The sequence below is a fragment of the Labeo rohita genome, chromosome 5, assembly GCF_022985175.1.
Source record: "Labeo rohita strain BAU-BD-2019 chromosome 5, IGBB_LRoh.1.0, whole genome shotgun sequence".
Taxonomy (NCBI): domain Eukaryota; kingdom Metazoa; phylum Chordata; class Actinopteri; order Cypriniformes; family Cyprinidae; genus Labeo; species Labeo rohita.
Genome location: NC_066873.1, coordinates 5,859,973 through 5,917,303, shown reverse-complemented (window position 1 = coordinate 5,917,303; position 57,331 = coordinate 5,859,973). Strand labels below are relative to the sequence as shown.

The window sequence follows — 57,331 nt, the reverse complement described above, 5'->3', positions numbered from 1 at the left end:
TGAGTATGCTCAGAACTCCTTGTAGTCAAGCCACGGACTAACCCTGTTCCAATGCATACTCAGTTACCAGCTGCCCTTGTTTCCCTGGTCAGGCGAGCCTTCTGAGGTTCCAGCTGTGAATCGTTGGTTCCAAGAGAGTGAGAGGGGATGGGACTCATCTTATATCCACCTACAGAGGGCAGTAGGAGACAAAAGAGCCAGGCCAGTGCAAGAAAAGCTGCAACTTCCTAGTACCATCCGGGTCGGAAGGTCTGTTCTCTACCAGGGATATCAGTCTTCGTCTGCCCTGTTGTAAGCTGTGTCCCACCATCATTTCACTTATCCTTTCTCAAACCCTTCAATAATCCTCTGTCTCCATCTTCCTCAGGGTCTGGTACAGATGACATGTCTCCTCCTCATCCCATTGATGCTGAAGTGGGCCATATCTATATGGTGCACACCACTTTGAACTCCCGATGATGGGATTGGCTGCTCGTATTTGGCATTTGGTGGATTGGGAAGGTTATGGCCCAGAGGAACGTTCATGGGTTGCCTGAGACGACATCCTACTTCCGGCCTTACTAGCAGAATTCTACGCCAACAGTCTCAGTCGCCCCGGACCCAGAGGTAGAGGCCATCATCAGGAGCTGTCCCCGAAATGAGGGGGTTACTGTCACAGAATCAGTTCCATCATCTACACCAGATATCTTCCGTCTGTCCATCTGCTTCAATGTCTGTCTTCAAGGCCCATGTGTCCAGTCACCTTTCACCTGAATGTTCTCTCACCCATTTTTTTTTTTTTTACTTTATCAGAACGGTACAAAACTTGGTAAAGGTTTTGGCACTTGCTATATGAAGAAAGAAAAATCCTGAAAAAAAAATTAGACTTGTATGTTTGGGGTCAAAAATGACTACTTTGGTAAAACACGGGAAATTAAATTTATCTAGTGGAAACTTTATTACTGTGTACTGTGCCCAAACAAAATCTTACAGAAAGCTCATTTTTTTGACATAGCAACCTCAAATTTGGAACACAACTTGTTTACATTTATGGCTTTGATGTTTGCAGTTTTAGAGTAAAACATGTTTTGGCAAATATATTTTATATAACATTTGAAAACAGCATTTGTATGCATTTTTCATAACAATAAATTTACCCCCAAAATGCGAAATAGGAAATTATTTTCATTTCATAAAACTGGGGATCATTCTTAAAAATGAAGCGCCTCACTTTTGTCAACAGTTGAGAAACATCTTCACTGGATTTATAAGTGACATGAAAAAGCTCTAACACAGCCTATATGTGTTTGTTAAAATTTGGACATAAATCAGAAACACCCAAAGAAGCAGATCATTGATCAGATGGACAGGCATGTTAGAACAGTAGCTAAACACCAAAATCCTCATCCTCTTCACACAGGATGACATCTGTATAAGCAACACTTTGAAAAGATATTGCCTAAATCAAAAGCATATCATATATGTAAACATACCAAATGTACAAATGTATCTAGTTTATCTTGCAAACATGTTACTGCAATGTCATTTTTAGAAGACAGGGATTAGATCACCCTACATGTTTCTCAAAACTGCTAAGGACACAACAGTGCTAGAAATATGATCTAAAGAAACATAACAAGAGCTGAGCATTAAAAGAAAAGTAAGAAGGACAGATGGTTCTTGTTTTTACTGGATCGACAGTGAAACAAATAAAATCAAAATTCAGTTGGCCATTTTAAACCTTCAAGCAGCTTACTGAAATCTCATTTTGTCTTGGGTTTTTCTTCTCGCTTATAGTAATAAGCTATGCCGCTGTGATGTGACATAATATGCAAGCCGTGGATTAAAAGATATGCTTGATAGCAAAACAGCCTGTTTTTCTTCTCTTTCTAGACGATGTGAGAGACAACAAATCCAGACTGCAAAGTGAAGAACATCAAACAACATACAAAGCTTTCTGTGCTCTTCTTTGAATCATCTCATAATCTTATAGCTGATTCTGAAGATAAACAACTACATTTTCTGCATGAAAAATACTATTTCCAATCGTCACATGGTTGTCATAGAAATCTAATGAACACAATATACTTCATTCTCTCTTCTGCACATGAAAATATTTATATATATTTTCATAGCAATGTTCAATATATGTGGTTAAATTGGTTAAATTCAACCAAATTATTTTTATTGTTTTTCATTTTAGTTTTATAAGGTTTATTCTAAGGTAATTGTTGCAAGCCATGTAACAGCAATTTTATAAATAAATAAATAAACATTACAAAAGTGATAGGGATGTATTTTTCATGACATTTAAAATCAGAGGAACAACAACAACAACAATAATAATGAATACATAAAAATATATTTATATACAACTTAATTTAAATTTTAAATTAAATTTAAAAAATAATTTAAGATGTGTAATTTAAAGATTCTTATAATTTGTCAAACTTAAATACTGTCCGCATTCACACAGAGGTTTTGTTGTGCGGTTATAATTCATGTTAAATGACACATTTTATTAAAAATAATAAATATTGTGGATATTTTCCCTTTGCTATGTCTGACATGTTTGTTTACTGATGTCTGGTAACAGTATCACGCGTGACTCTGTAAGACAATGACAAAAATGATTAAGATATCAAAGTTATGACAATTTCAATAATGGTAAAATACTATTACTGTATAGCGGCATTAAATGTAACTCTAATCTTAAAGAGATTATTTTCTCAGCTTGTTTGTACTAGTGCAGATTACTCTAAAATAGTGTTTACTGTGCAGAAATGTCTACTTTTCTTGAATGTGCAGATGAAATCTGTGAACAGTGTCCTTAAATGCTGTTCTACCTCAGTGCAGGAAGTTCAAGGAAAATCCCTGGAAACATACTGTTCTGTTGACTCTGCTGTTTATTAGATGACAAAAGTCCAGGAAGACCTGCATTTTCACAGGTTCATTAAATAATGATCCCTTAAGCTCAAGCTGCTCACATATTTCATATTTGCCCTGCATTTGCAGCCTTGATTTTCTTAAATGGAGGGTATTAAAAGAGCAAGTCTTTCCAAAATCCTGCTGCTGTGTTAAAATAACAGATGATTTGATTCCTCTTAAGATTCATTAAATAAAGAGTTCCTTAAAACCTGTCCAGCACTCCAAATGATAGGCTACGAGAGCAGATTATTGCCAAACATACAATAATTATTTCCTTATGATGGAGGAAGAGGAGGGGTGATTTGGGGTCAAAAGGCCCGTGTCACAAGATGCTGCGGGCTAAAACAATAGGAGGGCATGCAGGCACGCCAAACGCCACGCGCCACAACAGATTGTACCACATTATTCCTCAGAGTCAAAGACAATCTCCTTATAAACAGTCCCTGACAAACTGCTCCCCCACCCATCTCTTTAGTGAGCGTGTTTTGATTAGATTTATCTCTGATGATGTCAGAGAACCTGAAGTGTGTCATTGGTAGGGCTCACGTGGGCATAAAACTACATATGATCTGTGTGTATAGCCTGTATAAACAGTGTTGGGATAAAACAGTTATGTATCCAGATTACGTGTTTCAAGTAACTACTAAAGTAGCACATTTGTTTTTAAATTTATAAGAAAATATCTTTGCTTTTACAAATAAGTAACGCTAGTTACTTTGTTATCCCATTTATTGACAGATAGCTCTCCTGTCCCCATGCTGAGAGAAATCATGAATAAGTGCAAAGGGCGTTGTGTAAATATGATGGTTACTGTAGTTCTAGACTAAATGTGAGCATGCATTTACTTACTTGGACAAAATCCAGTGCTATCTCTCGAACAGTTCGTATGTGTTTTATGAGGTGTCTAATTTCGTATGACCTCACCCATACGATTTTGTCAATTTGTCTAGACCTCAGTGAAGGGTATGTTTAGGGGTGGGGTTAGAACAAATTCGTACAAATTCATAGTACGAATCAAAGTCGGCGAACACGTAAAATACATATGATTTAGCAAAATTGATTTAGCAAAATCATATTTTTAAAAATCATCTAATTTGTACGAATTAGCCACCTAGTAAAATATTGCCAGGAGTTAAACAGATTCAGTATTCCTCAAAATGAATAAAAACAGTGAAATGCAAATTCAGTCTATGATACCTGCAATTAAATATGTTAAATAACATAAATATTCTCTATGTCGGCTATTTAATCCCATTTTATTAACCAGTGTCTTTGCTGCTGACTTTCATTGGCCCAGTTTGACTGTACTAATGAGCAAAAATGACTTTAGTCATTGATGAAGTAAGAGTGTTGAGCTTGCTCCTTTTGCATCCTATTTTTCATGCAATCCAGAATGGCAGCCCAGCCGAAAGATTTGTTTTAGCTGTGCCCTTTAATCATGACACATTTGTTGACTTTTACATTTGCCAAAAAAAGTCATTTTTATATTAAAAACAAACAAGCAAGTGCAGCCCAGATGAGAAAAAGTAACGTAAAAGTAATGTAACACATTACTTTCCATAAATAGTAAGTAATGCAATATTGTAATGCATTACTTTTAAAAGTAACTTTCCCCAACACTGTATCCATGACTGTATACTACAAGTCCATCTCCAGAGATCTTAATGTTCCTGTGTCCACTGCGTCAATATCATCAAGAGGTTTACAGCCCATGACACTACAGCTAACCTCCCTGGACGTGGACGGAAGAGAAAAATTAATGAAACATTACAACAATGGATTGTTCGAATGGTGGACAAAGAACCCTGATTAACTTCCAAACGAATTCAAGCTGATCTGTAGACACAGGGTACAACAGTGTCAGCTCGCACTATCCGTCTGAATGAAAAGGGACGCTATGATAGGAGACCCAGGAGGACACCATTGTATAAAAAAGCAATACTGGAGTTTGCCAAAACTTATGTGACAAAGGCACAATCCTTCTGGGGGAACGTACTGTGGACAGATGAGACAAAAGTAGAGCTTTTTGGTAAAGGACATCATGCCACTGTTTACAGAAAACAAAATGAGGCCATCAAAGAAAAGAACACAGTCCCTACAGTCAAACATGGTGGAGGTGCAAAGATGTTTTGGGGTTGCTTTGCTGCTTCTGGCACTGGATGCCTTGAGTAAACGGTATCATGGTATCATAAAAATGATGATTACCAAAGAATTTTGGGGTGCAGCATAGTGGCCAGTGTCAGAAAGCTGCGTCTCCACCAGAGGTCATGGGTCTTTTAGCAGGACAATGACCCGAAACACACTTCAAAAAGCACTCAGAAATGGCTACAAAACAAGGCACTGGAGAGTTCTGAAATGGCCAGCAATGAGTCCAGATCTGAATCCCATAGAACACCCGTGGAGAGATCTCAAAACTGGGAGAAGGCATCCTTCAAATCTAAATGACCTGGAGCAGTTTGCAAAAGAAGAGTGGTCCAGAATTCCAGTACAGAGGTGTAAGAAACTCACTCATGGTTACACGAAGCAATTGATTTCAGTTACTTTTTCCAAGGGTGTGCTACCAAATATTAAGTTATGCTCACAAATAATTTTGTCCAGTGCATTTTCTGGGTTCTGTGTGGAATTGTATCAGATTTGACCTTTCTTCTCTGTTTTTTTTTGTGTTGTTCCAATGCAAACAAACAAACAAACAAACAAAACGTGAGTACCAACTGCAACAATTTTCTGAGAGAATTGCAGGGTGCCGATATTTTTGGCCATGACTGTATATTATAAAACAATTTGTATGTATATATGTATATATATGTGTGTGTATTTATTTGTTTAGTCCATATTTTTATGCCCATGATTTTCATAACAAACACATTCCCCAATTTTAATACAAAGAAATCTAAAATAAATCACATAAAATAAATAAAATGCATTAATTCATTAATTTCACACAAAATACTAAAATACAGTAGCCCAATGAAAATCTAATGTGAATCGGCATTGAGAATAATCAGAATTTCAACAACAACAAAATAACCAACTTAAGTGAAACAACTGGCTGTATTACAGTAATGAAAATGTGGGTAAATTGTGCTTAATTGTTATGAAACTTGTGTCACAATGCAAAAACATCATGGTCCTAATGATCTAATTATAAATAATCAATAATGAATGATCTTAACATAGGCATCGTTCATTGATCATATATTTTATTGTTTATTTTTCTTTGGATTGACACTTTTGGTGACCTAGACCTGTTTTTGAGAACTCCATGCTTTCTTGGCCAACAGGAAAATATAATCACAACAATGACAAGAACAAGCAAAAACAAACAAATAAATAAATGTAACTATATATACTAACATTGGTAAATTTTAAACATGCATTTATTCACTCATTTTAGGTCAGTCAGATCCAATAATAATAATAATAATAATAATAATAATAATAATAATAATAATTATTATTATTATTATTATTATTATTATTATAAATAAATAAAATGTTTTGCAAAACTAACTCAAGACTCAGAAATGCCAAAACTGATCTCTAATCTTGTAGAAATGCTAACGTTTTCCAGCTGTAAATGCTGTTTTATTTTATTTAATTGTATTTACCATTAATACTTTATTTTTTATATTTTGTAATTATATATTTTTTTCTATTCATTAAGTTTAAGCTTATTATATACATATTTTTGTACATATATACTGTAGGAATATTCATGCTGTGTACTCATTATACATTGTTTATTATTGTAATCATACATTAATTTACTCATACAAATGCAACCAAGTTTGGGTTTAAGACAAAAATAATAGCTTGTACGGATCCATTGGGCCCTCTAGTGGACAATATACAACAACACACACTAAGAGGCAAAACGCTGCACTTCATCTCATAACACACACTGGGAATGCTGCCTTTAAACAAGAACCTTTGTGCGTGTTACTGAGAAGCGTTATGATTATTTGTGTCATGAAAGATTTAAGAGTGGGTATGAGTGTATTGGCTGGTGTGATTATGACACACAAGCAGAAAAGAACAGCCACACATTCATCGTCCAAACATCCATAAAGCGCACAAAGACATGCATTATTCCCCTGAATTGCTCAGGAAAAACCCAGATTTGTGACAACTCAAACAAAAAGGCCCCAGAGGAGCCCACAGGCTCTGAACGCAAGCCACAGCCATTCTGCCATCTAAAGCCAGCATTATAAAGGAAATAACATTAAATTTAAGCCTTTGACCACACTAGAAAAATGAACAGGGAAAGAGAGAACCACAGCACCATTGCTGTCTGATATGTAATATAACAATTCAATAAACATGAATTTGATATTGAGTATCTTAAGTTTTAGACAAAAATTGGTCAGTTTTTGTTTATTTTTTCTCTGCTGATGGTTCAAAATGAAGCCAAAGCACCAAGCTTTGTGTGTGATTGCACAGCACAGACTGAATCAAAGCGTCTCTTAACTCAAACGCTCATGTTCTGACTTAAAAAAAAACTCTTCACTGTAGTCATGATTTAACAACTTCTTATCAACTTACAATATTTTAAATTGAGAGAGAGAAAAAAAACAAAAAAAAACAAAACATTTACACAAACACACACACGTGTGAATATTTGTCCCAGTAAATTCACCAAAGTAGTTTCACCACAGTTCAAAAAAGCTCAAAAAAACGTCCAAATGAAGTCTGATCTTCATACAAATTTTCACTTATCCACACCACGGGGCTCCTCCACTGTCAGCTGATGTTCACAACACTGCACTCTTCTGTTCTGAGTTATTTATACCATTGATACGCTATAATAGTTTTGTTAATCTTTTAAATTAGCTTTTTATATGTTCCATTTAATTTTTTGTTAATGTTTTATTGTGTGTTTTTTTCATTTTACATTTTATTTGTTTTCTTTTTTTTTTAATATATCTATTTACTTTTATTAATGTTTATTTAATTTTTAATTGATAATGCTGAGTTGACAGAAGACGTTTATATTGAGCTCTGTGAACCTGATCTATACCAGTTTGTATATGTTTAGTTGTCTACTCTAAAACTAGGCCAACTCTGAAACTCAAGAATTTGCAACAGGCCACTCCAAGTTAATGAGACCGGAAATCTTACACATTCGAAAAATAAATGGCCGCGTTTTAAGGTGGGTAGGATTTAGGGCACATCCATGCTAATTTAAAAAGACGTTTTAAACATTAAAAAATAAGCTAAATTGTTTTCGTGAAATCATCTGAATGGTGTACACTGACGCGAGACGATTCGCCATGTTGAAACGTGACGCGCGGTGTTTCAGTAACCGCCGGAGAGAATCCTAGGCTGCTGCCTCTGCAGATATGCTACTGTAGTGTTGTTTGCTAATGTGAAAACTATATCGTGACTGAAATGCACTTATTGTTGTGCTTTATCAGCAGAGACAATGGGAGAACCAGTACCTGTACGGACGAATTAAAAGAAAACCTCTTGAGGCAGAAAACAGAAAGACCGATAAAGACAAAAAGAGCGCCAACAATGTTACGGCCGATGTACGGAGAAAATCATGTGCAGTGATGCCCAAGTGGCTGCTTCTCTGTTTGGCAGGTAAGATAATTAATTATTGTAGACCGTTCTCTAACACAATAGTATCTGTGTAATTTACATCTCAAGATTATTAATGAGGGAAACTAAGCTTTACAAAACTCTGAATCAATTGGACCATTTGCTTCGTGAAACTATTAATTGTTCGAAACACTCGAAACACCACAGGCTGGCGCCACCTGCTGGTCAAAGCAGTATAAAATGCAATGAAAACTCAGCCCAAACATATAGTGCAAATATTTTTATGAAGTTGTAATCTGTTAATTTGTAGTTGGAATTTAATGCTATTGTGGTATTGGTACTTAAAGTACCTAGTACATGTACTAGGAGTAGTTTACTTAAGGCCCGGTTCTATGGGGGTGCTAGAGGGTGCTAAGCACCCTCAAACGAAATCAATAGCACCCTCAGTTAAAGCTGTAATAAAGGCAATTCATTGCAGAATTAGCGAACTATCCAGTGCGCCTTATTGTTTACGCTCTGGAGATCGGTTTCTGTTTCAACGTGTTGCGTTGAGCAATACCAGTCACCGCACATATCCAGTGGTGGACGAAGTACCCAAATCAAGTGCTTGAGTAAAAGTACAGATACGTATAATAAAATATTACTCCAGTAAAAGTGCTCTTTTTTTCAATTTGTGAAAGTACAGAAGTACCCGATTTTTTATGTACTTAAGTAAAAAAGTACTGATAGATTTGTTTTGCAATTTTATATAGCCTATTTAATTTTATATTAGCATATATATATATACCTATTTTATAATCCTACTGCTCAAAAAAACTGTGATTTTCTCAAAATAACCACTATATGGAGTAAAAAAAAATTGATGAGAGTGATGTAGTAATACTCACTGTGAAGCTTACACTGCGATGTACCTGAGGGAAAACAGATTTGACCATCGAATTTTTTAAAAGTGTTTTAAAGCTTGTTGTTTTGCATAACGTCAGTTATATATGACATGAGAATAAGGCAAGAACATTATAAGGAAAATATAATTATATTTTCATAATGGTTTTTTTGTTCTCAAACCTTGTCTGTGGTGTAAAAACACCCCTGGCCAAATGCCCCCAGAGGGCATCATTTCTCACTTTGATAATTACTGAAGTTACTAGGGGTGTGATGAGACACTTGTCCCACCAGACGAGATGAGATGAGACACGAGACTGGGTTCACGAGAACGAGACGAGATTTTTAAACTTTTCTTAAGAATCCTCAATGATGAAATATGTAGGGAATATAGTCTTATTTAACTGAAAAAGACAAAATGCAAAAAAATGTATGTGCATTTTGAACTTTATAAAAATAAACTTCCATTTTAATGATTTACATGCAGTAATAAACAACATTTAAACAAGAGCTTCACGATTCTGGATAAACTGAGAATCCCAGTTGTTTTTAATAAATTGGAGACCATGATTCTCTCATGATTCTGGAGAAAAAAGATTAGAAAACTAAACAAAATAACGCAGTTTACTAGTGGTTCTGACAAACTGTTCATTGCTTAAGTCTTTTAAAAACATATATTCATTTAAATGAACGACTGAACGATTCAGTGACATACTTTTTTTAAACGGGCAGTTGTCGACACCTCCTGGCGGAAGAGGATAAGCGTTACTATACATACAAGTGTTAAGATACTTTCGTTTTGATCGCTACTGTAGACAATAAGTGTTTATACCCAAACTATAAACTTTTACCCCAGTACTTCTGTTATTTAAAGCTCTGTAACACAGAAATAATGATTATAATGTGGTTGAAAAGACTGTTTGTGTTGCTTTTTCTGCATTCACATTTAAGGGGTAACCTCTGATTCATTAACATGGGCAGCGACAAAACGTGCTTCTCACGCTCCACTGACACTCGCGATGTGAAACAGTCCTAATACACATAGCTAAATTGTTGTCATTCAGAAATAAAACCGCCTTGGTGTTTGAATCGAAATCTCAATATTTTAACGATTAATCGTGCAGCTCTAATGTAAACACTGCAAAAATGTTTTCGTCACATTGTCACATCCCTAGTATACCATGTTCTAAACATCACATCGTTTCTTTTTCCCTCAGATGAAATCCATCTAGGTGGTTAAATAAAAATATTTGGACTTTATCTAAAAATTACGTCAACTTAGAACCAGCAAGCTTGTTAGCTAGACAGTTAGCATCAGCTAACAATATTTACTTATTTTCAGTGTGGTTATGAATAAACATTCATATCTGTCTACTCGGCTAGTTGATCAAACAATATAAAAATGTATACTGTTGATTAAAAAATATAAAAACAGACATCACGTAGGGCTAAATGAGTAGCGTTTTAATAAAGCTGCTATTGTTACAGCAGCGGGGAATATGAACGTGCATGAGTTATTTTATTTAATCTGTGTGATTTTAATTTTTTGTTTTTTGACCTAAAACATAAAGACACTGATGTTTATGTGTCTGAGTTCAAGCATTTCAGTGGGCTTAAACAGATCACTCTTTACAGCAAATTTAATTCACAAACAACGGACATTTTTGACCTAAATATGATTTACAGTTACAATAATTAATCCTAAAATTTGACTTTAGTAACTTACTTTTCGCAGCACCAGTCACGTGTGCGCTCCCGATTCTTACTTGGGAATTCAGTGCACTGGAGACTCGCTCTAAATGGATCATTTGATTCAATGAGTTGTCGACTCGAGAACAGCTGCAATCTGATCATTCCGATATGTAAATGAATTATTTGGTGCAGTTTAACTGGTTCATTGAAAAGAATCAGTTTGTTCATGAATTAGACACCGCTTCTGTGTCTCGGAGCATGTGATATATTATAAGGAGTAACGATGTGTTTTATGAAATTTAGTGAAGTAAAAAGTACAATATTACGCTTTGGAATGTATACTGAAGTAAAAGTGAAAGTTACTCAAAATAAAGCTTCTCCAGTAAAGTAAAGATACTACTTTGTTACTGTCCACCAGAAGTCCACTTCCAGAACAAAAAATTACAGATAATGTACTCACCCCCTTGTCATCCAAGATGTTCATGTCTTTCTTTCTTCAGTCGTAAAGAAAAAATGTTTTTTGAGGAAAACATCTCAGGATTTTTCTCCATATAATGGACTGCTATGGTGCCCCGAGTTTGAACTTCCAAAATGCTGTTTAAATGCGGCTTCAAACGATCCCAGCCGAGGAAGAAGGGTCTTATCTAGCGAAACAATCGGTTATTTTCATGAAAATAATACAATTTATATACTTTTTAATGTCAAACGATTGTCTTGTCTTGCTCTGCCTGAATTCTGTGTATTCTGGCTCAAGACAGTTAGGGTATGTCGGAAAACTCTAATTGTATTTTCTCCCTCAACTTCAAAAATATTTTCAAAATCATCCAACATCGCCGCAGAAGTAACGACCCAGTCTATGCAAAGTGAACAAAGTAGATCAAACACCCTTAACAAAAAAGGTAAAACAGTTATGGGATGAGATGGGAGTTTTTTGACATACCCTAACTGTCATGAACCAGAAAAAAAAAGGGTTCAGGGAGAGTAAGACAACACGAGTGTTTGAGATTAAAAAGTATATAAATTGTGTTATTTTTATGAAAATAACTGATCGTGTTTAAACTTTAATCAATGAATTACCATACCTTATTAAGTTATCTTCTTTTAAAGAACGCTAGAAGTTGCACTTTAATATTTTACCACAAAAATGACGACAACATGCGTGATAATTTACATTTACATTTACATTTATTCATTTAGCAGACGCTTTTATCCAGAGTGACTTATCCTAAAGAGGCGATTTATCCTAAAGAGGCAAAACGACTTAGGAAGTGCTCATAATACCATATAATAAGCATTGTTCAGATAAGTACAAGCTAGAAAGGGAAGAATAGAAAAAGAGTAGAACAAAAAGTTATTTATTTATTTATTTTTTAAGTCAAATAGTATCGAAAGAGATGAGTTTTCAGCAGTCGCTTGAAAGTTGTAAGGGAATCGGCATTCCAGATAGCGGTGGGAAGATCATTCCACCAGCCAGGAACGGTGAAAGAGAATGTTCTGGAAAGTGATTTTGTGCCTCTTTGTGATGGTACAACGAGGCGTCGTTCACTAGTGGATCTCAGACTTTTGGACGGAGTGTAGATTGGTAGCAGTGAGTGGAGGTAGGCGGGCGCTGAGCCTGTGGCTGTTCTATATGCGAGCATCAGTGTCTTGAATTCGATGTGAGCCGCATCCGGGAGCCAGTGCAGGGTGATAAAGAGAGGTGTGACATGAGCCCTTTTGGGCTTGTTGAAAACCAGTCGATAATATAATATTGACCTCTGTTTGGCCAATCGCCGTTATTTGGTTTATATATTATTAATCATAGAAAATGTCATAATTCAGTTTGCATGATAGGTTTTACATACACAGCATTTTTAATCTAAAGTGGATGGTAAGGGGGATGGTGGTTTTATAGAGGGGATGCTTTTTGTAATTTTTTTTTCAACAAGGGGGATGTGTATTATATGGGGCATGGAAGCCAAAATCAAAATTAAAAGCAACGTCTTTCTTAGTACCAAACAAAATAATTTCAGATTTGTTAGGTGTAAGAAATTGCTTGAAAGCCATAACTTAAGTTTGTTTAGGCAATGCTGTATGCTGACCCTCACATACACGTAAAAAATGAAGTATACTTTGGACTTAAAACCATACCACCAAGTCCTACACAAGACTCCAGGCGTGACAGAAAAATGTTGTGGTCAACTAAATCAAAGAGCCATGGGTTTCCCTGAATCTGTCGTGGGAAATATGTAATTTAAAGGGGTCATCGGATGCTAAGTTCACTTTTTCATGTTGTTTGAACATTAATGTGTGTTGGCAGTGTATGTACAAATCTATCCTATAATGATAAAAATCCATGAAGTGGTTTTTAATTAATCTGTAAAAGTAATATCCCCTTTTTCAAATGGAGCCGTTCTCAGATGCCTGTCGTAGTTGCGTCACACCGACAGAGGCCGCTCCCACAATAGTTGATTGACATGAGCTCTTACCTCAGACCAGCTGTCACAGTCCCGTAACTTTCCATGTTTTGATCCCAGAGCAGGGATGTAAGTTAGACAAGAATATCTCAGATTGAGCGATTGAGGTGTTGTGTTGCTGGATGTAATAATGAACATAGTGGTCGTCATTTACTCCCGACATCTGAGCTGCTGAAGATGCAGTAGATTACGTTTGTTTGTGAATGGAATGCGCCTCCCGATCTACATATATCTGTCTATCATTCATGATCCAGCTTCACTTACAGCAGAAGTGAGTATAAATGTTTTTTATGAATCTTTGCGATCGCCTTTCCTTATAACGTGGTAGTTTGGAAGTTTAGCGGCTAAACACGGCTAAATGCGGCTAATGTAAACAAGACCGTCTTTCCACAGAGAGAAGAGAGGGGCAGGGTGAGCAGAGCTCATTTGCATTTAAAGGAACAACCCCTTAGAATGGGATGATTTTTGCAGAGCTGATTTTGGCAAGGTAAAAAGGGTGTTGTTTTACAAAACCATTGAGAATTTTTAATCAAAGTATATTAGAGACTTTTCATTAAGACCCTAAAGAATCATATCAACTTGTGGAAAATGGGCATCCGATGACCCCTTTAAGACTTAACAGGGCAGATTTAGTAATTACAATAAAACCCCAGGTTTTCACTGCATGTTCTTAGAAAATTCATAAAGTGTCGTTGTCCCTGCGAATTTGAACATTTAAATATGGTTTGACATGATCATGATCACAACCAAACAAACAAAAGTACCATTGTCTTTTAATCAAGGTTACACTTGTAACGGCCTTGCCAAACTCAGTTGAAGTGTTATAGGGGAAATGCAATGGTTGTGTTTTTCTTCTTTGTTACAGAACACAATAATATCGACTAACAAATAATGTGGTGTGATGCAATTATATTTGTTAGATAAGGCCATTATTAGACATATTTGCACTGACCTTCAAACCTGAAACACTCAACCCTGAAAAACAGTGGAAGTACCATGGGACAAAACAATGCACTGAAAGAGAAATATGATGGATTTTTTTAGTTTAATGTGTGCTTTATTGCAGGGCATTTGAGTGGCATCATGAGTAGATGAATTTTACTGTATAATGCAGTGTTAGTAACAATAAATGAACTAACAAATTGTAGGTAATTTGCAAGGCTTTAAGCATGTACATTGTTTAAATTTGGTGGAAATAATTTGGAAAACTGTTTAGGATTTTCAGGCACAGTTTACTAAGAAATTCTTGCCCTTTCATTTTATCATAACACAAATGAGCTCAAGGTGACATTAGTGTGTGTGGATATGATGACACTGTTAGACATGAGGGCTGAGATAAATATGTGCTTCTGAAATCAAAGCCTGCATGTCCTCTCTCCATCTCATTCATCTGTTGACAGACCAAACCTTTGATGTACGTTTTTGTTTTTCTCATTTTTGTTGAAGGTTGGAGGAGAGCGCCATGAATGAGGGTTTGACAAACACTCAGGCACTGTGTACACTAAATACAACAGATCTGCATGACAATATCAGATGATGAAATCTCTCTCAGATGTTCACTGGCTTTCATAAATACCAATGTCAAAAGTTGCAAGAGATAATTTTTTATCAAATTCTCCCAAGTTTAAATCTTCTCCACATTAATTTCATAGAGCTATAACATATTAACTCATTTATATCTTCTTTTTATTTGACAACGTTTAAGAGAAAGATACTAAATTGCAACATATTTGAAAACACTTTTAAAGCTATAGTTCTCCCAAGAATGAAAATTTGGTTCTCATATACCCTCAAGTTGTTTCAAACCTCTTATTAGTTCTGTGGCATGCACAATAAGAACTTTTGTATGATCTTAAGCTTTTTTCCATTCAGTCGGAAAACATATTTAAAAGATCATAATATTGACCAATATGTTTTGTGTACTATGTTCTGAAGTCATATGCTACATATGCATATGCTTTGTGTAATTAACAGACGCTAGCTCTCCAGCCTTATTCTCCACGTATTTAAATGCAAGATCCAGGAGAATTTTGGCATCAGTGAGTCTCACTGTTGGTGCAACCCATAAACATAATTTTCTATCTGAATGTGAATGAGATTTAACGGCTGCATTAATTTGTGACAATTATCAGTTTGGGTCTGATCCTCAAACAAAACTATTGCATGACTTCAGAAGACTGGAATACTTTCATTTCTATTCTGCGTTTCTCCTCTTCTCTAGCTTGCTTTCTAATCTAGTTGTCTAATAAACCTGGCATTGTATATTATGAATTTTATTGGCTCTTTGGCGAATTGCTTTTGTAAGTTCTTTGAATAAAAGCATCTGCTAAACGCATTAACGTATATGCAATACAGTAATACCTTTGTTACCTTTTAAGATTCTTCTAAACCTCTCCTTTTGTGTTTTACAGAAAAATGCCAAGTTTTAAACAACATGAGGGTGAGCAGATTTTCAAGTCTCCTGAGTTTTAAAAGAGCAACATCTGAGCAACCAAATGCTCCTCTGGATGCATGCATAAAACATAAGATCTGTGAAAATCAGAATGAGATTTATCGCATACGAGTATGCTTATGTACACAAGGAATTTGTCTTAGTGACAAGAGCAGAATAAGACAGATAATAAAATAAAGAAGAGGTAATAAATGCACGATAGATGCATGTACAAATATGGTAGATTATTATGCAGGGGCATGTGAATAAGAACAGAGGTGGCTTATGTTTGTATGTGTGTGTGTGCAACACATACATTCACATTCACACACACTCTGCTTCCTGCTCGCCAGCGTCACTCAGAGGAGGGACTTGCCATTTATGGTCTATTTGCACAATACCTCACTTCCTCGGCAGCTGCCATTACACACACACACGCACACAAACAGAGGACTGAAGTGCGTCTGCTCAGAGCCCCAGAGGAAGAGAGAAGCAGTGAGCAGCTGGAGTTTCTCTACGGCTCCTACAGCTCACCAATGGCTCAGTCGGCGGGCAGCACGGACTCGGATCTGGCCAGCAAGCGGCTCCACTCGAGGTAGGAGCTGACAGCAGGGGGGATGGGGGTCTGATCTGCTGCAGACCGAGAGAAAGAGCTGCTCTTAAAGGGGGGAGGTGGAAGAAAACCAGCAGCAGGAGGAGAGAGCTTGCCGGCGCACGTCTGCGTGAGGGAGGGCCTGTCTTCAGCTTGTAGACGTGGGCATGATTCTCTTGAAGACAGTGCTGTCAGATTGGCAGCGAGCGCACGGATTGGGACCGTTTGGGCTCGTTGTGTGTTTTTACACATTCACAGACCACAAGACAGATTAGACATGGCAGGAGATCGATATTCAACTTACACAGGCAGTTTCTCGCTGTTGACAGAGACATTTGCATGTTCAGCAGAGCTGTTTGCACCTCTGCCCTGGTCTTTGCATACGTGTCGGACAGTTACAACGCTCTGCCTGATCTCACAGCTGCTGCTTCTTGCGTTCTGAAAGTCAGGAATATGTGCATGTCTGTGTGTTTTTTCTAAACATCATTCTTGAACAGCTGATTTGAACTGATTTCTGATAGTGTACTGAAATTATGCATGCTTTAATCATTCTTGTGAATGTTTAGTGGAATTTTGTAATGCATAAGATCAGAATACAGAACATTTACCTGCTTCTGGATGGTCAGTGGTGAGCAAACTTTCTGAAGCCTGAGGAACATGTTATGACTGTGATGGTGTAATTGGTGACATTCACAAGACAAACGCCTCATTTAAGATGTATGTTGTGGTAGCAGCATTGCGTCATCATAAGCTTTAAGAAACACTAATACCTTTCAAGATGTGAAGACAGCACTGTGCATAACTAAGAGAGATTTACAGATCATAAGTGATGGTAAATGTGTGTACGTCACACTTCATAGTGACCACAGAAATCTCTCTCCGCTTGGTGTGTGTGATGTCAGAACAGTGAGTCATCAGCCTCTACTGACTCAAGTTTACTGTCTGAGCTTCATTCATTACAGACGTCTGTCAGGATCACAAGAACGTGCATGTTGCTGAGGCTCTTTCATAATGTGAGAGTTACAGATTTTGAAATGACCTTCAATACTCAAACCTTTTGAATGCATCACTGACGGCACAAAGGTTGTTTGATGCGACTACAATCCCTCAATAATGTTAGTGTAATGTAGTAATTCAGGGTTCAGCTTATGGTTAGTAATGGTAATTAGGGCCCAAGCACCGGTGGTGCGAGGACCCTATTGGAATTGCTCAGTTTCTTCTTCCTCTTCTACTCCAAAATGAATTACATGTTTCAGGGACTAAACATGCTCAAAAACTCGTGAAACTTTGCACATGTGCTAAAAGAGATGAAAATTTACATTGGATACGGAAGTGGGTGTGTCAAAACGGCTCGATAGCGCCACCTATAAAATTTCAACAAAGTGCCCCTCAAGCTATGTTTTACATACAGTGAGGAAAAATATTTGATCTGCTACTGATTTTGTGTGTTTGCCCACTGACAAGGAAATGAGCAGTCTACAGTTTTAATGGTAGGTTTATTTGAACAGTGAGGGACAGAATAACAACAAAAAAGTTATAAACTGATTTGCATTTTAATGAGTGAAATAAGTATTTGACCCCTTCACAAAACATCACTTAGTACTTGGTGACAAAACCCTTGTTGGCAATCACAGAGGTCAAATGTTTCTTGCAGTTGGCCACCAGGTTTGCACACACCTCTGGAGGGATTTTGTCCCACTCCTCTTTGCAGATTCTCTCCAAGTCCTTAAGGTTTCGAGGCTTGACGTTTGACAACTCAAACCTTCAGCTCCCTCCACAGATTTTCTGTGGGATTAAGGTCTGGAGACTGTAAAGGCCACTCCAAGACCTTAATGTGCTTCTTCTTGAGCCACTCCTTTGTTGCCTTGGCCGTGTGTTTTGGGTCATTGTCATGCTGGAATACTCATCCACGACAAAGCATAATGTTTGTACCTCCATGTTTGACAGTGGGGATGGTGTTCTTGAGGTCATAGGCAGCATTCCTTTTCCTCCAAACATGGCGAGTTGAGCTGATACCAAAGAGCTCGATTTTGGTCTCATCTGACCACAACACTTTCACTCGGTTCTCCTCTGAATCATTCAGATGGGCCTGTACATGTACATTCTTGAGCAGGGGGACCTTGCGGCGCTGCAGTCCTTCACGGTGTAATGTGTTAACAATTGTTTTCTTGGTGACTATGGTCCCAGCTGCCTTGAGATCATTGACAAGATCCTCTTGTGTAGTACTGGGCCGATTCTTCACCATTCTCATGATCGTTAAAACTCCACAAGGTGAGATCTTGCATGGAGCCCCAGACTGAGGGAGATTATTTTGTGTTTCTTCCATTTGCGAATAATCGCACCAACTGTCGACACCTTCTCACCAAGCTGCTTGGCGATGGTCTTATAGCCCATTCCAGCCTTGTGTAGGTCTACAATCTTGTCCCTGACATCCTTGGACAGCTCTTTGGTCTTGACCATGGTGGAGAGTTTGGAATCTGATTGACTGCTTCTGTGGACAGGTATCTTTTATACAGGTAACAAGCTGAGATTAGGAGCACTCCCTTTAAGAGAGGGTCTGTATTACTTACTATTGGAGAAAGCATAATGGCTAACTTGGATCACGTGCCCCGTAATCACATTACAGCCTTGACATCATTGAATTTCAGTTGTGAGTTGTGCGACACTCAATTGCCGTTTACGGATACTATAGGAATAAATGAGAAGTGCCGTAAGATGAATTGCACCTGTCGCAAAAACTCAGAGACTTCTTTTATAAAACAGCCTTTTTATCATGATAAACTATCCATAATAAAAAGTGCCTCACACAGCTCTGGGGGTTGAATAAAGGCATCCTGTAGCGAATCAATGTGTTTTTTGTAAGAAAAATATCCATATTTAAAATGTAATAATCACTTTAATTTAGCTTGCGTTAACTGTCATCCGGGCAGATGATGTAAGACATATGCATAGCACATGCGCCACTGAGTGAAAACCAACGTTTGTTACGGAAGCAAAGGAAGCAAAGTTTCTGTACTTTAGCAAAGAAAAAAACATTCTCTTCTCGGCTACTGAAATCCCCTGACATTTTTCTTTACAAATCCTCGTTTTGTATTTCTGCGTTCGTCACTTCTCGCTGGCACATGCGCTACACATACATCCTACGTCATCCGTTAAAAACTGATTCGTGGTCAAGCACTTTTCATGTCACTAGACGCTAAAAGTTCCCTTTGCTGTTGCTATTGACCTTATGTAGCCCCGCTCCTTTTTAGTGCTGCATTTGCTGTCTTCTGGTTGAATTTCCAAAGTAATCTGATGAATTTATGGATGAACCACTCATTTTAAAAAATCTTTCTGGTCTACGGACATTTTTTAAGACATTTGCTTTACACATTACAATGCACATAATAACTTTAATTAACTCTACAATACATAAATCTACTTTACCAGCTAAATTACTCTTAAACAGCAATGTCATAAAAATATACAGAGCCACTGCACAAACATAAGTTCAAAGACAATATTCTAAAGATAGTGACGCACTAGTGACGTTTCTCTGGAGGATAAGGTGAATATCAACCAATGTGGCTCATAATTTTTGGTAAAATTTTCATCTGTTTGAATTTTTCAGTTCATCTCTTGTACACAGTGATGTAGTACACAGGGTTTTAGAAAAAGCAAGGTCCAAAAACTGAGCTTGCTAGGGAGTTTAGGGGCACATGGCAAATTATTGGGAAATGATAACAGAATGATAGCAGAATTGAAAATTTTCACATGCACACATTCATTCTTAATCTTCCTTAATATGCTGAAAATGTTGTTTGCATTCCTGGATATTACTGTAGGTCATTATTACTGCAGGTAATTTCTATCACAACACACTTGTCAAATATAAAATGTTTAGCTACTTACATTTTACATCTCTCTTTTTAGCCATAGTGGTGGAATTCCCACAGTGTCTCTGTAAACATCTCTGTCTTAGTAATTCCCACCTTCTTTTTGACATTGACAAGTGCTGTTAGACCAATGATTAACTCAGATGAGAGGGTTGGTTATATTGGCATTGTACAATATCATTGCAGCACTAAAGTACAGTTATTGTGCAATTGTTTCATGACTTTTATTATAGCTACACCTGGGAAAATCTTAATATTGTGTATGGCCATGGTTACAAATGATTTCAGAGCTATTCTTATTCTTCGTATTCTTATCTAGATTTTGTTTAAACAGAGAAGAGTGTTTTGTGTTCGGTTCAGAATAGGATCTGACTGTTCACAGAGTGGGAAAATATTCAGTGTTTAAAACCTAGAGATTCACTTTGCTTCTCACAAAAATATCAAACGGCTTCAAAAGACCAAGACTAAAGAACCACAAATCATTTGTAATGCTTTTATGCATTTTGGAATGTTTTTGCAGTAAACTGTACTTTTATCTGCCTGATACATGATTTATATTGCTGAGAAGTGGTCAGGCTTACAGTGTATAAAGCGTAAAACATTTATGCGTGATCAGTTTTACATAGATAGACACAAATTATTTTAAATGTTAAAACTGTAATGACAAGAAAGGCATAAGGAAAACAGCTAAAAGGAATAACGTTCTTAGTTCATCACTATTTTACTTTTGTAACTTAATTGTGCTGTGCAAGGCTCTTGACCAGGGGTCACCAAACTTGTTCCTGGAGGGCTGGTGTCCTGCAGAGTTTACCTCCAACTTTCCTCAACACACCTGCCTGGAAGTTTCAAGTATACCTAGTAAGACCTTGATTAGCTGGTTCAGGTGTATTTGATTAGGGTTGGAGCTAAACTCTGCAGGGACCCTTGCTCTTGACCATCATTCAGCTGTTAATGCTTTCAGAGTTTTAACAGATTGTTATATCAGTAGCAGGTCATGAGGACAAACATGTCACAGTGTCCTCAGAGGTGAAATGTCCTGTTTTCAACCTTTGAGTCTGTCACACTGACAGTAAGAAACAGCTCAGATCACTTCATTGTGCAGTAATTTTTAGAACGAATAGTTCAGTTCACGTCAGGTTCAGCCGCAGGAATGATGGCTCTTCAGGAATCTGTGGCTTTCTGTTTTCTCTCTTTCCAGAGACAGAAATTTATTAGTGCTCAGGATTGAGTTGAGTTATGTGTTATAGTTCATTTGATATAACCTGATTGACATTCAGGCTGACATTATTGTAACATTATTAAGAATCAGGAATTACAAATTATAATATTGTTTTGTTTGCAGCTATAACTAAAACCCTTTTTTTCTGTGGTACAGATATAATCTATAGATTTGAGAAGTTTTAAATCCTCCCACATTTTTGCATTAAATCTAAGGAAGACTTGTGGCTACCCTATGGAAACAAGAAGTGTAAATCATACCATTTTTTTTGGTTTCATTTTGTGTCTTTAGTCCATTTTGTTTCTGTAAGCCGCACAATATGGAGCTATTTTATTTGGCCCAGTACACTAGAGTTTGTATCCTTGGCTTTGACCTTACTCCTTTTAACCCTTTATCAGATGAACAAAGTGCTGCTGACTGCACTACACTCTGTATCAAGGTCAAACTAGTTTTTATAAGTAGTATGTATGCAGACTATTATTAGTAGCAACCATAAACCTATAAATTTTCCCACTGGCAATATTTAGACACTGTGAAGTGATGTCATTGCTGACACATGACCTCAGTTCTTCCTTATCCTGTTTCTCCTGTATACTGCACATTTTGGCAAACAAGGTCCTGGTATTTAATGAATACTGAATATTTGCACAGTAAACATACTACATAGACCTACTTTCAATAATAGTTGGTAGTATGCAATTCCAAACAACTAGATTGAGATATATGTCATGAGCTGCAGGTTGGTGACTGTCATTGAGTGTATAATGTCAGAGCACTCAGCTAATTACTAAATACTTCACTGTAATCCTAGTTGGTCCAAATCTCATTAGCTGTAATTCGGGATTAGCCAGCAAATAATCCACATGTAGACCAGTGTCTGATTAATCAAAGAAAAGCAACCAAAGCAAATTTATCCCAGACTTTTAGAATTCAGAATTAATGTAATTCCAAAAACAACGTTTAAAATTCTCAACACTTCATAAGGTCTGGAGTCCTTTACTTTTGTGATGAAGCCGCTTGTTTGATGTTGTTCGTACTGAAAGTGTGCAGCTTTAAATATTCATGCAGGATCTCGGCCTTTAACTTAATTGAGAGCAAGGTTGTGACACACTGTGGAGTGACACTAGATGGATGTCTGACACACACTTACGCTGCTGAGATCAAACGTGTGTATGTCAAGGTAATGATGGCCTTTCTGAACGCGCATCACACACTTCCTGAACTGCATGACCTACTAAGCCTCTCAATGTGTGTCACATAGCCGATCTAAAGACTTCAATGTAAAGTCAGCAGGTGTTTATAAAGCAATATATCACACATGACTTGAGCAAGAGCACTGCATGAGGTTGAAGGTAATCACAGACAGCATTCGGATCGTGTAATATTGCTTCTGCAACAGTTCAAACTAGTTGTTCATTTTAAGATACTTACATAAACTCCTGGTTTCACAGACAAGACTTAAGCCTATTCCCAGACTAAAATGTAAGTCTGAGCTGTTTCAGCTGAAAGAAACTTACACTGATTGGCCTTGAAATATGTCAGTACCCGTGTTTTGTCTCAAGATGCACACCAGTAATGTGTTTTCTAAGGCATGTTTTTATAGAAATTACTTTAAAATCTTAATTGAAGTATGGCCTAGTCCTGGCTTAAGCTAAGCCCTGTCTGTGAAACCAGGCCTTCGTTTTTTTAAAACTAATTGGTTAAGTGAATAATTCACTAACATTCATGCAGCTTGTTTTGTTCCTTAATAAATCAAGTGTAGTGGCTTTTCTATAAGCCAGATGGGGTTGTAAGTTGTTCTTGACTCATAGGTTGGAATAAACAATGTCCACAAAGCGTTGTCACATTCTTGACTGGTTAATTTAATGAACAAACAACATTTACAATAAAAGCATGTGGAGCTATTGTAAGAACCATATATTATGTGATGTTGAAAGGTGATGTACATACTCACCATAGGGCTAATCTCCCTCTAGTGGTGAAATAATTGTCTTACATCAAGTGTTTATGAATGTCCATTTACGCTGCTCTTTTTGTTCCTTAATAAATCAGTGTTTTTGAATAAATTTGTTGAGTGAACAATTCAGTGACTCATTAATGTAGTTTGTTTTGCTATTTAAAATGATAGTTCTCCCAAAAATTAAAATAAGCCCATTATTTACTCACCCTCCAGGAGTCCTAGAGTTATATTAAAAATTATCCTGGCAACTTCCAAGCTTTATCATGGCAATAGACAGGTGTTTCTCTTCATCAGTCCAAAACAAGTCCAATAAAGTGCATCCATCCATAATAAAAAGTGCCTCACACGGCTCCAGGGGGTGAATAAAGGCCTCCTGTAACGAATCAATGCATTTTTGTAAGAAAAATATCTATATTCAAAACGTAAGAATCACTTTAATCTAGCTTGCGCCTTTTCGGGCGGATGACTTGGGACGTCAACGTTGTGCATGTGCTGCTCAGACGTGATGAACGCAAACGCGCCAGGGAGATTTTGAGGATTTGAGGATTTCGATATAAACCAAGAGAAGACTGGTTTTGCTAAAGTAAGGAAACTTTGTTTCCTTTGCTCCTGTAAACAAACGCTGGTTTGTGCGGCGTATGCACAATGCCGATGTCCTACGTCATCTGCCTGTGCTTTCGTGTATGACTAGTTGGCGCAAGCTAGATTAAAGTGATTCTTTTGTTATGAATATGGATATTTTTCTTACAAAAATGCCCTTTTTGTTAAGGATGGATGCACTTTATTGAACTTGTTTTGGACTGATGAAGAGAAACACCTGCCTATTGCCATGATAAAGCTTGGAAGTGTCAGGATAATTTTTAATATAACTCTAGTTTAGATTTGTCTGAAAGAAGGAAGTAATATACACCTAGGATGCCTGGAGGGTGAGTAAATAATGGGCTAAAATTAATTTTTGGGTGAACTATCCCTTTAATGAATAAGTGTTTCTGAACAAGTTGATTGTTTGAATGATTAAATGACTCATTAATGCAGCTTGCTTCATTCCTAATGAATCAGTGTTTTTAAACATATTGCTTGCACAAATGATTAAATGATTCATTTAACTGTCAACAGACAGTCAGACAACTGAAATAATGCAAGTTGTTTTGTTGGACTGTACTTTTGGAATGCTTCTTTGATTTAGATTCAAGGACCAGAACAAATGGCTGTATGCCTAGCTAACAAAATATGTCCAAAGAATGCTTTGCAAATTATGAACATGTAAATTCTGAATGTTCTTTGAATGTTCAAAAAAAAAAAAAAAAACATCCACCTAAAACTTTCAGTCTTATTCAGTCTGTTTTTTTTTGTTTTTTTTTTTTGGTGATTCCATTTGTAGAGATCTTGTCATAGCCGTCTCTTGCGTTTGAGCTCTTTGGGTCAGCAGCAGCAGGATTATCTGGCCTGTGCCCTAGGTGTCCTTCAGGAGAATTAGGGCAGCTCCCAGCTCTCACGGGAGCAGTCGTCCTGCTGGTCAGCGTTCATGCAGGACGAGTTTCTGTGATCCCAATGGATATTCGGAGTTCAGACATAGGTGTCAATTAGCAATTGTTTTTGTTGGTGCTGTTGGAGAGCCCAGTGTGCATGTTCCTCAATGGATCCAACTGAGAAAGTCTGAGAACTATCCCATTGTCTGTTAACCTGGACTTACATTTGAAAGATGATGCTCTGGTCACAGCGAAATCATCTTGAGATTTTCAGGTTTTGTAACTGATCCTGCTCATCTGACTTGTTGCACTGTTGTGGGACTGTGAGTTTTGTATATTGTGGATTATGTCGACTGAAGCGTTTCCTCTAAGTGGGGCTCAGATAGCCATGTGTCGTTTGGTTCATCATGGTCCCAGACCACAGGCCACGCTGAGACCTCTGAACCAGGAGCTTGGACTCTATGTTGAGAAGACACGCACCAAACCTAAATGCAGGTACATGTGGATGCTTTGTAGATGCTTCTTTTTATCATCCAGTTCAGGAGGAATAATGAGCTGATCAATCTGCACAAGCTTGCAATAAATGCTATATATCGATGTATCTAGTGTCTGTATAGCTTTGAGCAGCATTTTTGAGTTGGCAAGTGTTCTTTATAATTTATTTTTTACTGGGGGTTAAAAGACTGCTGTACAGCTGAAATTGCCAACATTGTTTTGACAACATTAAAACTATTATTTTCATGTTTATTACTGTAAAGCTGCATTGATACAAGCACAATATCAAATATAGCTGCAAGCAGCAATTAGGGGGCCAAGCACAAAGAAGGCAAGATAAGTCATGCCAGCATGTCTGGCAGCATCAGACCAACTGCATCAATGAGCAATTAAAAACGTATTTATTATTTAAAGCAAATTGGCTGAAAAATCAAATACAGTCACTATTAATATGACTGAAAGATTTATCACTGTTGACTAGTAGGTGTTGCTGTTACGACACTGATGTAGTGTGGTCAGTGTGAGGTGACAATGACACAAATGTTTGGTGTCAATATGTCAAAGCTTTGCAGAGATACAGCTTCAGTTTGTCATGATTCCAGCAAATTCATTAATGCGTTAAACTAATGACAGCTTCGTATATCGACACAAAATCTATAACTTTTTGTCAGCATGGTCTGAAGATGATCTGAGCCACATTTGATGAAAATTGGACCAACGGTCAAAGAGGAGTTAGAAAATGTAGGTTTTCAACTAAATCAAAATGGCACACAGGAAGTTTGGTTGACTACGACAAAATTGGTATCTATGTTCTCAGCATGGCCCAAAGTATATACTGAAACCAGTTTCATTACAATAGGCTAATACATTCAAAAGTTATTAGCATTTCTGCAAATTTCTTCATAACTTTTGACCTCAAGGTAGTGCTGCCACAAAACTTTTTGAGAACCATCAGGGCATGATGCCGAAGACACAGCGAATTTCTTAATGACATGGCAAAGCGTTTATATAGCATTTTATGACAAAATTCAAAATTGCCACAAGAAATGAGAAAATTAGGTATGGTTTGACTTGGCATGCTCCATGAATCTAAAGAGATCGGTTTTGGGGGGTTTTTTGGCCTGCCATTCAGAAGTTATCAGCAAAAATAGCCAATTTTCATATCTCCTCATCACTACGTGGCACTGCTCTGAAATTCTGCAGGTAGCCACATGTCATGCTTGTTATAACACACACTAAGTTTGGTCAAATCGTTGCGGAGATATGGCCTCACATCCATTTTTGCGTGCTCTTCGTAGAATTTGTTCACACGTTTTTCAAGAACAGTTTTACAAATCAACTTGAATTCCATAACTTTCCGCCAACATGATCTGAAGATGATCTGGGCCAATTTTGGTGAATCATCTAGGACGAGTTTGAAAAAGTAGGTTTTTCTATATATTAAACTAACGATTTTTAAATGAACCAAGAATTCAGAGACACTTTACGGTTCAAAAGTTATTATCATAAACATAAGTGAAACTTTGGACAAGTTGTGGCGCTAGAGAGTTTGAGTTAGAGACTCCAAACTTGCTATTGTTAATGTTGAGTCTGTCCTCTATCAGTGTGGTCACAAGAAGAAGGGGGAATAATAATACTAAGAAGAAATCAAACGGATACAAGAGATGCCTTAGCACCTTCAGAGCTTAGGCTCTAATAAATACTATAGGGTCATTTACCTAAAATTACACAATGATGCACACTTGACTTGTCAAGCATGTGTGTTGTTGTGGAGAATTGTTTGGTACTTCACTAAGTCATCAGACGCACCATTTTCACTTGAAGGAGGAACGAGTGCCATATCTAGAGAGCAGACATCACTGAGACACAGGGAACAGGTCTCTTTTCATACCAGACAGGTACAAACCACCCAAACCAACCCTAGAAACCGCATAGCGACACACTGTCATAGTCAAGAGTCACTGTCACTTTTCAAAAGTCAAGCATTACTCATATGATTTCAGAAAATGTAAAAAATAGTATGGTATTTCTTCCTTCAAAGCATCATTTTTTATTGCAGACTGATTCAGAGAGGAAAGAAACAAAGCAGAGGTGGATGTGAGCCCATCTGCTGCTCCAGCCAAAATACTTTCCCAACCGCAGCACTGAATAAATCTCTCTCTCTCGCTCTACGGCAGCCAAGCCAAAAGCAAGACTGTTTCAGACATTAATGGAAAAGAAGCAAAACCAATGAGCTGCTTGTCAAAGCATGGCTAGATATAATTGCTTTCAGACCATTGAAGCTGTGAGGCTCTGAGAGTGAGATGGAAATATGTTTTGTGTTTGACTATAATGAGAATGCAAGACTGATTGAAACAAAGCTGAATATCACATAGACATGTGCTCTGCCTGGATGTGCTTCAGTCTCTTTTTTGGGCAAAACCCTGAAACTTGAATAGTGTGAGAGAATATTTAACATCAAAGTTTCTCATGGAAACATGCATTACAATTTATACTTCAGTATAGGGAACAATTATCACTAGCAACTAGTTACTTATTAGCATGCCTATTATTAACATATTGGCTGTTTATTAGTACATATTCTGCATGACCATGTTCTACATACCTACCCAATACCTGAACTTAACAACTACCTTACTAACTATTAATAAACAGCAAATTAGGAGTTTATTGAGGGAAAAGCCATAGTTAATGGTTTGTTAATAGCAAGAACTGGTCCTTAAAATAAAGTGTGACCTAATTTTCGATCATTACTCTACACGTCAAACATTTAAAAACTATATTAATTAGGCCTATATTATATTATAGTATATGTCACATGTATTTGTATTCATTTGTGTTAATCATATAAATGTGTCAAATACATAAAAATAATTTTATTGCATATTGTACATATTAATACAGTATCTAGTATGATGAATATAATGTATGAAGTTCCTTTGGATAAAAGCATTAAAAGCATGAATATAATTAGTGTACACAGAATGACAACACAGAATCAATTAATTCAGACATTTTAGATGAATTTAACTAAACAATAATACCACATGCATTGTGGCTTTGTGTGCCACAAAAGAATTCCCACAAGATATGATGTCATATGGTATTTTCATGCATATATGACATAACAGCCAGCCAAACCAGCTAGCATCATTATAGTATAATGAAGTTATGCACCAGTGTTGGTTCTTCCTGCTTGTGTAATAAGCACCTCTGGTCAACATATAATCCACAATAAATATGCCATTTCCCACATCTATTAAACAACGAAGCTAAAAATCAGGCTTTGGTGTGTTGCTAACAGATATTCTGTCACTGCAAAATCAGAAATGTTATTGTAGGGCAGGGGTAAGCAAGTTCAGTCCTAGAGAGCCGCTGTCCTGCAGAGTTTAGCTCCAACCCTAATCAAACACATAAACATAAATGGCCTAAATGTCAAAATGCCCTAGCTCCCTCTAAACATATTATAAAACAATGTCTTATAACATTTGTTTGCCAAATTACTACTGTAACCTTACATTAGATGATAGTGATGTCCTTTAGCATAGAGTATTTTGAGTGATGATAGTAATTAATTTAGTTTAGTTTACAGTAGCTATTATTAATCCTCTGGCTACTGCTAGAGTTGCTAGCACTTAACTAAATAAACAAAGACAAAACTACAGTAGCCTATTTACAGATGAAACTAACCTGCACCTGAAGTCCTGAAAAGGTCACTAGTTTCGCCTCTCTGATCCACTCCATTCTCGAGTCACTAGCATTGATTACTCTGATAGAAACTGTTTGGCGGAGACGCAGAGCGTGCGAGCCGAATCGTGTTGCCAGTAGCCGATTCATGATTTTGAGATTTTTTATCGAATGGTGATACACAAAATGCAGATTGAAACCAAAATAACAAGCATGAAAATGTAAGAAGTAGAAAGTACAGATATTTGTGTGAAAATGTAAGGAGTAAAAGTAAAAAGTAGTCAGAAAAATAAATAGTGAAGCAAAGTACCGATACCAGAAAAATCAACTTAAGTACAGTAACAAAGTATTTGTACTTAGTTCCCATCTCTGCTTGCCTACCCCTGTTTCAGGCTTTCTTTTTTACCATATTTCAACATATGTTTCATACAAGTCAGTCAAAGTCAGACATGCATATTGGCTTTAAATCTATGTAACCACTATGTAAGCTCCATAGATACATAAGCTTATAGCTTCAATGGACCTTTCTCACATTTCCGGGTTTCTCATAGTGGAAGTCGTCATAGTTGGGTAAAATCCGAGAGCAGTGAATGGGAGAGTACCACAAATATATTTTTGTATTCCCAAATAACAAAAGAAAAACTACACGATATTGTTTTCATGACTTTCATTCAAAGGAAAAAAAAATTGAGGGAGACTGATATCGGCAGTCAGAAGAGAGAACAATGTCAAATTTACCGTCCCTCCCATAGACGCGGCATTAGAAACACTCTTGCATAGCGTTTACTTTTTTGGTAACTTGATGAAAAGGTGGTATAATACAAAGTATAGTGTTATAAATGCACATACATATTTTTAAAAATCAAAATATAAAAAAGTTTAAAGGATTTATGATGACGATGACCGTTAAAACGCGTCATCACAGGCTTGTGAAAAGGGTCCATATAATATCATTGTTCAAAATGCTCTGACTATAGACTGTTTTTGAGGTATATAAATCATGCATGTTCATTTAGGATGATCTGAGGATGATCTACACCAGCTGTCTATAATAAAGGTCTTACTAAGTCCAGCCATATTGGTTTGCAATTCAGTGTCCAGCCATATTGGTTGCAGTTCAGTGCTTTTCAGCAAACTTGGCAACATTATGGCATTTTTCCTGAGAAAGCCTATCGGTTTCATTGATTATAGGAATTATTCTTGAATTATTCCTTGTGTTTGCAGGATGGAGGCATCTTGTCTGGAGCTGGCACTGGAGGGGGAGAGACTGTGTAAAGCTGGAGATTTTAAGGGTGGTACAGCCTTCTTTGAAGCTGCTGTTCAGGTGGGAACAGAAGATCTCAAAACCCTCAGTGCCATTTACAGCCAGCTGGGCAACGCTTACTTCTACCTGAAGGAGTACGGCAAAGCCCTGGAGTACCATCGACATGACCTTACACTCGCTCGGTGAGAACTCTGACTCTGACAGTTTACAGCCACATTGAGCAGTAAAATTACATTTGAGTTCAGTTTCATGCAAGTTTGTGTCCAATGAAAATAAACTGAGCTACGTTGTAATTCAGGACGATCGGGGACCGGATCGGGGAAGGAAAAGCCAGCGGGAATCTGGGGAACACCCTGAAGGTTTTGGGCCGCTACGATGAAGCAGCTGTGTGCTGTCAGAGACACCTGGACATTTCTCAAGAACAAGGAGACAAGGTGAGAAAACCACAGTCAGGATGTCCTCATTAGACCTGACTAGATTGAGAAAGTGCAGTTTTGTGAGATGTATTCATTAGACGGTTAATGCACAGACTTGACATGCTGCTCAAGGTCAATAGCACCTTTACCAGGGTTATTTTTAATCAGCCATTTTTGTTTGAGCAAGTACACTCGCTAAATGAAGACTGAATATCTTAATGGAGCACACATTGATGGATTTGATAACCAAACAAACCGTAAATATAATTTGCAGTTGCCCTGATAGCACACATACATCACGGAGACGTCTGACGTCTGCACTTACATCTGGAAGACGTAGTTTTTACATAGTTTGCTCATCTGCAGACGTCAAATAGACGTCTATTAGTTGTCTTTAAGATGTTTATGATTTAGAATGTATGAAAAACTGACATCTTACAGACATCTGTCAGCAGATGCTTTCCGGATCAAGTGATTTTTAACAGACATCTTGCAGACGTACGTGTGCTGTCTGGGTGTATTCTCAGAGAATGCACAAGCTGATAAAAATACCTTGAATGCATTGTAAGTGACTTTGGATTAAAGCATCAAACAAATGCATAAATGAAAACATGAACCTTGGATTCTTGACCATGAAAAATACATCTTGTGCAGTGTAATTTAGTCAACAATATATTATATATTCTAAAGTTGGCAGACAATAGTTAATGTATTTTAATGTGCTAAATAAGTACTTATTTAAAGCATAAAAAAACATAATGATTTAAAACGTTTAAAAAAAAATTTAATTCGACAATATTACAAAGTTCACTTTTTAGTAGTGAAGTGTGTTAAGAAACTTAAGTGCACTTAAGTAGCCTTTAATTTGAATAATATTACAATATTTGATGAAGATTTTAGGTACACTACTGCACAATCATACAATCATACATGCAAGGTTATAATGCAGCATTTGCAAGCCATTGCACCTCTTTAATGTGATGTATATCTGAGTGAATTTGATCTCATGTTGACTATAAAGTGCTGTCTAGGCAGGCAGCACACTTGGTTTCAGAAAAAAGCCGGTGTGATATTTCTCAAAGGTTTCTGTACTGTTGAGTCTGCTGGTCTGTTGAAATGAAAAAGACATGGAATTGCTAAACAGTTATAAGCAGTATACAAACTGTTGTTGTGTGCAGGTCGGCGAGGCCAGGGCTCTGTATAACATGGGGAACGTGTTTCACGCCAAAGGGAAGCAGCAGCTGTGGGGCGTTTCACAGGATCCTGGAGAGCTCCCTCCAGACGTCAGAGACACGCTGCAGCGAGCCACGGCCTTCTACGAGTAAGTCTAGCACACACACAGACACACAGACAGACAGACACGAGCAATGGAAAGTTTACTGAAGCATCTGAGCATCATTAGGCAGAACCCACCGAGACCTGTTTACCCAACTGCAGCGTGGCTCATTATTAACAGTGACATTTAGCAGATCCAGAAGGTTAAACAGCACATAAATGAGACGCCGAGAGACCAGAGGTGTCAGACGGAGGAGAAGCGGCCTCAAACAGTCATTAGTACCTCCCTCTGTGTGTCCGTTTACTAGGAAAACACGGCAAACAAGAAAATCTGCTCTTCCAAAATCAAACACGGTTCAGATTGATGTATATCAATTGCATATTATGTTTGGATTACAGTTTTAACTAACTACGGTTGAGGTCAAAAGTTTACATCCCCCTTTCAGAATCTGCAAAATGTTAATTATTTTACCAAAATAAGAGGTATCATATAAAATGCATGTTATTGTTTATTTAGTACTGACCTTAATAAGATATTTCACATAAAAGATGTTTCCATATACTGTAGTCCACAAGAGAAAATAATAGTTACATTTTTAAAATGACATTGTTCAAAAGTTTACATCCCCTTCATTCATAATACTGTGTTGTTACCTGAATGATCCACAGCTCTGTTTTTTGTTTAGTGATAGTTGTTTATGAGTCCTTTGTTTGTCTTGAACAGTTAAACTGCTCACTGTTCTTCAGGAAAATCCTTCAGGTCCCACAAATTCTTTGTTTTTCCATCATTTTTGTGTATTTGAACCCTTCCTAAAAATGACTATATGATTTTGAGATCCATCTTTTTACAATGAGGACAACTGAAGGACTCCAGAAGGAAAAACGATGCATTAAAAGCCGGGGGGTGAAAACTTTTGAACAGAATGTAGATGTGTACATTTTTCTTATTTTGCCTAAATATCATATTTCTTTCATTTAGTGCTGCCCTTCAGAGGCTACAGAAGATACTTAGATGTTTCCCAGAAGACAAAATAAGTTACATTTAGCCTGATCTTTAAATTCAAAACGTTTTCACCCCCGGCTCTTAATGCATCGTGTTTCCTTCTGAAGTGTTTGAACCTTCTGTAATAGTTGCCCTTAGTGTGAAAAGATGGATCTCAAAATCATACAGCCATTGTTTGAAAGGGTTCAACTACACAAAAATGCTGGAAAACTTGAGTTTGTGGGACCTGAAGGATTTTTCTGTCCAGGACAAACAAGGGAGTCATGAACAATTACTGTATCACTAGAAATAAATAAAGAAATAAATACACAGCTGTGGATCATTCAGTTAAGAACACAGTATTAATAATCAATTGGATGTAAACTTTTGAATGGGGTCATTTTTATAAATTGAACTATTATTTTCTCTTGTGGGCTATATGTAAACATCTTTTATGTGAAATATCTTATTCAGGTCAGTACTAAATAAACAATGACATGCATTTTAAATGATCCCTCCTATTTTGGTAAAAAAAAAAAAAAAAATTGCAGATTCTGAAAGGGGGATGTAAACTTTTGACCTCAACTGTAATAAACTTGCAAATTTGTCAGTCATGCAAAATAAATAAAAAGGTCAGATTTCTGCCCCTTTTATTGTGAACTACTGGCATTTATTCCATTTTTTAAATAGATTTAAAATTTAACTTTAAATGTAATATCAAATAACGCACTATCAAGTACTTTACATGTGCTTTACTGTCAACACATCATAAGTGTACTTCTTTAAAAGATTATTAAAATAATCAGTGTTGGGAAGGTTACTTTGGAAATGTAATAGGTTACAGATTACAAGTTACTCTTTTTAAAATGTAATAAGTAGTGTAACTTTTCAATTACTTTTTAAAGTAATGTAACATTACATTTGATTACTTTTTTATTACTTTTCTAAATGTCTAATATTTGTTAAATATATATTTGTTATATTTGTTAAATATTTGTTAAACTGTTAAACATTTTGAAACATTTAAACCACTCAGAGTTAACCTTACAGTAGCAATCAACACTGATTACTGTCTGACTTTCAATATTCTTTATCACTTGAATTAAGATTATAATAAGTAAGGGAATATACATCTTTAACAACTGGCTGGGTCAGGGATAGGCAACGCCGATCCTAGAGTGCCGATGTCCTGCAGAGTTTAGGTACAACCCTGAAAAAAAAAAAGAAAACTCACCTGCCTGTAGACCTAGTAATTCTGAAGACCTTGATTAGCTTGTTCAGGTGTGTTTGATTAAGGTTGGATGTAAACTCTGCAGGACACCGGCACTCCAGGACTGACGTTGCCTGGGCTGGATGTACATTAACCCACTTATTACACAGCTGCTTGCCACAAAGGTAAATAATTAGACACGAAACACTGATCTGAGTTGAAATATTTGAACGCAAAGCTTCCATGAAGAAATCATTTGCTAACAAGTGAAAAGTTCAAACTAGACAGACATTTAAAGGGATACGGTGCAGTTGCCCTGTTGAAAAAACAAGCATATGCTGTTTAGGTAGATTTTGATGCTGGGATGCTGGTTTTAGCAGGTCCATAGCTGGTTTGTGCTGTGTTTATGCTCCATTACAGTGTACAAAACAAAATGGGAGCAGCTGCGTTTGTATGAAACAACAGAGCGAGTCCATGATACCAGGATGACAGAATTAAGAAATTGTACACATAATATTGAATTGAGTTTTAATATTTTATTAGCTAACCAAAAGCAAAGCTTCCGCCAGGAAAAACTATCAAGCGTACAGTGTGCCTTAAGTTGCCCGGATGATTCTGAGTTATCAGCTTTTACCAGTTGTTATCGGGGAATAACATACATTGGAATGTCATGACTGACCAATCAGAATCAAGCATTCTACAAGGCTGTGTAACAATTTAATTTAAAGCACAGCCACCACAAATTCAGACTTAACACCTCTTATTTACTTTGAGATCATTCTGAGGTTAAATTTAAAATCATAACAAGAAATAGTTTAATAGCTATGATGCTGGTTTTGAAATCAAATGTTTGCACAGTTATGACAGGAACAATGCCTTGGAAAAACAGCTAATCTTAAAAAAAAATTAAATATAAACCCCAATAGGCAATATCATCAGTAATCAGTTATCAAATAAGCATGTGTCCTATTCTGTGTCCTAAACTCCTGAAACACTGGTGCCTTATTTTAGAGCAGTCAGTGCAATTTATGAAAGAAGTCAATTGAATCTGTATGTGGGTGTGTGTGTGAAACAATTCAGATGTAACCCTCTTTGTAATCCTTAACATTTTCAAAAGTAACTGTAATTTAATTACATAATTTTCTCAGTAACTGTAACTAATTACAATTACATTTATTTTGTATTTAAATTATGTAATTTAGTTACATGTAACTAGTTACTCCCCAACACTGAAAATAATCAATTTAAATGTACTTTAAAGTAAAACTTTTAATTTGCCATTATTACAAAGTTCACTTTATATTATATTATATTATATATTTACATGTATAATAACACATAGGCCGGTCTCACAGGGCTTAGACTAAACCAGGATTAGGCAATAGTACAATTAGGATATTTAAGCAATTTTTTATAAACGTGCTTAGAAAAGAAAAAAAAAAACATTACTGGTGTGCATCTTAAGACAAAACAAAGATACAAAGATATAAGATATAAAGATTTATTTTAAGATCAGTCAATGCAAGTTTGTTTCAGTTCAAACAGCTCGGACTTACATTTTAGTCTAGGACCAGGCTTATGACTTGTCTGTGAAACCGGGGGGATAAAGAGTCTCTCTGTAAGTACACTTAATTGGCCTTTATTTAAGTAATATTACTTACCTGAAAGTTCACTATAAGTACAATAAAGCACATTTTTTAGGAGGGTGGTATTGTTAAAAAAAGTAAGTGTTTGTCTGTTTCAGGATGAATCTGTCTCTGGTAAAGGAATTGGGAGACCGAGCAGCACAGGGAAGAGCCTTCGGTAACCTCGGCAACACTCATTACCTGCTTGGTAATTTCGTAGAGGCCATCAAATTCCACAGAGAGGTATGAGCCGAACAACATGACCATCAGCTCATTTACTCATCTAACTGTGTGCTGATGTGATTTCACTCACACTGGTCTCTGCTGTGGCTGAGAGAGCAGCTCAAGCTAGCAGGGACCGCCATGTCAGAGTAACAGACAATCCCTCCTTGTTTTTCCAGCGTCTCTCCATTGCAAAGGAATTTGGCGACAAGGCCGCCGAGCGCAGAGCGTACAGTAACCTGGGCAACGCGCTCATTTTCCTGGGCCAGTTCAATGCAGCCACAGAGTATTACAGGTAATCATGACTACAGCGCCATCTAGTGGACAAGTCACGTGTGACCAGCTGTTTTACTAAAGAAACGTTAATAACATTCAATAAACTGGAGAACATTAAAGGGCAGAAACAAGAAAGAACAAGAACAAGAACACAAGAAAGTGTAACTTGTGACAAAAAAAGAAGAAGCCCTGCTGAAAAAATCAATCAAACAAACAAAAAAACAGCTAAAACCAGCCTAAGCTGGTTTAAGTTGGAATTAGCTGGTTTAACTGGTCTCCCAGCCTGACCAGCTAAGAATGTGGCCAAACCCCCTCTAAAACCAACCTGCTGACCAGCTAAGACCAGGCTGGATGACCAGCTAAAACCAGCCAACCAGTTTAGGCTGGTTTTAGCTGTTTTTTTCAGCAGGGAACACACACAAAAGAAAGATAAACAAAATAAATAAATGAATAAAATAATGAAATTAAGTAAACAGCTCAAATAGGGCTGCATCTCATTTGATGATCAAGTTTATACACTTCTGTTCATTTTTTACTTTGAAAGTATTTGTCCTTATGATTTTGTAGTAAATTTGAGAGGAAATATTTTGATTCAGGCACTTTTTGTCATGTATTTACATGCAAGCATTAGCAGGGTCTGATTTTTTCCTTATTAAAATGTTTTACACTAAAAAACTATATGTTAATCATGAAGCTTATTGAAGAGACGTTTGCTGTTACTTCAGAAAAACTATTACTTTCAATTTCAAATTAACGCTGTTCTTTGAGCTTTCTGTTCATCAAAGAATCCTGAAAAAATAAAATATATCATGGTTTCTACAAATATATGAAGCAGCACAGCTATTTCTAACATTGATAATGATCAGAAACATTTCTGAAATCAGCATATTTGAATGATTTCTGAAGGATCATGTGACACTGAAGACTGGAGTCATGATGCTGAAAATTCAGCTTTGATCACAGGAATAAATTACATTTCAAAATACATTCTCATAGAAAATGTGTATTTTGAATTCTAATAATATTTCACAATATTAGTTTTTTTTTTTGATCAAATAAATGCAGCCATTTGAGCAGATGAGACTTCTTTCACAGATGTTTTCCTCTGTGTTCAGGAAAACTCTGCAGCTCTCTCGGCAGTTGAAGGATCAGGTGATGGAAGCTCAAGCGTGTTACAGTTTGGGAAACACGTACACGCTGCTGCAGGAGTATGAACGTGCCATAGACTATCACCTCAAACACCTGCTCATCGCTCAGGAGCTCAATGACAGGTGTGAACCGTGAACACACACACACTCTCACAGACTCACTGTCACATCTGCAACTCTGTGCGGTAATGTGTTCTGTGTGTCTGGTAGGGTCGGGGAGGGCCGGGCTTGCTGGAGTCTGGGTAACGCTTATGTGTCATTGGGAAACCATCGTCAGGCTCTGCACTATGCCCGGAAACACCTGGACATCTCCAGAGAGGTAAGACTGCACGGATTCCACATTCAGCAGTGGCTCTTCTGCTTTGCTTGCGTGTAACTGTGTGGTTTGCTTTCTCAGATCGGGGACAGGAATGGAGAGTTGACAGCTAGGATGAACGTGGAGGAGCTGATGGAAGCTCTCGGGGTGAAGGAGGTCGATCTCTCGCCATCTGAATCTGAGTTTAAAGTGCAGGGTAACACACTCTCAGATGATTCATGTGTGTGTGTGTGTGTGTGTGTGTGTGTGTGTGTGTATGTCTGCAGATGAATAGTACATCCTTACACTGACACACTATACAAACACTTCACCTATCCTGCAGTACAAGAGACAGCAGGGCAGGGTCATTATATATATATATATATATATATGCAAGTAAGAAAAAAATCACCTTCAACATTTTACATTTTTGTTCGGTTAAATTTGAAGTACTAAAATATGAATATAAAAATCTCAAAAAATTAAATACATAAATAATAGACATACTGTATGAATAATAGACATGAATAATAATATGAATAACATGAATGAATAAAAGACAATAATAGACATACTGTATTTTACTTAACAAAAAATTATTTTAAATTAGAAATACATGTAGTAAATCTACTAAAACAAGCAAAAATAAATACAAGAAATAAAAACAAAATTAAAATCCAAACTATAATAGTATCTCGATACTAAAATAAGACTGTGGCAGGGCTATTAAGCTTGTATTATTATAATATTATATTATATTATATTATATTATATTATATTATATTATATTATTATTATTATTATTATCATTATATAAAGTTGCAGTTACATTTTTTATATTATTTTTTTATTCAGTGACATAAAGAGACGTCCGTAGTAACACTGTATGGTATTTTCAAAATGGAAATCTGCTTGTTTTTGACATGAAAAGAATCCTTTTGTTTGAAATATAACATACGGAAACAGAGCCATCTCTCTATTAAAAATGTATTTTCAGAGACATTTAACGTTAGTCAGTTCAGAAACACAAGACAGTTCATAAATAGCAAAACTGTGAAAGGTAACATACAACATCAAACCATTTTTGTGAAAATAAAAATGTAAAATTCCAAGGTTCCCTAATATAAATGTGACAACTTACCCCAACCAGACATTTATGAAAAATACTTTTGTCCTGACAGCAGTGTTCAACCTTCCAAATTTCTGATTTCTTTATCATATAGTAACTCCTGACTTTACGTCAGTATGATTTTACTATGTTCAGGTGTTACACAACAAATTATTCACAACAATATATTCTAATAATAATAATAATAATACTTATTATTATTATTATTATATAAATATTGTCTGTCATTGGAGTAACACAACATATACAAATATATGAGACAGCCTTTGACAGTAAATGATATATGAGGTGATATATGCTGTGGTGTAATGTATCCAAAACGATATGTCTGCTGTCTGTAAACCGGTATTGCATGAATTATCATCAACTTTTTCTTGTTTTCTACAACAGGAGCCAGACCCAAGTTCACCAAGAAGAACAGCATGGACAGTGTTGACCTGTGGAAATACAACTCTGAAAAGGTGCTCACTTGCTCAACATCTAATTTGGGTGACCAGGATTTTGCCATGCAGGATGTGAATCAAAATCTTTTGTAATTTGAACAAAATGCCTGCCTATCAAACCCAACCTTAAAGTCCACATCAGAATGATGGAATTTCTTTCAGGAGCATGTCCTGCTGTGCAGAATCATGGGTGTGCAGAAACACAGACATGTGTTGCTTTCCTGTGACTGTACATGCTGATGTGATACTGATTCGCTGCTGATGTCATGCTGATATGTGATGTGATGCTTATGTGATGCTAATGTGCTGCTTCTGTGAGGCTCATGTGCTGGTGATATGACGCTAATGTTTGATGTGATGTGATGCTGCTGTGATGTTAATGTGATGTGAGGCTGATGTGATGCTGCTGATATGAGGCTGATGTGATGCCCTTACAGCAAAACCACATGAACAATCACATCTTAAAATCACATGTGAAATGTGTGAAACACATGGAACACACATGAAACGTGGTTTTGGTGTCCCAGACGAAAAAAAAAGAAGTGCAATTCCATAATGTACCAAAAGTGCTCTATTTTCATGCACTAATTTTGTACTTAATATACTAAAAAATTTTCTTTAGTGCTTCTTAAGATAATCTTAAGAACAACTAAGTGTACTCAGCTGTGCTATTGTGGGACACCATGAACATGAAGTAAAACGTGCTTTTGACATGCTTTCCCTGTACTAAAAAACAATTATTTAGTTACCACTAGTACTACACTTGAACCCACTAGGGTTACATACGTTCAAGTGTGCTACAAGCAGTGATGGGGGGGGGTTATAAATAAACGTGTTACTAATGGCAATACTTTTTTCAAAAGCAATCAAAATAATTACTGTTTCCCCATTACAACAGCGTTACTGACAATAAAATGTGGCGTTAAGCTCACTGAAGCGGTTTTCATCCGAGTAGTCTCTTTCTCTCAGCCATAGGACCTGCAAAGGTTTTATTTTTAATAACACAATAACAACAGATGCAAGTAATCTTAGGCTACTCATCAGAATGATCTCCTCCACTGAATCAAGCTGCATATCGCATCGCATTGCGTTCTTTATCTGAGGTTCATCTGGCTTATTCCTCTCAGAGCAACTTCTTCCAGAAATGGAAAGTAGCAGAGATGAACTTGATAAATGCTCACGGTTGTTTATAGAGGTGATGTGGGCATTTACCTAAATGCGTCTCACGTGGATGTTTTAAAATTTGAAAAGGGGAGTGCTTGTGGGTGTGATTGCTTTAGATGGGAAAAACTGGAGCACTGGTTTCATACGAATGACTTTATCAGAGAATATTTGTTTTCTTACTTCATTTAAGTATACATTTCAAGCTTTCTATGCATGTAGTTCTCATGTCTGTGAGGCAGATATTCACTGAGATTCAGGTTGTTTTATTTACACCTGTGAAAAGAGGTAACGGAGAGTGAAACGGCAGAAAGCGCACCCTGTTTATTTTCTTTATTTTACAAAAGCACGTTGTTTTTTAGGGGCCAAGCACCGAAGGTGCGATGGCACCTATTGTATCCGTTAGCGTACTTTTTCTTCCGCTCTGGAAGTCTATGGCAGCCCATAGAACCACTTGCGGGAAAGTTGTGAAATTTGGCACACTGATAGAGGACAGTGTCATCATTAACCACAGCAAGTTTGGAGTCTCTAACTCAAACTCTCTAGCGCCACCACTTGTCCAAAATTTCAATCATTTTATGCTAATAACTTTTGAACCGTAAGGCACAGAATCAAAATTCTTTTTTCCCCTGAATCCTTAATTAGGTAGAATCCTTAAATTAAGTCCAAAATTCAAAAATCGTAAGGTTTAGTTTTTGTTCTATGAATTTTTATTCGTAAAACCTACTTTTTCGAACTCGTCCTAGACGGTTTGTCTGATTTTTACCAAAATTGGCTCAGATCATCTTCAGACCATGCTGGCAAAAATTTATGGAATTCAAGTTGATTAGTCAAACCGTTTTCGAATAACATGCAAATGAATTCTACGAAAAGCACACAAAAATGTATGTGAGGTTATATCTCTGCAACGGTTTGGCGTATTGAGACCAAACTTGGTGTGTGTAATAACAAACATGACTTGAGGCTACCTGCAGTGTTTCGGCACAGTGCCACCTAGTGGTCAGGAGATATGTAAAATGGATTTTTTTGCTTATAACTTTTGAATGGTTTGGCCAAAAATCACAAAACTGGTCTCTTCAGATTCGGTGCATCATGCCGAGTCCAACCATATCCATGTCAGCCATTTTGAGTGTCGACCATATTGAATTTTGTCCAAAAATGCTATATTTTATGAATGCATTGACATATCGTTACGTAAATCGGCACCATGCCCTGACAGTACTCAAAAGACCACAAGCCATCTTGTGGTCAAAAATTATAACGAAATTTAGAAATCTGCTTATAACTTTATAACTTTTGTTTTAAATGGCCTACTCTAATGAAACTAGTCTTGATATATTCCTTGGATATTAATGAAACTAGTCTTGATATATTCCTTGGATAATGCCATAATTGGATGAACTTCCTGTCCGCCATTTTGATTTATGTTGAAAACCTACTTTTGCGAACTCCTCCTAAACTGTTCGTCCGATTTTCACCAAATTTGACTCAGATCATCTTCAGACCGTGCCAACAAAAAAGTCATGGATTTCGTGTCAATGCTTAGTAGGAAACGGTTTTCGTTTAGCGCGTCAACGAATTTGCTGGAAGGATGCCATACTGCATCTGAGGCTGTATCTCTGCAGAACTTTAACATATTTGCACCAAACTTTGTATGTGCCATTGTCACCTCACACTGACCACACCACATCAATTTGGTAACAGTGCCACCTACTGGTCAGAAGTAATACACCATTTATTAAACATTAATAATGAAATTTCAAAAAATGCTAATAACTTTAGTTTACATTGGCCTACTCTAATAAAACTGGTCTTGTTATATTCCTTGGATCATGCCGAGAACACTGATACCAATTATACCATAATTGGGTGAACTTCCTGTCCGCCATTTTGATTAATATTGATAAACTACTTTTTCAAACTCCTCCTAGACCGTTGGTCCAATTTTCACCAAATTTGACTCGGATCATCTTCCGACCATGCTGACAAAAAGTTATGGCTTTCATGTCAATAGACGAAACGGTTTTCGTTTAGCACATCAACGAATTTGTTGGAAAGATGCCAAACTGCATCTGAGGCTGTATCTCCACAAAGCTTTGACATATTTACACCAAACTTTGTATGTGCCATTGTCACCTCACACTGACCACGCCACTTCAATTTGGTAACAGCGCCACCTATTGGTCAGAAGTAATACACCATTCATTAAACATTAATAATGAAATTTCCAAAAATGCTAATAACTTCTGATTGCATTAGCCTATTGTAATGAAACTGGTCCCAAAACATCCCTTGGATCATGCCAACAACATACATACCAATTATACAATATTGGTCGAACTTCCTTTCCACCATTTTGATTAATGCACAAAACCTACTTGTTCGAACTCCTCCTAGACTGTTGGTCCAGTTTTCACCAAATTTGACTCTAATCATCTTCAGACTGTCCTGACACAAAGTTATGGATTTCGTGTCGATAGACAAAACTGTTTTCGTACAGCGCCACCACAAATTTTAGACTTGATGCTCTGAGTCTGACTCTGAGGCTGTATCTCTGTGAAGCTTTGACATAATGACACCAAACTTTGTGTGTGTCATTGTAACATCACACTGAACACACCACATTGATTTGATAACCTATTGGCCACCTATTGGTCAAAAGTGATAAGCCAATATATTGTATTATTATTGGTTGTATTTATGATTTTTTTTAGCCATTTCAACTTATATCATCCTAAAATGGCTTTAATTAGGGGCCAAGCACCGGAGGTGCGGTGGCACCTATTGTATCCGTTGGCGTTCCTATTATTATTATTAGGGGCCAAGCACCAGAGGTGCGGTGGCACCTATTGTATCCGTTGGCGTTATTATTATTCTGCTTCTTCTTCTTCTTCCTCTTATGCCGAAATTGGCCAAACTTCCTGTCCGCCATTTTGATTAATGTACAAAACCTACTTTTTCGAACTCCTCCCAGACTGTTAGTCCGATCTTCACCAAATTTGACTCAGATCATCTTCAGCCTATGCTGGCAAAAAGTTATGAATTTCGTGTTGATATATGAAACCGTTTTCGTTTAGCGCATCAACAAATTTACATCTGAGGCTGTATCTCTGCAAAGCTTTGACATAATGACGGCAAACTTTGTGTGTGTCATTGTCATTTCACACAGAACACGTCACATCAATTTGAAAACAGCACCACCTGTTGGTCAAAAGTGATAAGCCATTAAATTTTATTACGATTGGTTGTAGTTATGATTTTTCAGCCATTTCAACTGATATTATCCTAAAATGGCTTAAGTTACTCACTGTTGTAGCCGGTCTGCTGCTCCTTGCCGTGCTTAACTCCTCATTCTGCCTCTTTTGTGCTTGGCCCCGCAATTGCTGCTTGCAGCTATATTTACTCATTGTTGTAGTCGGTCTGTTGCTCCTTGCTGTGCTTAGCTCCTCATTCTGCCTCTTTAGTGCTTGGCCCCGCAATTGCTGCTTGCAGCTATATTTTGTTATTATGACTATACACAAAAAAGTAGACCCTTTACACTGGTGCGGTCTTCGACTCCAGAGGGTTTAACAGTGTTGCCGCGGAATGTTTTTCATGTCCAAGGGTTGAAGCGACTCAATAACGTGATATTTATCCCCTGGAAGGTGTCTCTCACATTGTCCCACAGCAACATTAAAATAGTGTAGATTAGTGTACAATGTTTTATTCATTTAACATATTTAATATTGGGGTCATCCAAGTTATCTGACATATTTGAACATTTTTTTTAACACAGTAGTTACTTTCCCTGGTAATTAATTACTTTAATGATGTAACTTAGTTACTATTTTGTGAGAAGTAACTAGTACTAATTAATTACCTAATTAGTAATTACTTTTAAAATGCCCAATCCAGACTACAAGTGGTTACTAAATACAGTTTTTTAATACAGCGAAAGTATGCTAAAAGCACATTTTAGTTCATATTCATGATGTCCCAAAATAGCACAGTTGAGTACACTAAAGAATATTTTTTTTAATAAGAATAATTACTGTGTGAAAATAGAAAATTTTAAGCACATTATGAAAGTGTCCATTTTCACCTGGGGTAATTGTGTGAAACCCATGCTTGCACATGTGATCACATATTGTCCACATATCCACATTTGTTCACGTGTTCACAAATGTTTCACACCATGAAAATGTTCCAAAACCACATTTTATATGTGTTTTATGTTTCATATATTTTACATGTGATTTTAACATGTGATTGCACATGTGAAGTTTATGTGGTTTTTCAGCTGTGATGTTGATGTGATGATGTGCTGCTTCTGTGAGGCTGATGTGATGTTGATGTGAAGCTGATGTGCTTTAGATGTGATGTTGATTTAATGCTGAGGTGCTGCTGTTGTGCTGCAGAATGGAGATGCTCCAGATGTTGATAGTGTTTCAAGGAGGTCGAGGAACCAGCTCTTTCAGTCCAGCCGAAGCAAAAGTTACGCAGACAGTCAGTCGTCAGATGAGAGACAGTGGCTCGACTCACCTGTGGACACGGACGATATCACTGTTCACGTCACACCTCCAGTGAGTATCTATCTATCTATCTATCTATCTATCTATCTATCTATCTATCTATCTGTCTATCTATCTGTCTATCTATCTATCTATCTATCTATCTATCTAATCTGTCTGCCTGTCCATCGATTAATCTGTCTATCCTTGTATCTATATTAGATACATAATGCTGAGGTGAGCTGGAAGTTGCTAGCACGGCAGTGTTTTAATGAGATGAATAGTTTTTTTGCTGACAGTCATATTACAGTGTAAGTGTGCAGATGTGTCTGTCTGCAGGGCTTTAATTCAATCTATGTTTTAAAGTGCTTCACTAAAGGTTTCACTTGATAGCCACGGCTCTCTGTGTTCCTCTGTTAATCAATACACACCAGCTGCGTGGCTGCTAATGCATCTGTGTGCTTGTGACTTGCCCAGAGGACCAAGAATATATGAGAACATGACCATCTCAGTGTGCATCATTTCCTGCTGCTGATGCCTGTTCGTGACTGTGACTATGACTGTGACATTATTTTCACAAATCTCTTTGCTTTAATGAAAAAAAAAACAAAAAAAAATCCAAAAACAAATGAGTAAAGAATTTATAGTATTCAAAGTAGAATTTTTGTAATGCTTCATAATTTAAGTTAAATTTCAGTACATTATTTTAGATGACAGATACAGTATATAGGTTTAGACTGCTACTTAGATTGTGTTGTAGCTGTTTGATGCTTTGGTTTAATCATAATTACAGCTTCTTTATATATTACGCAATTTGTTTCCTCCCCCAACATCTTTGCAACATAAAAGCAGTAATTGTGCATAGAAATCGCATGTGTGATTATTGCTCATTTTAGGCTCATTTTCAACATGGGTGTGCAAAAAAAGACCCCAGTCCTTGACCTTTGTCACACACTCAAATGTCGACATCGAGTGTTTTAGGGTTTACGCGCTCGACCAAAGGCCGTAACACCGGGGTCAGGGGTTTCTATGGAAACCGTGATGATGTTATTTGGACAAAGACATTTCACGGTCCATTCACTCGCTCTCTCTCTCCGTATCTCACCCTTTGTGTAACTGAATTATTGAAGTAAATGCACGAGCAGCTGTGAGTGCTCAACAGAGACAGACGAGCAGTCAAGGGAAGGTGTAGCAGAGACCGGACGCTGACGAATGACAGACACACAGGCTTAAGAATGTGAGGATTTCCAATGCATGACTTTGTATTTGCATATGTTTGTATGTGATTGTGTATTTTAACAGTCTCTGGTTTTTAAGGGTGTGTTTAAATAGTTTGCTTAACAGTCGCTGTTCATTAATGACCCCAAGTCCACTCTCCCTCCCCCCGACCGTCCCATAATCAGAGCCAAATTAATGAGTTGTTTTCCCACAGTGAGACACAAAGATGGACGGAGAAGGAAAGCTAGGACGCACACTAATGAAACAGAGTGTGTGATTGGATGATCGGGCTGTGGATTAATGAATCGCTTCATAAGTATTCATATTTAGTCTCACATTTATAGTGATTTGCTGGCTTTCTATTGCATTGCATTGTAAGATTGTGCTCTCAGGACACTTGAGCCTGAATGTGATTTGGTCTAGTGTCGTTCGATGAGTTGGGATGTGATGATTAAGTTTTGTTATCGTAGGTGATTGTCTTAGAGTGGTTGAATGTTATTAGTATGCATGCTGATACAGGACAGCTGCTGTCATGATGGAATGCACCGTTATATGCGTCTGGGTTGTGGAAGTGTTGTTGAACAGGGTTGGGTCGCTCCGCAGGCTCATTTCATGCTGCTATTGACTGATCTCAGATCACTGAATCAAACATTAGCTTTTGTGTTTTTAAGACATTCAAATGAAGGTGACTGAGATGTGTGTTAAGGTATTTTAGTAGCACTGTTTGATTTTTGCTATGAAATCATTAAGATCTGTATTTGAGTGTTTTGGTTTCTGTATCCCACTGTGGAGAGTGTTTTATCGTGTGTATTTGACCACTGAAAGGTCATTGTGACACACACACACCAGGCTGTGGAGATGTAGATAAGAGCTCACATGAGCGTTCACTAATGTCAGGGCAGATTCACCAACACATGACCACGAACCCGAGGATCATTACGCTCTGTTAATACTCCATTGTCACTAGTATGGTTGGGTGAATGTCACTAAATGTGTCTGGAATATGTCAGGAAGCCCTATATATACAGTGGCGATCAAAAATGAGAGAACAGTTGATTTTTTTCAGAAATAATGCAGTCTTTATTGTACAAAACTGAAAGGAATTTTAGTTGTGGCTATATTATGCTAGTAGAACAGATTTACAAAATAACCAAGGCACTTCAATAAAAACCATTTAATTTGTGGAAAACACAGAGATCAAAATGAAAGAACAGCAATGATTGTAGCACTAAGAAAGATTACAACAAAAATTTCTGAAGGTTACAGCAGTCAGAAATTAGTAGGAAGTGTAGAGGTCACTTTGAATGACTTCAGCACATTTGCGGCCGCAGGACATCACTAGTTTCTCAGACTCCGCTGGTGTGATCTTGGTCCACTTTCTTGCGTTTGGTAACTGTAGTTGGTTTCTTAGCCATGACTTTGTCTCCAAGGATTTTCCAGAGATTTTCAGTCGGGTTTCGATCAGGACTCTGGGCCCACCATGTCATTATGTCAATATTCTTAATTTTAAGGAACTGCTTTATCTGTTTTGCAGTGTGACGGGGGCATTGTTTTGCATGAAAATTGCTGACTGATTTGAGGCAGGAAAGGAACCGCATGTTGCTGAAGGAGGTTCAGATAAACATGTGGATTCACTCTGCCATATTGTTGTCTAAGAGACCCACCTCTTGCAACAGAAAACATCCCCACCAAATCACTTCCTCCTCCACCTTTTACTGGCTTCAGTTTGCCACCAAACAACATGTTTCCCATCAGACCCAAATTAAATAAACTTGCTAAACTTGAACTTCAGACCGGTTCTCCTCTGTGCACACAACATGCTTCTCAGCAAAGGTGAACCCAGCCTTTAAATTCTTGGTCACAGCAGAGTGCATTTTCAGTCTGAGACAGATCCTTACTTTGTTCAGCACTGAACTGATGAGCAATTCCAGCTGCAGTGTTGAACCGATTCTCCATTAAGAGTCTTTGCATTATTCTGTCTTCTAATGCTTTTTTTTTTCGGACGACCAGCCTTTTTGGAGGACTTGAAAGAGTTAGTGACATGTAAAGATGCAGTATTCTAGAAAACACAGATTTGGAATGATCAACTTCTCTTACTTTGGCTGCTAACTTTAAAACGGTTAGTGAAAACTGGAAAGTTAGCCAGCCAGTTAAATGTGACCCTAGACCACAAAAGCAGTCTGAAGTACACAGGTATATTTGTAGCAATAGCCAAAATACACTGTATGGGTTGAAATTATCAATTTTTCTATGCCAAAAATCATTATGATTTTAAGTAAAGATCATGTTCCATGAAGAAATTTTATAAATTTCCTATCGTAAATATATCAAAACTTAATTTTTGATTAGTAATATGCATTACTAAGAACTTCATTTGGACAACTTTAAAGGTGATTTTCTTAATATTTTGATTTTTTTTTTGCACCCTCAGGTTCCAGATTTTCAAATAGTTGTATCTTGGCCAAATATTGTCCCATCCTACCTAAGAAAACATACATTATTATTTATATATGTATTAACATACATAATTATTTATTCAATTTATTAATATTATTAATAATAATAATAATAATAATAATTACCCTTATGATAATTACCCTTATATTAGGTTTTGTAGTCCAGGGTCACAAATAGGGCTTGTCATATAATTAATTAAATTAATTCCAATTAATTAGCACCAGGTGCCAGATTAACACCAATAACTGGGAGGTATCTGAAAGTGTTCTCTAATTTAGATTTTTTTTTTTTTAAATGTGCTTCAGAATAGGGCTGGACAAGAATTCAATATCAAGATATATCACAATATATTTGTTTTCAGTAACGGTGATATTATTTTTAAACACATTTCCGATATTTCGATATACATTACCAGTGTTTCCCATACACTGAATCATTTTGGCGGTTGACTTCATTGAATAAACATGAGCACTGCACGTTTTAAAATCAAAACGCGGCGTGGGTGTTTTATAAGAATGTGTCTTTGAAGGAAACTGACTGTCTTCAGAAAAGTTTAGATGGCATTTTCATTTTATCTGATAAAGTAGCGTTCATGAGTGGAGCTCTGCTTTGTTTACAGCCATTATTAGGAAAAAAAGTGTTTCTGCCACTCCAAAAGTGCCTCCCGCTTGCAGAGAATGAATTTGCATTTTCAACTCAACACAACCTTTATTTATAAAGCACTTTTAAAACCATAAAAATGGACCAAAGTGTATTGTATAGGTAGTATATAATCTAAAAAACAAACAAACAAACAAACAAAAAAAACATGAAATATTAACATTAACCAAAAAACATAAAATAATTAGACAAATTACAAAGCCTTGTAGAACAGGTAAGTCTTTAAGTCCTTCTTAAATATATCCATGCTTGATGAGGATTTTATAGATAATGTCAAAGCCTGTCTGCAGCAATATGTTTTTGCTGTTGCTCATGTTTTTTCAGTTTTCAGCATCTCTGAGCACTTTTCATATTCTCTATCCTGGCTGAAGCACTTTTGTTTCAATCTATATGAATAATCAGTCTATGTTATAGTTTGAAGTTAAAGACATTATTATTATTAATAAGGTGAGTCTGAGAGTCTTATGTTTGATAGTGATTTCACATTTCTACAAAATATTGTTCATATTGATATCGGAAATTATATCAGATCGACCGAAATTAAGAAATATATTGATATAAATTTTGGCCACATCATCCAGCCCTACTTCAGAATATATTTAACTCGTGAAATATGCTTAAACTGCACCTTTACTCCTGTTAGGAGTTCAAATAGGACTAAGCAGTGACCTTGAAACTTAGGAACTTGTAGGTTGTTCTCTAATTTTGATCTCCACTGTATATAGATATTCACCTGTGGTCCACTTGTACTCCATAATGTTTCTGTTTCTTTTTCTTCTTCTTTTTTAAAATCAGAAACATGCTACATTTGGAGTGTAGTGTGTTGTGATTCAGGGCCTTTACATACAGAGTCTAAAAGTTGTAACTTGATGGATGAATGTAAAATAATAAATATTATGTTATCTTTTGAATGCACACACTGTTGTGATGCTGTGAATGTAACTGGTCTGATTACTGTTTCTGCAGGGTTTGATTACAGCTGACTTTGTAATGAAAAGCAATGAGCTGAAGTTCTGCTGTGTTTTCTACAGAAACTGGCTCGTGACGCGTCAGATGAGGACTGCTTCTTTGACCTGTTGAGTAAGTTTCAGAGCAGCCGTATGGATGACCAGCGCTGTCAGCTGGACGAGCCGGCCAATGGAGAGAACGCAGGAGGAGCGGATCGAAACACAATCAATGACATGATTGGTCAGTCACAGTTACACAACTAGCACTTACTTGCCTCATGTTGTTTCAAACCCGTAAAGATTTTGGAGATATTTTGAACAATGTTCACACTGCTTTGTTTACAATTGATTTATGATGACAATAATGCAAATTTATGATGCAAACACTTAAGGTTGCATTTGTTGACATTATAATTATTTTTTCATTGTTAATGTACAATCGTTAACTAAACATTTGTGATGTGATCTAGGAAACCCAACACATGGTGAAATTGGACCTTTTTTAGGTTTTGATGCCCTTTCCAAAACTGTTCTCCAAACTTTTGATCACCCCTTGTATGTTTAGATAGCACGAATATTGCAGCGTACCTTGTAGCAAAAGCGAGCGCAACTGTTCGCGCACTGTGCATAAAACAGACTGTTATCTGACTCCGCCTCTTTAGTAACTTCATCATCCGATCCTTCATCTCTGGATGTGAAATAGTCCATTTTAACATCGTTTAGGGCACTGACAGCACCAAGATTGAGCAGATTGAGACGAGTAAGATCGGATAAATGAGCAGCTACAGTACTTTAAACTGTGTTGTTGCGCTCCACCATCTCACAATATTAAAAAAAATAAAAATAAAAACAAAAACAAAAACTTTGCATGCCGTAGTTTACACAGGACTGGTGGAGCTAACATGAGCTCACAATGAACAGTTGTATATTAACTAACATTAACAAATAGTATTAAAAGCAGTAACAATTATTTTGCTCATTGTTAGTTGCGTTAACTAACATTAACTAATGTCAGCTAATAGGAGCTTATTGTAAACTGTTACTATTTTTTATATATATATTTTGAAATGATCTTTATCTTTGTATTTTCTACTTTCATTTAAATTTTAAAGTTTTAATTTTGTTATTTTGAAGTAATTCAAAAAAGATATTTCATTATACTATATATATATATACACACACACACTTTTTTTTTTTTGCATCAAATGTATTTGTATTTTCTAATTTGCATGAAAAACAGTTCTGTCAGGATCACTTTTGTCCAAAGATTTGATGAAGCTTATCATCAGTGTGAAAAGATCACAGATTAAAGTCACAAAGGTTGAGTTGTTTGTGTTGTTTCTCAGATGCCAATCTGCTGACGTCTCCTCAGACTGAAGAGCTGTTCGATTTAATCGCTAGCTCTCAGAGTCGCCGTCTGGATGATCAGAGGGTGAGCGTCAGTAACCTGCCTGGACTCAGAATTACCCACAATAACCTGGGCCACCTGTGTGGAGAAAGCGACCCACAGGAGCCCAGTGACGACTTTTTTAACATGCTCATCAAGTGCCAGGTGAGGCATAGAGCCTTCAGTCAGATGCTGCGATGGAAATGCATTGAGACTAAACATGTCTTTTGTAGTTTACCTCACAGTGACGTTAGTTCTGTTTTAAACTGTAGTTCTAGCTGCTTAGAAACATCTTTCTCTATTATGAGCCCACTCCCAATGTGAAAGAAATGTGAACTAATGTGAACTAAAACTGCAAGATGTCTGTTAAAGATCACTTGATCGAGACGTCCTGCAGATGAGCAAACACTCTAAAAAAATACGTCTTGCAGATGTAAATTCAGACGCCAAATAAACATATCTGTGATGCACATGTACTATCAGGAGATATACTTGAAAATTTGAAATTAACTAAATTGAGTGAACTGAAATAAAATAACTTTGTTGAAGTATTATAAATACTACAACTAAAATAGAAAAAAACCCCAAAATATTACAAAAAACAAAACAAAAATAGAAAAAAAAAATACAACATAAACTTAGACTCAAATATATTTTATTTCAAGTATTTCAACATTTCTAATTTAAATCTGTTTTTGTCATTTTGTTATGTGCTTTTATAGTATTTATTATTTATATAGTTTTATAGTGTTTATTAATATTTAAAATTAGCTTTTATTTTTAGTTTTTCTTTTAAATTTTGTTTTTGTAATTTTATGTGCTTTTGTCATTTTTCAAATAACAAAAAAACCCACAAAAAACACAAATTTATTTCAGTTAGTTGCCAAATCAGCATTTCTAATTTTAAGTTTTTGTAATTTCGTTTTGTGCTTTTTTAAAATTCAGTTTTAAATGTTTTTTTTTTTATGTCTTTAACTTATTTCAGTATTTCTAAGTTGAAGAGCTAGAAATTCTAAAACTGAAATAAAAATAAAGCTATAAAGAAAGAATTTTTAAACAAAAATGACAAAAACTAAAATTAAAAAAAAAAAAAAATAGATAAATGAAAACTAAATTAAAAGATTACTTTAAAACTGTAAAAGTATATAAATAATACTAAAATTATGTGAAAAAAATAGACAAATAAAAGCTCATTCAAAAATGAATAAATACTATAATACTATATAAATAAGAGTAATATAGCTGTACATAAATAACTTAATATACTTAAATCAGAATCAAAGAACGAATGGGTATGACATCATTTTGAATTAATGTAGCCAAACTGAAATTAATTTGGAGATTGTTTCGGTGGTTTAAAACAGCTTGCCAGCACAAGCCTTAGGGAAAAAGTGTGTTAAGTTGTGAAAGATGTCAAGTTAGTGGCATCACTGCTGCTGGTTAGTTATTCTTAGCACTGCTTGTGTGTAAACCGTTCAATAAAAAGAGCTCAGATCCACTACCTCATGAACTGACTGTTTTTCTGTGTATGTGTTCAGTCATCCAGGATAGATGACCAGCGCTGCTCTCCTCCTGAAGGGGGTCCGCGGGCCCCAACCGTCCCAGATGAAGATTTCTTCAGCCTAATACAGAGAGTTCAGGCCAAACGAATGGACGAGCAGCGCGTGCAGCTTCCGTCTGACGAACAGGAGCCAGACGAGGACGAGAGAGAGCCTGGGGCCGCAGACTCTTGAGGAAATCCTGAGGAAACCCGGGGCCAAATGATACACAACAAGGACCGAATGACAAAGGACGTTTTATGGGAAACGTTTTGGATGGACTCTTTCGTGAGCACAAAGTGACGCGTGAGAGACATGAAAACACAAGTGCCATCTCAGTATACGGTGCAGTTTTACGCCTCCTGTGCTTTACAGCCAACGATCCATGATATTTGACAGAGTTTATACTGACTGGAGGAACAGATATTTGGGATGCAACTCTCTGGGCAAATTCACTAAAAATTAGTGATTGTGTTGTTCATTTGCAAACACTGTTTTAACACCTGATTAACAAAAGAAATCGAACAAAACAGGTACAAAAAATAAGAAATATTTTGTCTTATTTTTATGTAAAATATCCAAATAGCAGGAGAGCATGATATACTTTAGAGATGGTACAGCATCCAGATGCCTGAAGCAGCTCTTTAAAATGTCCAAAATCTCTGGCTTTGAAAGTACAACCAGTTATAACCAACTTCTCCATTTGATTATTAATGCATCTAGCGGATGCTTTTATTCAAAGTGTCTTGCAGTACGAAAGAGGAACAGAAGAAACAAACATCACATTATCTACATATTAAAGTGAAAGTTTACCCAGAAAGGGAAATTTTCTGTTAATTTACTCGCCCTCAGGCCATCTGATGTAGGTGATTTTTTTTTTTTCAGTGTAACAGTAAAGAACATTTTTAGATGAAACCATGATGATTCATGAAACGTGTGTTGATGGATACTGTCACGTCGAGAGTCAAAAAAAACAAAAAAATCATATCTGGCAACACAAAATTAATACCCGTAGCTGCTGACAATATATTAAGGTCTTATGAAGTAAAACGATTGGTCTGTGCAAGAAACAGATTGTTGTTGTTAACAACATTATTACCTGTAATCCAGAGACAAACAGTCCAAAGTGATGTTCGATTCATGGACGAATCATTCTTTTAAAACAATTCATTTTTGTGAACTAGTTGAACCAGTTTACCAAATCGGACTGATCCGTTTTAAAATAATGTTTCGTTTCTTGCACAGGCCAATCCTTTTGCTTCGGAACTTAATTTTGTGTTGCCTGATATGCTTTTTTGTGACTCTTAAAGTGAAAGTAGCCATTGACTTTCATTCAATCACCACAGATTCATCTAAAAATCTTCTACTAAAGAAAAAATCACTTTTTCGATTGCCTGAAGATGAGTAGTCTTTAGCCACGGAACCTTGGCTAAACGTCTGATACATATGGCACGCTTATCTGAAAACACTTCAGGAGTTTCAAAGTCGCCACTGGATTGGTTAAATTATACAGGATTTTCCAAAGACGTGTGTGTTGCGTTCTTTAACGTTCTGCCTGGAAACAAATATGCTGTGGTGCCAAACTCCCTCATTGAAGAAGAAAGCTGTGGTGTTTACAACTGTGACAACGAGCACTTATGTGTCAACTAACTCTGTATTTTCAAAAGTATGTGAAATATTTACATTTCGCGGGACAGAATATTTCAAATATTTCCAAGAGTTTTACACACCGGTCTGTTATTGTGGCAACATTTCCATGCTCCTAAATATGACGCGCCACAAAGTGAAACATGATTGGTCGCTTTACCTGTCAGTCAAATGACCTCTTGGGCAGATCTTGGCCATTGAAAGTAGACAAAGTTCCCAGACCTTCAGCCGTCAGTCTGAAGGTCTGGCTACATGAGACTAGAAGATGAGTAAATTAACAGCTCTGTGTTCTGTGTTGGGTGAACTATGCCTTTAAGCTCCACCGATCGGTCTGCTTTGTGCAGGCACTAAGAGCTCAGTGTTAATTGTATCAAGCGAATGCAGCTGACCTTTGAATCTGGTTGATTCTATAATAAGCCTCATATCAGCACCAGGTGGAGCTGGACTGCGGGTAGATAATGTGATGTGATCCTAAAGTGGTGCAGGCGTTTAGTGAATTTGCCCTGTTGTTTCCCACGCCAGACGTCCAGATCAAGCTTCTCATTGTCACGTGTTTCTCGTCTACTGCCTTAATTAGACCCGCAGACTCTGATTGTATTCTTTGATATTGTGTTTTCTGATCTCTTAAGCAGTATTTGGTCCGTGCTCATTGACAGTATTCCCAGTGTCGCACAGCTGCCGCTGTATCTTTGACCTTCTTAATTGCAAGTGCTTTTCGGTTTTTATATTGCATTTTCATTTAGCTGCTGACAGCACTGTAATATAAATGAAGACATTAGGGCTGCTTCTCTTCTTTACATTTCTCTGTTTCTTTTGACCTTGAAGATGCTATTGTACTCCACAGATGTATTTATTAAAAGTGTTGAGAAATCTGTAAAAACAAACAAGCAAACAAAAAAAAGAGACTGTGAAAAGACTTCTTAAGTGTTGTGAGAAATATGTGAATGTGCACAAAAGCTAATTTAAGTTCCCATTTTCATGCTTGCAGCGGTTTGTCTTTTGACCGAAATTGAAAGAAGCTGCTTTTAGGTTCCAAATCAAATAAGTGATTAGCGAGTTTTCCATAATTGGCTGTGAATCACTGAATCGTGCAGTTAGGACATTGATTGAATTGGTTTGGTTGGTCAATATTTTAGTCATTTGTGGCTGACTGAACAGCAGAGTAATGGCTCACTCATATTGATGGCAGTTTCATTTAGAAGCCATGTTGAAATGCAAATCTGCAGTATTTTGGAAGAACGAGCAATCTGAGCAAGTTTTGGAACATTTTTAAAATTTCAGCTATTATTATTTTTTATTAGCCTCCTCCTCCTCCTACTGTTATTATTAGTGGACGGAATTAATATTTCAAGTCAATTCACTGCCATCTTGTGGTAAAAACAAGCAAAGGCCATACAAATATTTGACTTTTTTGGCTAGCTCAACAAAGGGTTATGCATAATGTATCATTACTAAATACTTATGAAGTTGTTTTTGCTTTAAGAAGTTAAATCCTTGATGAATATGTTTCTAACTGATGCATGATGCTTGTAACTAACCCTCATTTCTGATGTAACTTTATGTTACTGCAGTGATCAAACCTTTAGCCAACTGACTCCAGATCAATAAAACATGGGATATATGTATTAGATTCATAATGGTATGATGTCATGATGACATAAGGTTGAATATGGAACTGTATTAGTAAATTATTTAAAATATTTTATGGTCCATCTGAATGAACTATTTCCTCCCTGTATTATGATTTGCCTTCTATGTGCTGTAATAATATGGTGTGAATGAGTCTAAAAGCCTTTGAAAAGCCACTGCCCCAATGTACATAACTGTTTTATATTTATTTTCTGTTCATGAACATGGGAATAAATCCCTTGCTTTTAATAAAACATTGATGAAAATTATATTAACCACTCATCTTCTTCAACAGAGAAATATCAGCACAGGTATTAGGCACATTTGGCTCTGTCAACTGAAACTCTCTTAAAACACATTTTAAATGCGTTAAAGCACACATCACTCACTAAACTGTTTAAAGTGTCCAAAAGTGGACATGCATTGTGTGGTTGGTGGTGTAGTGACACACTGCACGATTTATATCTTATATTTCATATAAGATTGCTGATCACACTGTGCGACATAGATCTAATAAACTTGGGCACAACATGCATGTAGACTGTATGATGATGATGCCTATTGACTCATACGCTAATGTTACTATAGAAGAATAAAACGTCTTCAGCAAGCCCTAGTGGTAAACAAAAAGAGCATAAGGAATAACACTTTGGCAGTTGCAGTTTTTATGTGTGCTGAAAAAAGTGGAAGTGAGAAAGAGGAAACA

At 36.7% G+C, this 57,331-nt stretch overlaps 1 protein-coding gene across 2 annotated transcripts; it reads left to right on the top strand.

Moving 5' to 3' along the window:
- The first annotated feature begins 16,313 nt into the window (after positions 1 to 16,313).
- On the top strand, positions 16,314 to 56,894 carry gpsm1b (G protein signaling modulator 1b). Of its 2 annotated transcripts, none has more exons than XM_051110715.1 (14): positions 16,314 to 16,504; positions 30,431 to 30,652; positions 30,769 to 30,904; positions 32,065 to 32,207; positions 36,098 to 36,221; positions 36,380 to 36,495; positions 37,592 to 37,747; positions 37,835 to 37,943; positions 38,022 to 38,136; positions 39,439 to 39,509; positions 45,050 to 45,214; positions 50,509 to 50,665; positions 51,771 to 51,976; positions 53,350 to 56,894. In XM_051110715.1, the coding sequence occupies exons 1-14, from the start codon at positions 16,446 to 16,448 to the stop codon at positions 53,542 to 53,544; spliced, it is 1,974 nt and encodes a 657-aa protein (XP_050966672.1). In that variant the 5' UTR covers positions 16,314 to 16,445; the 3' UTR covers positions 53,545 to 56,894. The 2 variants fall into 2 exon arrangements, with proteins under 2 accessions (XP_050966672.1, XP_050966671.1); XM_051110714.1 differs by lacking the exon at positions 16,314 to 16,504 and adding an exon at positions 25,058 to 25,519.
- Positions 56,895 to 57,331: the final 437 nt, after the last annotated feature.

What these genes read in the sequence shown, in the direction of transcription:
- gpsm1b (XM_051110714.1), top strand. Translation starts at nt 25,371, where the DNA reads ATGTCGACTGAAGCGTTTCCTCTAAGTGGGGCTCAGATAGCCATGTGT. An exon ending in GCAGCCACAGAGTATTACAG is followed by an intron (nt 36,496 to 37,591) that starts GTAATCATGACT and finishes CTCTGTGTTCAG; the next exon opens with GAAAACTCTGCAGCTCTCTC. An exon ending in GGAAATACAACTCTGAAAAG is followed by an intron (nt 39,510 to 45,049) that starts GTGCTCACTTGC and finishes GTTGTGCTGCAG; the next exon opens with AATGGAGATGCTCCAGATGT.